This window comes from Canis lupus, chromosome 5 (assembly GCF_003254725.2).
Source record: "Canis lupus dingo isolate Sandy chromosome 5, ASM325472v2, whole genome shotgun sequence".
NCBI lineage: Eukaryota > Metazoa > Chordata > Mammalia > Carnivora > Canidae > Canis > Canis lupus.
The window spans coordinates 23,312,258-23,384,346 of NC_064247.1; the positions used below are offsets into that span (position 1 = coordinate 23,312,258).

Below are 72,089 nucleotides of genomic sequence, written 5' to 3' on the forward strand. Positions count from 1 at the left end.
GACCTGGGGTGGAACAAAGCACAGAAGGATGGGGACTAAAAAAAAAAAAAAAAAGGAGGATGGGGACTAGTTTTCAGTAGAGCCAACCATGTGGTTAGAGGATTGGAACTGTCAGTCCAATGTGGGGGGCTAGAGCGGGGGACAGGAAAAAAGGGCTGGAGGTAGAATCAATAATCAGTAGCCAATGATTTAATCAATCATGCCTACATAATAAAGCCTTCATAAAAACCCAAAGGGATAAAGTTCAGAGAACTTGTAGGTTGGTGAACATGTGAAGATTTGGGGAGAGTGGTGCAATCATAGAGCATGGAAATCCACACCCTTTCTCCATACCTTGCCCTGTGCATTTCTTCAATCTTGCTCTTCCTAAGTTACATCCTTTCATAATAAGCTATGACCTCATAAGTAAAATGTCTCTCTGAGGTCTGTGAGCTGCTATAGCAAATTAATTAAACCTGAGAAGAGGTCTTGCGAGCTGCTGATTTGTAACTGGTTAAGTCAGAAGTACAGGTAACAACCTGGTCTTGCCACTGGCATCTGAAGCGGGGCTGGTGACAGTCTTGTAGGATGGAGCCCTTTATCCATGAGATTTGATGCTATCTCCAGGTAGACCATGTTAGAATTTAGTTGAATTGTAGGACACCCAGCTGGTGCCAAAGAATTGCTTGTCACTGGTAGGGGAGACATCCCCCTCCCTAGGTTGGCATTGGGTCCAGCAACCCAAAAAGAGGAGGATAGATCTTAAAGTGGAAGTAGGGCACAGATCGGGACACTAGGCAGTTTAGAGAGCCTAAAAGCATGTTGGGGCAGGTGAAAGGATTAAAAAGAGGAATGATAAATTGCAGCAAATCTGCCAAAGGCCTGTAGTTTGCATTACCACTGAGGGATAGTGACACGTTTTCTAGTCCAAAGGAACAGAGCCTAAGCCTCTCTTTGCCTCAACTCCAAATCTTGCTGTCAGATCCAGATTTCTCTGTCTACATGTAAGTGGAATCCTATGGCTCCTGTTTTGAACAAGAGAGTGAAAGAAGATTATATAATAAATGGTCAGCCTGTGTTCATTCAACTTGGCTTATTATTTATATAATTGTAACATGAATTTGGTTTTGCTTGTGTTATTTCATTCTAGAAGTCTTGCCCCCCAAATTGTGTCATTAATCTCTTTGAGAGGATTGGGTCCTACCTTCTTCTTTAGCATCTCCTTCAGTGAAGAAGAACTGATGGACACCGAGAAATCCCAGGCAACTGCTTTCCTGAATCTTTTCCTTCAACAAATGTTCATTTGGCTCCAGTTCCTATGGTTGACTCACTGTTCTTCTACCAGCCATGAGAAGTATTAAGGCTCAGGTCATAAAAACAAGTTTGCTGGGCTATTCACACAAGCATGAGTAGGGATAGTGTGTGATGGAGAAGCATTATATCTGCCAAACATTTCTTTCAAGATACATATCATTGAAAATGCCAAAGATCTCAATGATGCCATGTTGATTGCCATCCATGAGTCAGGTGAAATTAGTGACTGTCACAAATATTCTGTTAATTTTTGCTTTTCTGTTGCTGGTATGATTCAGACTAGATTCCTACAGTAGTATCACAGTACTTCACCAGGCATGAATCCATAGAATTTCAATTGATTCATTCGCTTGTTTATTCAACAACATTTATACTGAATAACTACTATATGCCAGGCACTTTGCTAGAGACTAGAATGTCTTGTTAGAGCAGAGAACATGAGTTTGCTACTAATGATCTACCAGAAAACTATGCTCTCCCTTTGCCGCCTAATCTCATAAAAGCAGCAAAAATAGGAACTATCAGGCACTCACTTCCCACTCTTGGTAGACCTTTGCATTTATTTTCTCATTTAATTCACAGAACAAGCCTTCACAAACTAAAGCATGGAAAGGTAAGGCACTTGTCCAAGGTCTCATGACTACCAACTGAGAGAACCATGCCTTTCTCCATAATACTGGTTGTATTGGTATTTCAACAAATTCACCAACACCCTAGGATTCCTTTTCAGCAGCATATAGATTCTTATCACTGCCAATGGTGTCATATCTGATTATTTCTCTCTTCTAAGAGAGCCAAGCAGAGTTTATCATAGATCCTGTATAACTTCACACAATTCTCTGCAGGCATGTCTCAGAATTGCAACAAATGCCCTAGAAGCTAATGTCAGAACACAAACACTTCCAGACATACGGAGAGGAGAACTCCTCCAACCTGACAGACGATGAGTAGTCATCCAGGAATTACATGATAATGACAGTGCTATTTCTTGAAGCTCATATGCCAAATTGCAGGCTGCTCCATAGAACTAGGCTTCACCACATTCTGAGCATGGCCCGGGAACAAACCCACCCAGGTTGTGCCAGCAAAGCCCAGCGCTCCATTTGAACCTTCATTACTAATGATTAATTTTGTCCCAACTCATAACACAAGCAGCACACAGGCCCAGGTTGCCCTAATCAACAAAACAGAAAGTATCCATCTATTCCCTCCTTTTTCCTTCTCTTTTTGCTTCATCTCCCTCACATCAAGCATCTATTAATCACCAACTCCATCAATTCCATAACCTAATATATTCCCAAATATACCAGGATTCTTCATCCCCACCCCTATTAATTCAAACCTTCTTTTGTTGCAGGATTTTTGAAGTTACATTCCATCTGGTGTCTCTATATCCCATTTTGTGACCACTATCATATCTGTTCTGTTGATATTCCCTCTAATATTTGAGGAGGGCAGATTCCAAAGCTTTTGGTCCCCAAAGTCCTTGACTGTCCTTGATTCAGAGACAAACAGCTATAGAGAGAGATCCAATGGTAAGTATTCTGATAGGATCAGAGAGTCTGAGGACTTTGAGACCAGGAGGGGCTTTAGAAAATCTCCCTGGCCATACTAGGGGAAACCATTACTAGAGATAGCTACAGTACTTTCTTCTCCCCTACAGAAAGGCAGTGCCACTGTGACAGTGGTGGTGACCCTAGGCAAGTAGAAGTCTTATTTTCCATGGTCCAAATGGGATGCACTAAAGGACTCAGAGATGCTCATTTGTCCCAGTTGAAGGGGCCCAGAGATGCCTAAACACAGCAAAAACAGCAAAATCTTGCATTTGACATAAAAGAACCACGGTAGACTCAGATTTGAGGAGACTATATAAAAAAGTTCGGAATCTTAGGTTCCAGTGGTGGGTACAACCCAGGAAGCAGACAAGACTGGCCACTCCGCAGCACAGACCAGAAAAGATTTGTTTAAGATTGCATGGGTCTGAGGAAACTTCCCCTTCAGCTACCATCATATAACACAAATCATTCCCAGACATTACCGTGGAAAGGAGCAGAGAAGAGAAAATTTGAGAGCCTGAAAATTTAATTAAAAGGGCTACCCAGCAAGTTGGTCCCTGTGAGAAAGAAGATGAATCATAGGAAGACAGAGTAGTCACGTTTGTGTTGCTTATACCTATATATGAAAGGTGAATATTTTTGACATCTCAGTGCATTTCAGGGTATTTCTCAGGTTGTTTAAGAATCTATATAGAGCAAATTCTTTTTTTTTTTTTTTTTTTTTTTTTTTTTTTTTTACCAAAGAGTCACTATAAATGTTTAGGCTAAAATTAAAAATCCTAAGTCAGAGCCATGACCTAGGGAGAGAGAAAATTTGTAGATGCAGGTAGAGAATGGCCAGCATAAAGTAGAAAAGAGGGGATAAGAAAACCTATCACTAGAGCCCCTTCTTGGTCTGTAAAGTTTTTTGAGAAGTAGAACCAACTTTTCAGAGAGGAATGCCCAATACTAACAGCATCAATTCAGACTGAGTCATATTTAGAGAGGCATTATTGGAAAGAGAGATTGGACTTCAACAACTAAAAAGAAAGACAATACCCACCTAGTATTTAATTAATGAAGTCAACCCAGAAAGGCCCATGAGTAGGTCCATTGTCAGACCTCCTCTTGTGAGACCTAGCTGAATAAATACCCATCCCCTCTCTTGAACCAAAAAACTGAGGTGGAAAAATATTTACCTCCTGGGATTGAAGTAGACCATAGTTAGAGATTACATTGTGGCACCAATCCATACTTCCTGCCACCTTTTGGTAAAGAAAGCTATTCATCTGTACTCCAGAATTCAACATCCACTAGAAGTTTTCCTGGCTCAAGGAAAACATTTCTAGCATGCAATCTGCAGCTACTAAGGTTGGAGATAGAGTGACGTAATGGACCAGTATTGGGAAGAGGCTGTGCCCTCTTGGAGAACGAATAGTGATACAAAGTAAAGGATTCAATCCATATGGAGATTTTTCTAGCCAAACGTGGAGGGATTGGGTAGAAGGTCACAAAGAAATAAGCATAGGTTAATAATCAAGCTCTCACCTTCTAGGAAAGGGGAGAGTAGGGCCTTAATCATGAGTTAATGTCCTTTCAGGAATGCAAAGGTTTACTATGGTAGCATTGTATGTTTCAAATATCTCCCAATTTAGGATCCCTTATCAATAAGCTTCTCTCTGTCTCCTACACCCTAATTGCCATTAAAGGCTAGTCATTAGGCTGAAGTCAGGAAAGAGACAAAGCCCATTGCAGAAGTGGGTGTCACCTATAGTAGAAGGAATCTCAGGTAGATAAAAGGGGGTATTAAGAGGAAAATCTGCTTCTTGTAGTCTGGGGTAATTCTGAGAAAAAAATGAGACAGAAGAGTGAGACAGGCAGCCGTGAAAGCTTTTATGCTTCTCTCTTCCATAGACAAAAAGAGGAGATGGTGCTTCATAAACATGTAAATATTTTTTGAGAAGCCCAAGGATTCGGGCTTAATGGCAACCCCACCCCTCTGGAAAGTACCAGAGTGGAACTGTAAGGGCTAATTCATAATACCATCTGACATGGAGCAGGACCAGCTGAACTGAGTTGGCAGTGGCAGGTGTTGCCATGCTTCTCAGTAGTAGGTTAATGGCATGAAGGATATCCAGAAGTTCCTATATCTGCAGGAAAACAAAGTGTGAGAGTCCTGCTGGACCTAAGGATGGCAGGATATACATACTCCTGTGGGAGATGATTTGAGACTGGGGGGAAGGGATTGGGGGGGGGCGGGCATTAAGACTGCAGTGGTGAATGTCAGCACAAAAGCCAGAAACGACAATAGCATCTCAGACTGGAGAGCACTTCTAATCAACTACTTGCAGCAGAGTTCAGCAGGACCCAAAGAATTTACATGAATGTGAGGCTTCCCATTTCCCTAACCACCACAAAATCATGTCAATCATATCCTTTCCCCATATACTTGATTATATTAGAGAAGGCAGAAAAAGAGGAAATCTGAGTGACTAAGTATATGACCACAGAGCCTGAACATCTGCCTAAAAGGACTGCTAAATTATTGGACAGGACTCAGTTTATTGGGTGATACTAAAATTTATAAACTTCCATTTTTTGATGTAGTTGGTTTTGAAGAAGTTCAGATGAGAAATAATTAAAAATAAAAACTAATTTCTTTGAGCCTCTGAGGACAGTAGAGTAGTTTTATAATCTTATTATATTATATAAACTAATAAGGAAATAGTGTCCAAAAAGCCAATTAAACAAGAAAACTCTTTTATTGATAGAAAAGCAAAACAAATTTTCCATGAATTCTAATATCTGTTTTATTCTGTCTGTTGGATATATTTGAGTTCAAAAATCAGTTTTTCTGTTGCTTTTGTCATTATTGTTGTTAATCTCCCTATGAAAACAACCCAATGAGATCACAAGTATCCCTGCTTCAAACAGGTAGAACTACCTTGATAAGACATTGTCCTCAATTAAAGTTAATTAAATTCTTATTCTTAGCTAAGCATTCCTACATGGCACCAATTGTATTACTAGGTTGGTGACATTAATAAGTATTGATGTCAAGTCATCAAAGCTGTTTCTCAAATGTTATCAAGTAAATCAGAAACCAAATCAGACTGATGTTCAATTCATGATTAAATACCCCTCTATAGATAGGTCAGTTCATTCTAATATGAACTAAAACATCTGTGAGCCACAATCACTAATTTCAAAAGAAGCATGGCCCAGAAGAGTGGTTTTTCAAATTCAGATTTAAAGTCCAGATTCACAGGGGAATGGACCTGAGGAGCCTGACCAGACTAGATTAAAGTTTCTGGTTCTAATTTAACCTTTAACTTCCACAACTGTCACCCACAGAAAAGCATTTAATGGAAAAAATGGAATTTTAACCATTATCTAATTAATTCAATTGATATAGATAGAAATGGTGGAAAAGTCAGATGCCAAAATGTTTTTTAAAAAGCTAATTTATCCATATTTTCCAAAAACTACATACCAAACTAAACAGATAATGGTCATATTTTCACTTTACCTTTAGCTATGCAGATATAAATTGTATTTCCACACAACATATAGGCTGAAAATAAAAAAAAAAAATCAAGCCACAATCCAGGCTTGTGGTCTAGATAGCTCTAAAGCTCCTCTAGATATTTTTGCTTTCCATCTAGATATTTAGACCACATAGGCATGGTCACAAGTTCATTATCATTGCTACATTTGAGTTACTAACTAGGAAAGGAAGCTTATCTAATTACCAACTCCCCGAGCCAAACAAGACTCTCCCCTTTCATTAAATAAAGAGAAAGTCATTCGGATTTAACCCCAGAGAAATACGTACATGCATATACCTGACTTCTCAGTATCCTCTCTGGATAAGAGGATGGAACAACAATTTGGTTTCCATCTCATTCTTGTAACGACAGAAAAGAGAATACAAAAAGTCCATTGTAAATTTGTACAAAATGTATGCATATATAAATACATATCTATGGGTGTATATAAATTCTAAAGAAGATTATATTCATCTACATCTTTAAGATTCAGAGTCCCATACAGTTGACATAATGGTATTCTCTCTCCAATTTTCTCATTTTTAAAAACAATAAGAATCAAGCATGCCACCTTATTAATACTGAGTAGCAAGTGCAGAAGTTGAGCTGTAGCTATAGGGATTTGAAGCAATTCATTTGACGGGACATCAGTGAATAAAATCCTTAAAATAAATTTAGCTATTTCCAGATTGCCTTTTGTTTCATATAAATGAAATCCAAAATGCCCTGTTGGTAGCATCCCAAACTCCTGAGACTGTCAATTGAGCTCAATAAGATGCAATGCTCTAAACAGGGTCTGTGCAAATTGCTTGGGTATGTGCTTATTGCAATGATTTGGTGTGGGGACTGGTATTACTAGAATTTCATGTAATTCACTATCTCATAAAAAATCTCAAGTGACACCACCAGAAGCTTAGAATTCTGAGTATATGAAACTCAGCATGAAATTTGACTCACAAACCACATCATCTTTACAAAGAGCACTGTTAAAAATATTAAACCACAGTCAGTTAATGGAGAAAGGCATACATATTTAAAGGTGCACAATAAGAGCATATTATGGATGTGTGCCCATGTTTAGAGGTATCAAGATGTTTTTTAAACAGTATACATAATGCTTTTATTTCTCCTGTTTCCTCTATTTCTTTGGGGAAAAATTATATAGGACAATTTCATAATTACCCCCTAGAGTGTACAGGCTGCTCCTTGGAAGGGGATTATTATTGCATGCCTTGAATGCACTGTGATTCATAAGGCAAGAACGTAAGAGTAGCTTCAGCACCAAGGAAATGGAATCATCATCCAGCACTGCTCACAACAGAACATCTTATTGCTTCAATAAAATGGGAAATTATTCACTGTAAGAAGTGCACCAAACAAGAGGGAGAAAGTAATATCCATGCACTTAGTGGAGCTTATTGGAAATGAGGAAGCTCCCTTCTGAGTCCCTGATTCTGTTCAAATTTCAAGTCCAAAAGTCATTCTGTAATAAGGTATTAAAGGGCTACAGCTGGATGAGGGTGAGCCACAAAACTTAATGGACTTTCTTCCTCACAGTGCCTTAGTCATTCTGATGTACAGTGTGGAGCTCTGATGCACTAAAGGATTCCCTAGTGGCCTGAGGGAGTTAATGCACTCTTTTACCTATTACTAGGAAGTGACTAAGGCACTGGAGAGAATCTGGTTCATTGTTTAATATATTGAACCCAAAGATTATACCTGGTCTTCCTAATATTACAACATGGCATGCTTAAATGATGATCCTCTGTGTTTCAGGAAAGGACGTGAGTGAATATCTAATGGACGGTTAAAGTTAAGCTTATTAAATTATTTGTATAAAAGATGCAGGTTGAGCTTGGGCAATTTAACAGATGACCTAAAACCTCAGAGGTAATATTTTTCTCTAGATAAGAGCACAGAAGCCTGGAACCAACACAGAGAACCTAGAATTAATAGTTATTTGGAAGAGGGATGCACATAGGGGCACTGTTGCCTTACACCGTGCGGGTTGATAAGAATTTTTTGATTGATTCATTTTCATTCATATATTATCCAAATATTTAAATAGCTGTCAAAAAAATTGGTTCCCAAGAAAGGATGCCACTGCATATATTTAAGATTGCAATATGCTTCTGGCTCCTTCTATCATCAGTCCAAGGGAAACAAAGTGGTAAATAACCATAGGTGGACCCCATTTCAAACATAGATGGCCTTCTCTGGCATCAGGAGAGAGAATAAAAATATTGATCTTTCCTCTCACTTTGTTTTTCTCTCAACTATTTTTTTTGTGTGTGTGTATCCAGTGAAGGTAGGTAAGCCAGACTGAGAAAGAGAAAAGAGCCTTTCCTTCACTGCATCTCAGATGCAGGCACAAATTTTTTACTAACAAGCTTCATATATTTTTTTTTATCCTACAAGTAGTTACTGGGTTTAACTTCTCATGAAATTTGCATGTCCTGTCATCCAAATTGCCCAATATCCCCACCAGTCTCACCCCCAAACACATACAGTACAAGCAAGCACACACACCACTGCCTCCAGGTGGTAATTGCATGCAGGGAGGACTACAGGCACTGTTTAAATATTAACCATGTTTTAATAGATGGCATTCCTGCACATCCATTATTTGTTTGTTTTCTGTTGTGGTTGTCTCTGTTACTCGCAAAAGAAAAAAAGAAAACATATGTGTTATCTTTTTATAACAGTCTACTACAGAATAAGGTACAAAAGAACACTTCTGGAAACAGCAGAAGCCAGGCCTGCCCACTGAATTGCTCATCCAGTGGTAACCATTATATCAACAGCTGGAAATTAAGAACAAGACTATACAGTTTGGAGGATGTAGTACAGAACTATAGTTTGTTTCTGTATTTGGTACCAATATAATAAATATATAACAAAGGTGCACTTGCTCTAAAAATTAAACAGAAACATTCTGGTTGGTTAGATACTGCACTTTCAGTACTGCACATCACCTAGTACTTTTTTTTTTGTACAAAAAAAGGTTAACTTATGCAATGTTTAATAATAAAACCAATAGTACACGCAAACCCGATCGTAGAAAAAGAAGAAAGAAACCAACAAAAAGCTAAAATAGTCACTTCCCAAAACAGCCCCTCCTCTGCCTACACAACCAAAGAAACCAGTCCTGTGAAGCAATTTCAGCACCACACCTGTCTGGACAGCTTCTGGATCCTTTATGAATCCCGAAAATGCCACAAGTCAAAGGTGAACAGCTGGGGGCGGGGCAGAGAGCTAAAGCAGCAGATGTTGTTTTTCTTTCTTTCTTTCTTTCTTTCTTTCTTTCTTTCTTTCTTTCTTTCTTTCTTTCTTTCTTTCTTTCTTTCTTCTTTTGCTTTCTGTTTCTTTCTTTCTTTTCTTTCAACCCATTTAAAGATTTTCGGCCAGCGAGGGACATTTCTAAAAGTAAATTTTTAAATGCCTGGTCCTGGAAAAAGGAATGGTTAACTAAGGGGTGAGAAAGAGGGCTGACCAGAGACCAGTACATGTCATACACGTTTGTCTGGGACTGTCTCTGTGGCCTCTTGTAGTTCTGGTGCTTAATGTAGACATTTTCTTTAAAATGTACTATTGCCTGAGCCCGGCGGAAGGTGGGAATGGGGAAGGAGGGAAGCTGAAGGAAAAGTGAAAGCTTGGGTGGGGGTGGGGGGAGATGGAAGGAAGGGAAGGTAACTGAACCTTAACTTGACAGCTATGTACAACACACCGGGCCCCCTCCACTCCCTTTGCTCCAGGAATCAATGCCTCTTTTATATTTGGTAGCTTGTGCGGTTTCTCCTCCTTATTGTGTGTGTGTGTGGGGGGGGTGCAGGGTGGAGAGGGAAGACGCATCCTTCATTGACAATGAGAAATTATGTGATTTGTCATGCGCTTGGATTGTGTTATTAGTATTATAATAATTACTATAAATATTAATAATAAAGTATTATCAGCGTTATTTCTTCTTCCGAGACTTTCCTCGCCCAATATTTACAAATACCGCACAGTGCCTCGGCGGAGGAGAAACAGAGTAAGGGGAGGGCAGAGACGGAAAGAAGGAAAAAGAGAGGGAGGCCAGAGAAAAGTGGAAGAGGAAAGATGGAGGGGGAGAAAGCAAGGACGGCAAAGATGCTGGAGATGAGGAAGGGGAGGGAAGAGGGGGCTAAATGATCAGGACAGTACCACCGTTTGCAAAAGGCCCTCGCCAGCTGTGTCCAAACAGGAGGAGGCTGCTTGTGCTCCTTGCGGACTGGGGGCGGGTGGTGGAGCCGGAGGAGCACAGGGACCCTGGCACGGGAGGCCAGGGGACAGAGACGAAGAGGAGGCGTCGGAGGGGGTGCAGAAGGCAAAGTCCCGGGGCTGCCTCTCCAGCCGGGTTTCTTTGGCTTGGGCTGGGGCCTGGCCGCCCGCCGGGGGCAGCCCCCTGCCGCCGCGATTGCTGCTGCAGTGATCCCGCTCGTACTCCTCCTGAGCCCTCTGCATCTTCCGCTTCTTCATCCTGCGCTTGTGGATGTGGAAGGTGGAGAGGGACAGCACGATGAGGCAGAAGATGAGGGTGACCAGGACGATCAGCACCAGCGTGGAGGAGAAGGACTGGAAGAGCTGCTGTCCCACCTGCGTGATGCAGGTGCCGCCTCCGCTGGCGCCTGTACCCGGGCCGCGGGCACTGGCGTTGCCGCTGCCGCTGGCGTTGGGGGAAGCAAAGGTCCGGTTGAGGAGACACGGCGGCAGCGCCAGCCTCAGCTCCTTGGGCGCCCGGGCACTCATCGGCGCTGGGCTGGGAGGGGCCGGGCCCACCAGACTTCCTCTCTCAGGCACACGGTTCCCACCAGCCAAGAAGAGGACGGAGCCCACGCCACCCAGAACTACTCCCTGGTGCGGGAGGGGATGCGCGCGCGGGCGAAGGGCCGAGGGAGCAGCCGCGGGCGAGCAAGCCGGCGGGGAAGCGAGCGGCGCCCGGGAGATCCTCGCCGACCCCGCCTGGAACGCGTGTCCGCGCGCCCTCTTCCTTTCCCAAGGCACCAGGCTGCAGAGAGAACAGGCTCAGTTAGGACCCCGGCCGCTGCCCTGGGGGGCGCGGAGGGCCGAAGGCGCGGCCCCCGGGCACCCCGCGTCCGCCGGGCGCTGCCCGCCTGCTCCGCAGCCGCCGACCCCGCCCGCCCCCGGCCGCGCGCCCTCGCCCCCCGCTGGCAAGGGGTCTGCGCCCGCCCCGCCGAGAGCCAGATTACTCAGCAGATGAGGCAGCTCCCGGCGCCCCCACAACTTTCTAATTGCAACAGACACACCGCCGCCCCGGAACGCGGTCCCTGCCGCCCGAGCCCCGCTCTCCCCCTTCCTTCGCCCTCCCGGTGGATGTCTCCCCCTGGATCCTACCTTCCCTGCACCCACCCCGGCCGCCGGGCGAGCGGGCTCCGGGTACGCAGTCCTGCCTGCTCCTCCCTCCCCCTCCAGACTCTTCTTCCCTGGCCGGCTTCAGAGCCCTCAAGTCCCATTCCCATGGGGGCACCACAGCAACCACATCCTACTCCGCCTCTGTCCGTGGCCGCGGCTGCCGCGCTGGATCGCGCTCCATCCTTTCTTCTGCCTCCTTCCCTGGTACCTCCCCCCACACACACCAGGAAAAAAAAAAAAAAAAAAAAGGCAGCTGAAACACCTTTTTCTCAGCTAAAGCACGTCCCCGCAAACGCCCCCTTCTCTCCGTCTCCCTGTGCCCCGCACTCGGCAGTATCCTGCTTCTTTCTAGGGGGACGGGAAACGGAAGGCAGAGGGTTCTCGTTCGCAAAGTTTGGGGAACGGACCTCCCCTCCAGCCTTCCCAGCCCCAGCCGAGGCTCTGTGCGGGGACCCGAGCCGGGTAGACCCGCAGCGCGCAGCACAGCCCCTCGCCCGCCCTTCTCCAGAGGCAGCTGCAAACTGTTGCACTGCGGAGCAGAGGGGAGGCGCGCGAGCCGGGGCCGGGCCGGGTGGGGGCCGAGGCTGCCGCGGGGGGGCCTGCGCAGGCCGCCCCTCTCGCGCCCCGCCACCCGGCAGCTGGGACCTTTAGCGGCACCGCGTCCCTTACCTGGGCCACTAGCTGGCTGCAGGGAGGGAGCCCCCGCCGCGCGGCTGCAGTGGCGGCTGCAGAAGGCGCGGAGTGAAGGGGCCGGCGACCGAGCCCGGCTGCCGCTGCCGCTGCCGCCGCCGCTTCGGGGAGCTCAGCTCGCAGCCTATTGCCAGAGAGGCCGGTGACGTCAGGCAGCCACCGCTAGGGCTCCAAGCCACCCCTCGGGCCCCCACCCCACCCTCATACCCCAACATCTCGTCCTGGCAGAGTGAGCCTCTGCCACACGCATTCCTAGTTCCCTGTCCTTCCCCTGCCAGGGGCTACATGCGAGGAGCAACCCCCACCGTGGCACCGGGAGCAGCCCACCTCTGCACTCCTATGCCTCGGAAGGAGGAAGCCCTGCCCTCAACCCTTTTCCACATGGTCCCAGGAACACGTTTTTACACCCCAGAGAGCCATCTCCCCCCCCCCCCCCCCCCCGGGTACACATTTGATTCCTCTCTCTCTCTCTCTCTCTCTCCTCGGCTGATGAGGATTGTTCTCCTCTGCAAGCCTGTCTATGCTGGCCTGGTTCTGTACGGAAACTGCGTGAATATGAGAAATGAGAAGGGCATTTCTGAACGCGTGTGGCAGAGCATAAAATACAAACCTGAACACGTATTTAGTCACGAACAATGCAAATTAACCGTTTTCCTCTCCACCAGAGTCTTCAACTTACCTCTCACTCCACCTGACTCATGTTTCTCCTCTACTCACTCACACACTCATCTTCAGGCCCAAAACCCACTCCATATATTCAACATTCATTCTCTTTTAATGTGTGCTTTGTGTGCTCTCGTGAGCACACAAAGCACACACAAGGCTTATAAGACAGGAAGGCAAAAACAACTCAGAGGAGTACAGAAATAAACTGTCCTATGAAAATTTTGAGTGTACCCCTTACTTTGCGGTAGTGTTAACAATAGCCTTTCAGCGAAACAGATAGAACTTCCTGCAAGATTCTCATCAGCCTGCCTAAATCTAGGCAGAGATTAATCAACTCTTGCTTTAGGGCCTTTGGAAATACATGAACAGTACATCAGGTTACAGTAGGCAACTTTAAAATGAAGTATTCTCATTTTTATATAGGAGGAACCAGCTTGGAATAGCCGTAAAGACACTGTATGATCTTAGGAAACATTCCATTGTCTTATAAAATGTGCCCTTCCTTCTTCTCTCACTGTCTCGTTTTCTTCCCACCTTTGAGTCTAACATATTTACTTGCAAAATTGAGTGGTGCAGTAAATATTGCTTTTTGCTACTCTGCATCCAAACTGGGAGACAGCAGGGATGACCAACACCTCCCTATCTGCCTGCTAGTAGACGGTTTTATAAAAAAGAGGGTTTGACACAGGGAGCAAAAGTTTGTTTGTCTGTAATCTGGGGGTCCCTTTTGACCCTGTGTTCCTATCTGGTCCTACTCCAATCTCTCCTTTTCCTCTCCTTGCTCATGACTTACATATGAAGGAAGAAATGCATCATCTCTCCTCAAAATTTTGTTTTCATTCATTTGAATAAAAGCCATCAGATTTGTCTTCATAATTGTCCCAATAAAAAAGTTATCCCTATTTAAGCTAATATCAGTACATGCTGAATAATGCAAGAACGTCTCAGAGCACAGATTAATGCCCTTGGCTGCCAGATTCACATTGTTAATGATGGCCAGTGACCCCAGCGCTGGCTTAGCTTTCCTGCCTAGAATGAGGGCACCCAATGCCCTGTAAAAGCCACCTGCCATATTTGGACATTCTGACTTTGATGGGCTCAGGGGATGGAATGGTGAGCCTTGTGATCACTAAGTGAGACTTCACCATTAACGCTTGACATGCAATGCCCCATTTTTGTACACTCTCTTTGCTCCTGAAAAGTTGAGTTTAATCAACATTTTGTAAGGCAAATCCAATTTTGAATACTCCAAAAAAGAGATGTGGCTATTTAAAGAGACTCTTTAGAAAAACTGTCTTGTAAAGCAAAGAATCTTTACATAATTAGAATTAACTCTCACTGGTCTGTTTTCTAGACTTGGGAGAATGAGTTATCTGGTTTTCCCAGTGAGAAACATGCATAGCTTTACAATATATTGTAATGTATATAAATAATATAAGTATTATTTATTATAGGTTCCTTTGCACACCAAGCTTCTAGGACATGTGAGTAGGCTGCCATTGTTCTTATTCTTTTGTTATAAATGATAACCATCTGTTATGCCATGAGTGCTAAAAGTGTCTGTACCATTTTACACAACCTATGAAAAGACAAGGTCTTGCTTTGTAGAACTTATAATCTACAGCAGATGAATGTGATCCACAAGACAATAGTATTTAACTGGAAACGATTTAGGTAAAGACATCAATTTTCAGGTCAAAAGCTCAGCACACTCCCCCCCCCTTCTCTTACAAGAAGAATAGGCTATATAGTTTAATAATTTGTTCATACCCAGAGAATGAATGTGCACATAGACTTTGATGTCACTGGGTAGTAGAATCCAAGCCCCGGGAACACTAGTGACAGTAAATATGCACACCTCTTGGTCCAGAGGAAGTGAGCCCACTGAGTTGCTCTATGATTTTGGAACATCTGGCACAATGGCAAGACTTCTTCTAGACAACACGCTGTCCCTGTTCTCAGCACCAAAGTTCTCAAGCCACACTTTCAAGATCAGAGGGCCAAAAAGCTTCTGAGATTCCCAGCATCTTCCCTTTGTAATAGGAAAGGCCCTCTTGACTTAGGCACCTTCCAAATATTCAGAGCATATAATACTTGCTCTCAACTTCAATGAGAGATCTCCATCTAGCATAGAGAGAAGTGCCACATGGGTTCTTGGTACTGAATCAATAATGACAACTAGTGCTGCTATTATTATCTCAAAATACCTACTATGTGCCAGGCTGTAGTAGCATTGATCCTTAACCTAACCTTGCAAAGTTATTTTTGATAAAATAAAAATGATATTCATTCATTCATTCACTTATTTGCTCAACAAAAACATTTGACTACCTGCTGTAAGTCAGCTGAGGAAGCTAAAGCTCATGGAAGCTAAAGACCATGCCGAGGTCGCTTAATCACTTAATTAGTAAGTATATTATAGATATCAAACCTAAGCAAACTGATGCCAAAATTAGTATTCTTTTCATATTCTCTCTCTCTCTCTCTCTCTCTCTCTCTCTCACACACACACACACACACACACACATGCACACACTCTAATTCTATCCGTATTTCAATTTTATCTATCTACAAGTATAAACAAGGAAAGTCAGAGAAAAGCACAGCTGTTTGATTGAGGCAGAGGAAGGGAGATACAAAGCCCCATTTGGGAGGTCTCCCCCACTCCCTCAGCAGCAGTCCACCAGACACTCCACACATTCCCTTGGACTGAGCAGAGTCCACTTGGAAAGCCCTGCATGTACCAGGTTATCTAGGCAGATCATTTGAGACCACGGCAGCATGATCCACGTGAGGCCCCTTGCAGATTTACAGGGGCTTTGCAGAGGATGTTCGGGTCCTGACATTCTACATAATCATCCACCTGGACTTTCCTGCATTCCTACAGAGTGTACTCCATAGGCTGCCATGCTGCTGTTAAATCAACTGCTGTCCCATCCTAGCCAGCAATTAATTAATAAACAAAGTAATGACTGAAGCTCTAGACCTTGTTCAAAGCTACCTAGTTTTACTCTGATTCAGTTTTCTCATCTGTAAAATGAGAATAGTATCTTCTCTGCAGTGTTATTTTATGTACTAAGCATATTCTAAGCATTCAGTAAATGGTAGTATTTTACACTATATAGAAAATTACTAGGATTAATATTTTATCCCTAAGAGTGGGAGCATTATATTGATTTGGACATCAAAATTCAGGAGAATTTTGATCAGTTTGAGTATCCTTTATGGGAGCGTAACTGTAAGTAAAGGGATCAAAAACAGTAACAGATAATGAGTAGTTCAGGGAACTAAAAATATTAATCTTAGAGATAGAAAGACATCAGAGATGCAGCAGAGGATCTTCAAACGTTTGGAGCATCATCAATAGAAGATGAATTTATCCTACTCTATGTACTTACAAGAGAACTTAAATATAGTAGAACAGATAAAGGGTACAAAGTATTTTTTCAATTCATGATTTTGGTATTGGAAAATCCTTTCTAATCATGCAGAAGACTGTTATCAAGACCACCAGTCTTCAAAATGGGAGACTCAGATCCCTGAGAGTACATTAAGATATTTCTAGGGGTACATGGGTATGTATAGTTTTCAAGGAATCATTTCCCAAATCCTCAAGCTCTATGTGTCCTTTTCTCTAAATGTATCTAAGGTTAGCATTTATTCTTTGTCACCACTCCTTGCATTTTTCCTACTTTATAAAAGAAGACCCTACATTTGCCAATCCTCACCCAACATGCATTCCCCAGGGTATAAGAACAAAGGAATACCATGAGGTTGTATAATTCTTGAGACGGTGACAGCAAAGCATAAAGATCATCTGTAAGAAATAGTGATAGGACGGTGCCTTATTTCATCCAGGTGACAGACTCATTTTAAGGCTCTATGTCTACCCATATTTTGATTTATCTTAGGATTTAGAAGTGAGAAGTTGTCACAGGGATACAAGTATTCTAGTTTATTTAAATTGAAAAAGGAATCCAGACTTTTCACCTAAAAAGTAAACCTCATTTGTCTATTTTGATTAACAATTTGAACTGCATTTACCTGATAGTATGGAAGATATATTATACAAATTGAATGAACTAAATCTATCAATCTGATGTTCTGACAAGTATATTTAAAGTACACACATGATATGGAATATGCTAGACATTAAATTCTTTACAAACATTACGATTAAAAAGTTTGGGCAGCTCCGGGTGGCTCAGCGGTTTAGCTTCGCCTTCAGCCCAGAGTGTGATCCTGGAGACCCAGGATCGAGTCCTACATCGGGCGCCCTGCATGGAGCCTGCTTCTCCCTCTGCTGTGTCTCTGCCTCTCTCTCTCTCTCTCTCTCTCATGAATAAATAAATAAAATCTTTAAAAAAAATTAGATGTCAAATTCAAACGTCCAAAGGAATCCGTGATTTTCCAAAATTCTTTTAGGGAATATTCAGGAGAAAAAAACTTTGAAGATTTCTATTCCAAAGTGTCCAATTCCTGTGACACCATCTGGAAAGTTTCAAATGCAAACTAAACTGACCCATCAGGAGGGTTATAAAGATTTCATACTAGGGTAAGAGTTTAAACCAGGTGGCCGCTCTAAGTTTAGGAAAGACTGAGACCCTACACATCTTTATATACCTATCAAGGTACTTCTAATCCCTAGTTGCCTAAATTTGTGCTTTGTCCCTTTATGTCTCATAATAAAGCACTGTCTAAAAGCCTAAGACACACTGAAATTTGGGTATTTGTACCAAAAGTCAAGATTTGTCATGCTACATTATCCTTGACTACAAAAATCATTCATTAAACAAATAGTGTGTCCCTATCATGTGCCACAAATTACACTAGGTGCTCAGGGTATCACTGACCAAGGGAAAGCCTCTGTAATCTGGCTTACAGACATGATTATATTCTGATTATCTGACCAATGGCAAAAAAAAATGCTAACATTCTTCTTTTTTTCTAATATTTTTAAAGAAAATATCACTTGCATCAAAGAACAGAAGAATGTAAACTATGTAGACTGATGGATGTGAAGCCAGAGAGGTCGATGGGTAAAGATAGATGGACCAGCAGATGTCAAATAATTCATAAGATCTTCGTGACTAACAGTTCCTAGAAAATGAGAGTTTTGGGTCATTATCAGAAAGTCAGTTGCACATACTTCTTTCAAGTGCTACACAGTCCGTGAATTTGCCTTTCATGAGAAAGGTAAGCTGGAAATATTTCCACCATGCACAACAAGGTATACTTTAGACCAAGGTTTCTCAATCTCAGCAGTACTGGCATTTTGGGTCAGATAATCCTTTGTTGTCAAGAGATTGTCTTGTGCATTATAGACTCCTGTGGTAAGCAGAATTCTCAAGATGGTCCCCCCTCTTCCAGTTATTCTATCAAAAGCTAATGAGGACTGCTGTGATGTAATTAAAGTTCCAAATAGATGACTTTCAGTTATTATTCAGATAGCCCTGATCCAATCAGGTGAGCCCTTTAAAAGAAGAGTTTTCTCTGGCTGCTGGGCAGAAGAGAAGTCAGAGATTCAAAGCACAGGGTTGGGGCGGGGATGGGGGTGTGTTGGGGGCAGTTCAGCATGCTGTTGTTGACTTAGAATATGGAGGGGGAATTTGAGCAATTTCAGATGGGCGCCCTTTAGGAGCTAAGAATGTCTGACAATCAGCAAGGAAATGGGGACTTAGTCTTAAAACCACAAGGAACTGGGATGCCCGAGTGGCTCGGCGGTTGAGCGTCTGTCTTTGGCTCAGGGTGTGATCCTGGAGACCCAGGATCGAGTCCCACATCGGGCTCCCTGCATGGAGCCTGCTTCTCCTTCTGCCTGTGTCTGCCTCTCTTTCTCTGTGTGTGTCTCTCATGAATAAATAAATAACATCTAAAAAAAAAAAAAAAAAACCCACAAGGAACTGAATTCTGCCAACAACATCAATGACATTAAAAGAGAATTCTCCCCCAGAGTTTCCATATAAGAGCTCAAATTAACCAACACCTTGATTTCAGCCCTGTGATACTCGAAGTAGATACCTGGTCAAGCACCCTTCCTAATCTCCCCAGACTTCTGACCCACAAGATTATGGGTTAATAAAGCAGTGTTGTTGTAAGTTGCTATGTTACATAGTGATAAGAAACTAATCCATTTGTTTGGTGGCATCCCCAGCCTTTACCCACTAGATGCCAGTAGTACCCCTCCCCGGGGTACCATCAAAAACAGCTCTAGACAAATGTCATAGAGATGGTGGTACAAAATCACCCCTGGTTGAAAACCACAGCCCTAGACATACTACTTGTCTCTGTACAGTTAGGAAACACTGGTCCTAACCAGTGTATAGACGGGCACCTTGAGCCTTACCCATATTTTATGACCATTTCAATTACTGTTTTCTCTGAGTTGTTGAATTTGATCAAGATGAAACGAGACCATCAGGAATTCTCTAATAAGTCAATCTATAACAAATTTTAAAAACATCAGTTCCCAGAGGTCAAAGAGAAGAAAAGCATTTATTTGGAGGAGGAGAATAAATGATTTCAACAAAAAATTGTTGCCTTCCATGTTAAACGAAGATTCACACAAAGAAAGAGGAAGTGATCTCACTAGATTTGATTATGGATTTGGATTTTGTTTTCTACCACACAAAAATACACAGCAAGAGAGAAACACTTGGTTTAGGTCACAGATGTGTTGCTGAGCCCACTCAGGGCTCTTGAAGATTCTGATGGAACACAGTGATGGTAAGTGACTTATTGCACATCTCAATTCCTCCTGTTTCTCTCTTCCTTATTAAGCAAACGTTACTGTACTTATTTTGAGAATAAAGAAAGCAAGCCTCATGCTTTCAACCTTTTGTCTCTTACGATCTTTTCTTCTCCTCCATTGTCTATCTACCATTTTATGCTTGCAAAAGAAAACAAATGAAACAATGTTACAATATGGCTTTAAAATAGCCTGGGAGTTATCAACCACCAAATAAGGTGGGCTAGAAAATACACACATGAGACAACAAAGATTTCTTCCTGCACTCTATGCTACCTTTTCTCTAGGTCAGTTGCTATCCATTATGCTTTTCATTTTTGTAACAGAACATATAGAGAGAAACCTAGAGTGTTTCTGAGGAAGACAAAGGCAACAATGTATTAGAAGGGTCATGCTGAACAGACACATCTGATGCAATCAAATGAAACTTTGTTTTTTGGTTTGTTTCACTGTACCTTTAGAGACTGCCCAGAAATAGTTCCTCTGCCACTAAATAGAAATTTAATAGGTACATAATTTTTTGGATCACTTTTAGTTAAAAGACATTCTTATATCCTTTTAAATCAGAATACAAGGCCAATTCAATAAGTAGAACATCTTCACACAGACACTTAATAAAAATTCAAAACCCAATTAATCGCATATTTTCTCTTTCCTCACAAATTTAGCTTATTTTAGACTGAAAGCCTAGAGGCATGATAAAGGAGTAACATTTAGCTTCTTCTGTATTTCTCTGACTTGTATGTCTCTTCCATTTTCTTCACCAACCATTCCTAGATTGCTAGTTTCTTATCTCTCCGGTGTCAAAGCAGAGGGAAAAAATGGTAAAGGGATAGGAAATTTTTACTTGGTCTTCTGTCCCAAGATGACTCTACACTCCTGGGGCTAATAGATGTTCAGGATGACTCAGGATGGAGAATTTCCTCCTTGACCTGTTTTACATTCATCCCTTCACTTAGCTGTCACTGGTGACTACTTCCTCATCCCTAGAATCTCATATTTCTTTCAGTTTCTAGCTGTTTAATCTTAAGGGAAAATTGGGAAAGAGTGTTCAACACCCACCTAAGAATATCCCCATATGAGGAGCAAGAGAGCTGGGCATTTTTACACTAATGGTATCTCATTCGCTGCAAGCTATTATTTTTCAAACTTGGAGGAACTATCCCAGCAGTATGGTAGAGTCCATGAGAGGAGTCCTGCCCAAGACCTTAAAGCTGCTGTCATGGGAGAATGTTCCAATTCAAAAAATTCTGTTTATCCAGCCTTATACTCCTCACTGTTGGGGCAGCACCCTCAAAGCCCACTTTCAGGTATAATGTTCCTGATTCTATAAGGACATATTAGCCAAGTCTTGAAGCTCTTCTGTTAATGACCCCTTTTTTCCCTGGGGCAGCGAAAATATTTTCTCAGGAGCTCAACCTGAGTTTTGACCGTAGTAGTTGTTCTAGAACCTATGAAGCAAGTAAAGGTAAACCTTAAGGAAGGTAAGTATCATCTTATGACGTGTCTGCCTCTTCATGATTTCTAGGCAATAAGAATCTGCAATCCTGTAACAAGGGGAAGGAAACTTATTTTCATAGACCCAGGAATTCAGGAGAATCTGTTAATTCAATGCTCTCAAGTACATCAGGCCCCAGTATCCTCATCTCAGGCCTCAAGGCCACAATCCTCCCACACCGAGGCCCTTGATTTTAGCATAGGAGACTTGCTAGGGCTAAGAATCAAGTCTCTGCAATTCTATTTTTTTCATACTCAGGTGGGTCTGCCTTTTGACTACAGGAAATATGGTCTTTTAAATGCTGAATTAGAGGTTTTCTGGGCTTCACATGGAGACCAGTTTGTTGATTAGCTGAAATGAGGTGGTCATTTTCCTTCAGTGCCACTGTGACCATTAATATCAATTCCATAGTCATCATTACCACTGCCACCATATCTAAAACATGCTTTATATTATGTAAGCCTGTTTCCCATTCCAATTCACCACAGATGAAAATATTCATAATTGTGATGCTCAGCATGCCAGGGCTTACCATCACCTCTCTTATCATCACCAATTATAGAGCCCTTTTTGTGATCTGGTTGGCAAGTTCCAGAATCCTATAAGAGTATTCTTTCTTGGACCTCTTCTATTGCCAGGTGTCTTAGTCTGAGTTCCTCCAGAAGTGGTAGACATGAAGGGGGGATGTGAATGCAAGTAATTTATTTGGGAGTTGCTGAGAATACCAGTAAGGAAATGAGGGAAGAAGAGACAGCAGTAAAGGAGTACAACACAAAGCCCATTAATACCAGAGTTTTATCCCATCAGGAAATTTGGGAAACAGCATCAGATGCATACCTCAGAATCTTCCCTGCCTAGAAACAAGGGAATTGTGGTATTTGTAAGTATACAAATACATTTCAATTTCAAGTCAATCTTAAGACTGCTCCAGAGGAATTAATTCTCTGACACATCTAGCCTACTTCACCCTCAGGCGGAGTGGCATGTTCTAGAAAAATCCTTAGGAACAGAGTCATTAGTAATTAGAAGTCAGCAGGAGCATACTGAAAGTGAAGGGTCTAAGGAATATGTGTGAAGTGCTGAGGACATCTGGTATTAGTTCCCTCATCTGGAGCACATTTACTCAGCGGGAGACACTCAGGTACCTTTGCCCAGAATGAGATCAAGGAATGCAGATTAATGCAACTTGAGCAAGCCTCCCCTGGTTCTGCCACCAGAGCATCTGTCAGAATTTGTCCTTTACCTTTCTTTTTTTATTAAAAGATTTTATTTATTTATTCATGAGAGACAGAGAGAGAGAGGCAGAGACACAGGCAGAGGGAGAAGCAGGCTCAATGCAGGGAGCCCGATGCGGGACTCAATCCCGGAACTCCAGGATCACGCCCTGTGCCAAAGGCAGGTGCCAAACCACTGAGCCACCCAGGGATCCCCTCCTTTAGCTTTCTTGCCTAAGAATGTGACCCAGGTATACACAGTTTCCCTCCCCACCAACAACTGCAGCAACACATACATCTAACTCTCCACAGAGCTTCTACATATGAAGTTAAGCCTCATTCGGCCAAGGCAGAGGAAGGAAGGGGTAGACTTTCAGCAGAGTAGCACCCAACTGCCAGGAAATATCTTCCCACCTCTCCCTGATTATGACTCTTTTTTATATCTTTGATATGGTTAAGAGACCAAGGATCATGAAGAGGGTTATTACATATTTCTGTTATAAATTATCACACGTGAAAATGAAGACTGGTCTCACACTGCAGGGATTCTACACCTCAGTAGAAATGGAGGCAGGAAGAATGCTGGTCTGATACCCTCTTATAATAAGTAGCAATTGGGACCAGCCTCAAACAAACATCCCTATACATAGTCTTTGAAGGGAACAGAGCATGTAGAAATTTTTCAAAGTGATTTTACCATGGACGGTGATGAGGGTGGGAGGGGATTGTAGAGGGCATGAATATTTACCAAATTCCAAGCATTTTGCATTGGCTTCCTTTTAATTCCTACAACAGCCGTTTGACCCAGGTTTGGCTATTACCATTCCTATGGAGGAACTGGGTTTTATCTTGTCCAGAGCACACACTCGGTTATAACTAGATAGATCTGAACTGAAATGCTTAACTACCTGGCTTCAGAGCCCACAATCATCCATTACACCAGGGACAGAAGTCACCACCTCTAAATCCTACCAGGGACCACGAAGAGAAAATACATGTATCATATATAAAAGAATGAAAATGGCTGACCAAGCAAAACAAAATCTCATGATCTTGAACTGGGTTTGGACCATGAGCCCCTGGTTTGCTGATTTAGACCAATGTCAGTGCAGCAGATTTGAAGGCCGACAACCAGGTACAGATCTAGTTCAGCCACCTCTAATTCTGAAAATTGTGATGAATCATTTAATTTCTGTGTGTCTCAGTTTCTACTTCTATAACATGGGGATAACAAACTTCTACTTTATGATTTCAAAACATATATAGAAATTTCCTGGCACAGAGAAGTCATTAGCCCATGTACATATTCTCCCGTGTACAGTGGGCTTTTAGTCTTGTCCTTTTTCTGTTTTTTAAAATTCCCTCTCTATTCCTAATGATTTTATAGCATAGAAAGCAGAAGAATATGACGGGAACATCCATAGTACATAGGGTTCTACATAGATCTGGCAGGTTATTTGAAATTATGGAGGTATGGAGGGTGGGTGACATAAAGCAACCTTTGCCTGACTCCAATAAGGAATGAAGAGAAATACCATGTGGAAAAGGAGATATGGCCTCTGCACACTCAGGTCTGATGGGCTAGTGAGAAAGGTTAGCATAGATCATTCTTTGTCTCTAATGCTATTTTATTATTGGAAATACAGGTATATTTTCTTTCAAGTAAGTTTATGATCATTATTAACATCAAGAAACTACTAATCAAAAAAGGACAGATAGTCCAATAGACAGTCTTCTATTATTTTTGTATCACAGAACACATTTTTGCATGATTGTGTTGATTTACAAAAATCTTCCAAGTGTTTCTTAAATCCCACATAGGAATGATATCATATGGTATTTGTCTTTCTCTGACTTATTTCACTTCACATAACACTCTCTAGCTCCACCCATGTCATAGTAAATGGGAAGATTTCTTTCTTTCTTTTTTTTTTTAAGTGGGAAGATTTCATTCTTTTTTATGGCTGAGTAATATTCCATTGTGTGTATGTGTATACATAAATATATATCTTTTTAAAAGTTTTTATTTTACTTATAGTTAGTTGACATGCAGTAATAGTAGTTTCAGGTGTACATATAGTGATTCAATACTTCCATACAATACGCAGTATTCATCACAAGTGCCCTCTTTCATCCCCATCACCTATTTCACCCATCCCCCCTCTCCCCACCTCCCCTCTGGTCACCACCAGTTTGTTCCCTAGTTAAGAGTCTGTTTCTTAGTTGTCTCTCTTTTTCCTTCCCTTTGCTCAATTTGTTTTGTTTCTTAAATTCCACATATGAGTGAAATCATATGGTATTTGCCTTCCTTAGACTGACTTATTTCATTTAGCATAATACTCTCTAGCTCCATCCACATCACTGCAAATGGCAAGATTTCAATCTTTGTTATGATATATTGCATTGTGTTAAATAATATTTCATTGTGTATATATGCATATACCATACCTGCTTTATCCTTCCATCAGTCAATGGGCACTTGGACTGTTTCCACAATTTGGCTATTGCAGATAATGCTGCTATAAACACCAGGGTGCATGTATCTCTTTGATTTAGTATTTTTGTATTCTTTGGGTAAATATCCAGTAGTATAATTACTGGATCATAGGGTAATTCTGTTTTTCCACAGTGGCTGCACCAATAGTCCAAGAGGGTTCCTTTTTCCCCATATCCTCACCAACACTTGTTTCTTGTTTTTTTTGTTTGTTTGTTTTTTTTTTTTTTTTTTTTTAGCCATTCTGACAAATGTAAGGTGATATCTCATTGTAGTTTTTATTTGCATTACCCTGATGATGAGAGATGTTAAGCATCTTTTCATGTATTGTTGGCCATCTGGATGACTTCTTTAGAAAAATGTCTATTCATATCTTCTGTCCACTTTTAGGTAGATTATTTGGGTTTGGGTGTTGAGTTTTAAAGGTTCTTTACATATTTTGGATACTAACCCTTTATTGGATATGTCATTGCAAATATCTTCTCCCATTCCATAAGCTGCCTTTTAGCTTTGTTGACTGTTTTCTTCACTGTGCAGAAGAAGCCTTTTATTTTGGTGAAGTCTCAATAGTTTATTTCTACTTTTGTTTCCCTTGCCTCAGGAGACATATCTAGAAAGAAGTTGCTATGGCTAATGTCAACAACATTATTGCCTGTTTTCTCTAAGAAATTTATGGCTTCAGGTTTCACATTTAGGTCTTTAATCCACTAGGTCTTTAATCCATTTTTGTGTATGGTGTCAAGAAAGTTGTCCCATTTCATTCTTCTGTATATTGCTGTCCAGTTTTCTCAACATCATTTGTTGAAAAGATTGTCTTTTTCTCATTGGATATTCTTTTCTGCTTTGTCAAAGATTAATTGGCCATATATTTGTAGTTCATTTCTGGGTTTTCTCTTCTGTTCCATTGATCTATGTGTCTATTTTTGTGCCAGTACCATACTGTTTTGATTACTATAGCTTTGTACTATAACAAAGTCTGGAATTGTGATACCTCTGGCTTTGTTTTTCTTTTCCAAAATTGCTTTGGCTATTTGGGGTATTTTGTGATTCCATACAAATTTCAGGATTGTTTGTCTATCTCTGTGAAGAATGCTGTTGGTATTTTGATAGGAATTGCATTATGTATAGATTGTTTGTTCTTTCAATCCATGAGCACGGAATATCTTTCCATTTCTTTGTGTCATCTTAAATTTGTTTCATCTGTGTTTTATAGTTTTCAGAGTACAGGGCTCACCTTTCTGGTTGGATTTATTTCTAGGTATCTTGTTGTTTTTTGGTGAAATTGTAAATGGGATTGATTCTTTAATTTCTCTTTATGCTTCTTCATTATTGGTGTATAGAAATGCAACAGATTTTTGTACACTGCTTTTATATCCTGCAACTTTCCTGGATTTATTTAACAAAAAAAATGAGCAAAGTAAAAAGAGAGGGAGAGAGAGAGACAGAGAGAGAGAGAGAGAGAGAAAGAGAGAGAAGACAAGAAATAGACTCTTAAGTATAGAGAACAAAGTGATGGTTCCTAGAGGGGATGTAGGCAGGGAGATGGGTGAAATAGGTGATGGGATAAAGGAGGGCACTTGTGATGAGCACCAGGTATTGTATGGAAGTGTTGAATCATTGTACTATATATCTGAAATTAATATAGCACTGTATGTTAAATAATTCAAATTTAAATAAAAACTTAAAAACTTTTCAAGTGTAATACTTTTAAAAAACAAAACTCACAGTTTACTTAGGTTAAAAATACTATACAAAATTTATTGTCTTCACCAAAAATAATAGCACTATTTTCTGTATCATTCCTAGACAAAGCACAAAACACTTCTTTTTGCAGGCTTTTCGGGTTTTACTTATAAACCAAGATGAGGCAGTAGATACAGACACAGAAAAAGACAGAAGAAAACAGGCAAATAAGTTGTCAGTATCCATGGCCTCTGATCTGGTCTTAATCATGAAACAGAAGTGTTCAATACCTGCCGAAAAGCATATGAAGATATAACCTCAACAAAAGAATGTAAACAGCAGCAACTAGATACAGAACAACAGCAAAAGCAGGCTGTTCCATTCAAACGTTAACTGTAACTTGTTTAAGTTCACTTGATAAAAACAAAAACCTACTCTGAAATTCTTGTTTGACAAGCTCATGTGTTTCTCTCACTGTCTGGTAGTTCCCTTAAACTGTCCATTACAGACTTTTAACAACATAGTTAAAACTCCTGCTATTCTGTAGTCAGTAGTGAACCTTGTTATAATATTTTATAAAATGTATTCCTTCCTCCCATGCCTCCTCAAAATTCATTTTTTTCAAAGAACTAATAACCCAACATCCAGCAACTGGATCTACAATGATAATTAATATTATGTCTAAAATGACAAGAGAGGTGCCTGGGTGGCTCAGTGGGTTAAGCATCTGCCTTTGGCTCAGGTCATGATCTCGGGGTCCTGAGAGAGAGCCCCAGTCAGGCTCCCTGCTCAGTGGGAAGTCTGCTTCTCCCTCTCCCTCTGTTCCTCCCCCCTATATTCATGCTCTGTCTCTGGCTTTCTCTCTCTCAAATAAATAAATAAAATCTTTAAAACAATTAAAAAAAATAAAAAATAAAATGACAAACTAAAACAATCCCAAAGTGCCATTAGCAGAGATCTCACAGAAGTGTAATGTGGCACCGTTAATGCTATCTTCTGGAAAAACAGTTAGGTTTTCAAAGTCAGAGAGTTCAAACAAGGGCCATTAAAGGGAGATTATCAATAGCCAATGTCCCCAATGAGAGGCCTAAGGTCAAGAAATTCAGTTATTAAAGGGCCTTCATATACTTACAGCTTTTCTGGAAGCTGTTTTGAAATTTCTTTCATATTTTTTCAAGTATCAGATATAAGAGAAAGCCTATGTTTAAAGTCTCTTACGTAGTTTCAATGGCTCCTGAGTTACAGAAGCTCTGACTTAGTTGTACTGAGTTTGATATATGTGCCCACCATTATTAAATTCAGATCATGTTTTACATCAAAACTATGTTAAGCAAAGCCAAGTTACCTCACCTTTGTCCTGTCAAATTGTTCTTCAGGAAAGCTTTGAGACACTTCACCTTATTTTCACAGCATTCATTCTTAACCCTCGTCATAGAAATACATACGACCTTACGTAATGCCCAGATGTTGGGAAAAAGAGTTGATGTCTGGCAGATGGAGAACTTCATAAATGGTGGATGGAAGCTCTGTATCTTCCCCTCCATGTCCCTACTTGATTTTTCAACAATGCAGCTGAGCTAAGAGAGCAGGCCAGGATTGGGTAAGGCACTTCCGTATGCGTCAGCATTTTGCTCCTCCTTTGTATTAAATATGATCTGTCCCATGACTGAGAGTGCCTGGGATAAGGATTTAAAAGCTCTCAGGTCCTGTTCTGAGACTATATCTCTCAGTTCCTAAATAGTTTGTTCCACTGTTGGAACTCTTAAGAGCTTCCTTAGGAACTCTCAGACATTAGCTGAGATTCCAGGTTGCTTTGCTGGCCTCTATGGACATTCTCATCTGAATACCAAGGTTGAGTGCCAAATTTGTGGCTTCTGCAAACTGAAATTTATGGTAAACTTCAATATGTTTCATCAATTCATTTAGTGAACAAAGCACTGCAGTCAAAGGACTGGCTGTAAAGAAGACATCAGAGGTCTGCCCTTGGAGATTTTTCCCAAAGGCTCTTGTAAAAGGTAGAACATGTTCAAGAACAACAATGGTAACAATGAAATCAAAATCTTATACTTCACTACAGAGCACAAATGCCTGGACAGCTATAGTTATTCTATCTAATATTTGTGTCACTATGCTATCTAAACATAAAACAAGTGCTTGTAGGAGGTCTGCTAAAATTTCAAAAGCATCATTCCTGCTGTCCACTGAGGAGGACCAATTTCCTTTTGTTCTTTACCCCTTTCTTCACAGTTCTGAAAGAGGACAGAAATTACAGTGCCATGCTCTAAAAGTGGTGACTGATGGGGGAAAAAAACGAACTTTGTCAATTGTTCCTAATGCAATGCAACAGATATTCCCATAACAGATGCTGCTTTTGCCAAACAAGTATTTAAGGCACAGGAAAAACAGAGTATGTAAATAGCTTGGGAGTATTTCTCTAGAAGTCTATAGGCCATAACTTCAATTTTGGAAGAAAATCCACTGGACACCATGTAAGCCTGGTAATGACAATACTTCATGTTTAATCCCCACTTCTCAGTTATCACAGCGTGAAATGGCAAAGCTGAAATTTCTGCATCGGCATCATAAGGTAGGAAGCCCACAGATTCAGGTTATGGATTTGTCCACAAACCTCACCAACACAGGCTCTTCCTCTGCTGTGTGTCTACTATGTGGTCAGTGATAATGGAAATAAATGGAGGGTCTTTCATTTCCCTGAGGGTTTCTTCCTGAATGCAGCTCTCACAGGTGTCTGGCACCTGTGTCTGCTCTTTACTGCCATGGTCTCAAAGAGCTGCTTTAGCACCTCTTCACCTGAATCCATCCGGCACTCCAGCAGTGCTTGAAAGTTATCAGGAGTAGACAACTTCTGGGATTTCTTCAGCCTCATGTCCATCCAGAGGTAGGTAAGCTTTGGTTTCCCATAAGAAGCAATATTTCAAATAAAGATTTTGAGTATTCTTTGTTTTTCTTCTCTTCAAGCATTAAAGGTAATGTCTTCATCCTGTACTTGGCCCCTTTCTTCTGCACTAGGGTTTTGAGCATTGCTGTTCTTTCTTTGTTTTTGTTCCTATTTAGTTCCACCATTTTTTTTTTCTGTTTCAGTATCCTGATTTATTCTTCACCCAATTCTTTTGTTTTCTGTGTCTACTCTGTGGATTGTTCAGATGTCTGTCTGGTAAGATCCAATACCTCTGGTATTGCATTATCTTAAAGAACCATCCTATGGGATGCCTGGGTGGCTCAGTCAGTTAAATGACCTGACTCTTGACCTGACTCACGATCTCAGGGTCGTGACACTGAGCCCCAAGTCTGGCTTTCCCCTCAGTAGGGAGTCTTCTTGAGATTCTCTCTCTCTCCCTCTTCCCTTCCCCCTCCCCCAAACTAATAAATAAAGCTTGAAGAACTGTCTTGTAAGGACTAGATTTACAGATAATAGAGGTCTCAAAGTATTTGGCATATCATCTATAATGTTTATTTACTTGATCAGTCATTTTACTTTCTAAGTTTGCTCTCGTTACAATCATCCACCCACTTCTGACATCTGGCAGGGTTCTGCGGGAACGTGAGGAAGGGCAGGTCTAACTGCCACCCCCAAGTGTGTGTGGAAGACCTGAGCCAGCCCTCTCTTCCCCACATCCTCTGAGCAGCCCACCTGCCTGTCTTCAGCTCAGCAGGTGCCTTGAGTATAATGTTTTTATTCTTAGGAATTTGATTAGACAATCCAAAGAAACTGACTTTTCTCCTTCTTTAATGAGAGGAAAAAAGTGAACTCTTGGGATTATGACAGTATCAGATCTCATAAAAACACCTCTTGCTCTTAGATTGAACTTTCCAGCAAGGACATTGAAACATAATACACTGTAATCCATTATTTAAATCAAGTATTATGTCAACAGGAGCTCATTTGTTTCTCAGAACATTAACACAATTCAAAATTATCTCCACATCTGTCATTCTTTGCTAACAATAGCAAGTTGCCTATTAGTTCTCCACAGCATCTAGGAATTAATTCACTAGAAGCAGAACCCAAGAAGAATTTAAGAAGGCTAATGTCCTTCCCAGACCCATAGTAAATTGCAACTTCAATAGTGACAGGCTAAGAACCCTCTTTAGCTGCACTGTACATATGAGAGAGAGACACAGACAGAAGCAGTGTGTGAAGCCTACTGACCTAATGACCTGGGCATACCTCTTTTATAACTTTTATCACAGTCCTCAACTTATTTTCCTATGAGTACAACTTTGTCATTGGATGGCAAGGCCCTGGAAGGCAGGCATCATGTTCAAATTCTCTCTCTACTGTCTAGAACAGATGTATCATAATTAAAAGCCTCATACATACTCACTTCCATTAATAGCTTTTAGCCTCCTTCCAAAAGTTGTGCACACAGAGAACTGAGAAGATGGATTTGAGTTTTGCTTTTTCCATGTCCTCTGGTTCATCTTTCTGTGGAGGTGATGATGAGGATCAAAATGGTCAAAGGAAGAAGCAGTAGCAGTAATCAGAGGCAGAGCTCCCAAAGGTAAGGTGTGTGTACTTTCTCACACATCCCTACTCCAAAGTGCAGACTAGGGAAAGAGGGAGAGACAAGGAAGATATCAATAGAAAGGAGATAGAGGACAAATACTCAGGGGACAACTACTATAAAATGCAGCATTTGCAAACATGATCCTACTTAATCCTTGGCACATCACTACGGGATAGAGAATTAGCTCCATTTTATAGAGGAAGAAAATGAAAGGTTAAATAATTTGTCCAAGGCCATGTAACTACTAAGTGATGAAGCCAGAACCCAAGTCTGCCTGTCTGAAAAGCCTGCTCCTTCCATTAATCCAACGTGTCTCTTTGGAAGATACTACATACAAAGCCACCACTCTTGTGGGTATATCCCTCCATTGGCTACGCCTCTTGGCCTCAGCAGTGACTACACAGGTCTGGGTCCCCTGAGCCCTAAAGCCAGAAGGTTCAGGTTTTGGAAAGGGCAAAGCTGCTATGGCTTAGGCATTCCTGAGGACCCACAGAGTTAACTTGCTCTTTGCTGAGATTATGACTGCTTTGTTTTCAATGAGCAGTGGGTGGGTGAGCTATAGTGAGCTTTATATGATGCACCAAGTTCCTATTGTTTGTTTCTATACCAATAAAATGTGTTACATGCTCTACCAAGCCTTTTGTAATTAACATGTGTTTATCTGCAAGCCAATTGTCAAAAACTCACAAAGAATTTACTTCCACCTCTTTCTTCCAGCCAGGGCTTTGGCTCTATCTGGGATGTCAAGTGGGACCATACTAGAGCCTGAGATTTTCTTCTGACATAGCCCATCCTCTCTAAAGAGTTGGCAACAGAAGCTGTCCTCAGAAGATTTACAGCCTAGAACTGGAGGCCTGCCTACTCCTGGCTTGTTTCATGTGAATAAAACCCCAAACACCACCTAACAGAGGGAATGGGATCCCTAAGAATTCAGAGGTAACTCCTGGAAGTGGTCTGCCTAGAGCTTACTTTCCTACTACACCTCCTCTTACAAGAAGCCTCAATAATCTCATTAAGGTAATCAGTTCTCTCAACCATTTTTTAACATTGCTGTTCTATGGGCTGCACAGTAATCACAGAGAGTAGAATTGGCACCAGCGAGCAGAATAATTCTGCTATAAGAATAATTCTGATTGAACGTAAGACCAAACTTTCAAATAACTATTGATGAATGGGGAAGTAGCAAACTGGACGAGATCTGAGATTGAACTCCAATAACTTCTAAAGTCAAAGTTACAATTCCATGATTTCAGATTTTCAAATGTAATCAGTTAGCTGGCAGCACCTATGGAGAGGAGATATGGGAGAGCTAAGTTTTATTGAAATCTTCCAGGCTGGAGGACTGTGACCTAGTGGCTCCCTTGGTACAGAATCCTGTTAAGTCCAGCATGGTCCTGAGTGCCTGAAAAAAGGTCTGCAGGATGTCAGAATCCAAATAGGCTTCAAGAGGGAACAGCTTTTGAGAGAAGGAGGTCAGTGAAGAATCGGTTACCTTGAGCTCAGTCCTGATTCTCTAAATCAGAAAGACAAGCCCATCCCACCACCACTCCCCACAAATAACAAATCTTTAATGGTAGAATCACCATTTATATGCCCTTAAAGCCAGAGCTGAAGCTGACTTAAAATCAGAAGCTTGTAGAACAAAGATGAGGGTTGGGGGGAAGTTAGGAATGAGCAGACTGTGCGGTGAAGGTACGGAGATGCCAGCTCTCGCTGAATCTCCTGGGCGCTGGATTCCAACTGCAGGGCCTACATGCTGTGCCCACTCAATGGCAGAGATAATGACCACCTCCACCTTGACTCTGCTGGGCGTCAGTCCTACTGAATGTCTGTCTGCAGAGGTGCTAATACCTGATCAGACTCTCTTCTTCTCTTCCTCCCCAGCTCCCCAGCTCCCAGGCACCACTGATCTCAGTGTGGGAAAGTATGGATACTTCATAGAAGGCTTTCAATGTCTAAATGCCAAGTCTACTTTCCCTGCGACTTGATTTCTCTGCCTCCTTTTTGATTTACCATGACACTGTGGCATTCATTCTGTCTGACCTGCAGAAACAACAGGATGCTTTATAAAAGGCACTGGCAAATCTGGGTCTGAACTCTGTCCCTGCCACTTAACCAACTATTCAGTCATGGATTTATTTTTTAAGCTCTCTGAAACTCAACCTCAATTTGTTCATCTGTGAAATGGGAATCATAATAGTTCCCTGAAAGGACTCAGAATCAGGATCACTGAGGATTTCAGGGTGAGAGTTATATGATACCCAGACATGCTCAACAAATGTTTCTCTCTGCCTCCTTCTTCCTTCTGCGCCCCCTTAGACTACACCGTGTCCTTTAAGAAGCCAGATTCGCTCTCTGACAGTATGTGACACTTTAAAAATAGAATACATTTTCAATGATGGTTATGTGATCTATATAGAATAAAGCACCTCCTGCCAACTAAATAAATAGAGGAGAGCATGTACTCATTCCTGTTCTAATTTAATCTGTCTGAGTGCCTGGAGGTCTTTGTGAGGTAAATATTGTTTTCACTCTGACCTTGGTGCAGCGTTCCCATTGAATTTGTCTCAGTTTGTCCTTTTGATGTCAGGCTGATGCCTTTCTAATAGATTGAAAGCACTTTGTTGAGAACAGAGATTACTGAGATCTAATAATCCGTAAATACCTGTCCACCCTGGATGATCAAAAAGTGGGATGTTCTGGGGAACTTGCTGTTCTGCCTAATAAAGAGATAGCACGTGTGCCTGAATTACCAATTTTCAAAGAAGAGAACCCATCAAGACGCAAGACCAGCATGGAACACGAGATTTTTGGTGATTTGGGAGCCCCCTTGGAGGCTGGAAGGGACATGGAGCACACGGAGAGGAGGTAACAACTCAGGCCAGCAAAAGAGAGTGAGCAGAGCTATGCTCTCATGTGCTCTGGATATTTTCTAGAGCATCTTTGATTCTAATGTATTTACTTGTTTCTTCTATATGAAGATTTAGAGTAAACATTTGTTCTAGGCTTTCCTCCATGAAATAGAAAAACAAGTATTTACAATTAATGCTTAATTGAACAATTCAGTGAAAAACAACTACTCATATCCAGTGGGTCACTGATTAATGGGTCAGTACAGGTCAGACCTTCCCACTCTCTGGCTCCATATGGATACATCTAGATATTCAGGAACTAATGTGCTGCCTTGATTTCCGGATAACTTATTTTCCTTATAAGTCATTTTTTTTTTCTTTTTCATTTCAAAGCAAATGTGTATTCATTGTAAAACATTAAAAAAATACAGCCAAGAAAAACAAGAAAAAGAACAGTATCTGCCGTTTACCATTTGGAGATGACTATTAATACTTTGAGAGGTTTTTTTTTCTAGGCATAAATAAAGATATATGTTTAAAAAATAGGTTCATGAAATATAAACTGCAATGGTGTCTACTTTTTTGCCTCTCAAAAAATAAATATGTCACAATCATCTTTCTATGTTAATATTCTTCTTCAGCATACATTTTTTTTAATTTTTAAAAATATTTTATTTATTCCTTTGAGAGAGAGAGCATGAGCAGAGGGAGAAGGAGAAGCAGACTCCTTGCTGAGCAGAAAGTCAGGCAAGGGGCTGTATCCCAGGACCCTTACATCATGACCTGAGCGGAAGGCAGATGGTTCACTGACTGAGTCACCCAAGCGCCCCCTCAGTATACATTTTAATGAATGCAAACAATTCCATGTATCCTAAACCATAGTTTATTCCGAAATCTAGCCTCATAAGCAAGCCTATTACTTAAAATGGGGGGAAATCACTCTATAAATCTTTGCCTACATCCAACTTTATTCCCACTGCATCATTTCTTTGGAGTGGAATTGAAGCACCAAGGTCATTTTAAAAAAACTTATATTGTCAAACTATTTTTCAAAGATTTAAACCAAAGGATACACTCCACTGCTGTTTATATGTCTATCCCCAAAAACTCATGACATTCTTGATGTCAGGGATTGTGTCATTCATTTTTGTATCCAACATCTTTATGTTTTTGGACATTAAGTCACTGAAGTATTTGTTGAATGAATGATTCGATGACTCATCGTTTAAATAAATGTATAGCACAAGTTTGCATAACATCTCTGGAGTTCAGCTGTCTCTTTTGCACAATGAGAATTTTAGGTTATATGCTAACATTCTGTGATTTCACATCTCTTGTATGAAAAGCAATGACCCAGATACCCTAGGAGAGATTAGCCATATACACAATCCATAACCATAGTTATGGAACCTATATATACATATATATACGTGTGTGTGTATATATATAATATGTAAGCCAATTATAATTGTATAGAAACATACACAGATGTGCTAAATATTCAGAGAGAATAAGGCTAGATGACATGACAGGATATTCCAGGAAGATAATGCTCAGGTAAGCACAGACCACCAGCTTTCTATCTGAAGAAAAAAAGTTTTTCCTACTCTGGATTTTGTGTCTTACTGATATCTAAAAAACAAGAGGTAGAACTATCTTGAGATTCAGTTTCCTTAGGCAATTTCACCTAGGACAAGCAAGCTTATCCTACTAGATTTTAGGAACTTTTCAATCACTTTTAAATTACCCAAGGTAAGATTATATCTGTTGACTTTCACACTCCTAGACATCCTGGTTTATTGGCAGTAAATGTCTATAGACCTCTAAACCATCCGTGTAGCAATCATGCCTATCTTCTATAACATGTTCTTCTCCAGGTCTCCCTGCTTCACAGAAGTATTTGGTTCCCACTATCATCCAATTTATTACTTACTTAATTTGTGGTTATTTATTGAAAATCTATAATGTGCCTTTTAATGTACTAGGGGGAAATGAGGCAATGTGGTATACACTACAATGACAAGCATAAACATGATCTGCTAGTCACAAGGAGGAGGTTAGCACTTCCTTCTGGAGCCAGAGAAAGTCTCACAGAAGAGGATTCTTGAAGATGATACTCAAGGTGATTCTGGAAGAATGAGCTCAAGCTTGCCAGATAGATGGAACTGTGTGGGTGACAGTAGAGAACAAGATTCAAGCAGAGATAAAGCACAAATGTCACAGAAAAGTGACAGAGAATGGCTGCCTTTTAATCTCCCCCAACTTATGGCTCTTTCCACACCACTCCCACAGTTCACCTCATGCAGGATCATCTGGGGGCCATCTGGTCATCCTGATTCAGTCACCTCTGACCACCTGCTTCATCCTAAAGGCCTTCAGTCTCCTTCTCTGGGCAAAGCCTACAAGATCCAGCCTCTACAATACTCACTGGGTCTCAAAGTTGTAGCCACCTTACTCTTTGGGTTTAAGAACTTCTCTCTTCCTGGAAGAGAGGCACTGCTACAGCAGTGTGAATCACCATTATCCTCAGAGAATTCCTTCTAGGCTCTGAAGCCACGTTTCCAAATGAGTATCTTTGCCTGGGTTTGGTAATGAGGACAATGCTGGCTTCACAAATTAAGTTTGGAAGTGTTTGCTCTTCTATAACTTTTTGGAAAAGTTTGAGAAGGACTGGAATTATTTTTTTAAATGTTTGGTAGAATTCATCATTGAAGCCGTCTGGTCCTGGACTTTCCTTTGTTGTGTGGTTTTTGATTATTGATTCAATCCCCTTACTTATTATGATCTGCTTAAGTTTTCTTTCTTTTTTTTTTCATTTATCTTTGTAAGTTGCATGTTTCTATGAAGGCGTTCATTTCTTTGAGACTATTCAATGTGTTGGTACATAATTGTTCATTAAGTAGTCTCCTCATTTTTATTTCTGTGGCATCAGTTTTAATGTCACTTCTTTCATTCCTGAATTTATTTGCATCTTGTTTTTTCCTTGTTATTCTAGACATTTGTTGATTTTGTTCATCTTTTCAAAAACTAACTCTTACTTTTGTTGATTTTTCCACCTTTTTTTTTTTTTTTTTTTACTATTCTCTGTTTCATTTATTTCTGCTCTAATCTTTAATTTTCCTTTCTTCTGCCAAACTTAGGGTTAGTTTGTTCTTTATTTCTTTGCTCTATGAAGTTGGTTGCATAGTTGAGATCTTTCTTCCTTCTTTTAATATTCGTATTTGTCACTCTAAATGTTCCACTTAATTCTGCCTTAGCTCCCTCCTATAAATTTCAGTATGTTATGTTTCCATTTTCATTGTCTCAAGATAGTTTCTGTTTTCCTTTTTGATTTCTTCTTTGACCTAATGATTGTTCAAGAATGTGTTGCTTAATTTCCACCTATTTGTGGATTTTCTCATTTTTCTTCCATTACTGATACTTAGTGTCATTCTACTTTGCTCAGAAGCGATACCTGGTATGATTTCAACCATCCTAAATGTGTTAAGATCTTTTTGCAGCCAGCATGACCTATACTAGAGACCATCACATGTGCACCTTTCCTGCTGCTCTTAGGTGGAATGTTCTGTATGTGCCCACTAGGCCCATTTGATCTACTATTTCCTTATTGGTAGTCTATCTGATATTCTAGTCATTGTTGAAAGTGGGATATGGAATTCTACTATTATTATACTGACGTCTATTTCTGTCTTCAGTTCTGTCAGTGTTTGCTCTGTATATCTAAATGCTCTGATGTTGGGTATACATCACCCTCATCTGTGCTGCTGCTCCATGCTAAGGCCCCAAAGAATGAGTAATCTTGTACTTTTCTTTCTGTGGTTTGTTTAAAAAATGTTTAAATGTACTACTGTCCTTTACTTATCAGCAAGTTGGAGCAAATGAGCATAGAATCAAAGTCTGGGGTAAGGGAGGAAGTTGAAAGGAAGAAGGAATTATCTACACCAAGAAAACTTGTACAGAAAGCTGAGAAGCACGCTTATGCCCTTGGGTTTGTAAAGAGGGTGGGGGGAGGGAGCTAAGTGGCAGCCAGCCTTGCTAAACCTTGCCAGAGTTTGGAAGTGACAGAAAGACATAAAACTCTAAATCTCCACATTTAAAGGAATCTTAATTGTCACAAAATACAACATTTCTCATTGCAAGAGAAACACTATCTGGCCATTTGTATAAGTGTTCCCTGACTAGAATCTCTCCCAGAACACTAGGAGAAAAAAAAAGAGTGAAACCAATCTGAAGAAGTTTTGTTCTTCCTCGAAGATGTATTGAAAGGCTCCTACCTGAGAGGGAAGATGAGAAGAAGAGGAACGAAAGATAAAAATGGATGCTCCAAAGCAGTGACATTTAGCAAAGTGATTAGGCAGTGACATTAAACAAGCTCCCAGGCCATTTCCAAATGATTTCTATGAGCACCTGTGCTGCTCGGGAAAGCCAGGTTTGAGGTGGGGGAAAAAACAGAGAGTCTTAATTAAAACCTGAGGGTACTTGCAATAGAAAGTTCAGGAGAGAATTGCTTGTTTTTTCATCAGTATGACTTTTTCTTCTTTAAGAAGGTTTCCTTTTTACCCTAAGGAGCACAATGAAGAAAAAATATTCGGCCAGAATAAGTAGAAGGTATGGATAGGAGAAGGACGTTAATGGTGCTTTCTATAGGAAATCATCTTCCTTTGACTTTTGCCTCTTCCCCTCCCCACCAGGCAGACCCATCAGAGTGAGGACTGTTTTTTATCACAGTGACATAATTAGTCTCATTGAGTTTATCAAATCCCTCTTTGTCCAAAATCAGTGTTCAGAAAACGAATGGTATCTGCAAGATCTAGCCAGAGTGAAAGCTCCCTAGCAAATAATATGTGGTTAGCAAAAATCCCATATACCCTTTCTTTTATCATCACCACTGTCTTCTTGCATCTGCTTCTTGCTGCTGGTTGCTTTCTGATTTCTCTGGTACCTAGTCGGCTCTATCCAGGATTCTGGATGTGTTCCTGCTTCTCATCCCCTGGCTATTATATTACTTTGGGAGGAAGTCTCTGCCATCTTCAACATATGGCTTTCAAGATAGCTCTAAACATCCAAATCCAGTTGGCAAATATGTGGTAAGTTTTCATGGGTCTAGTACAAAGTGACGAACATCATTTACTACTGTGTTCCAATGGCCAGTTACATGGCCAAAGTTTACTACTGCAAGGGAGGTGAGAAAAGTCTAGCTGTGAGCCCAGGAGAAAAAGGAAATGGATTTGGTGAACAGCTATCCAGACTCTACCACATTATTTCTTCCAGTTTTCAGCCTAGCTCTCCCCTTGATTTTTACTTTCTGATCCCTTTATGGGATAATTTGGCCAAGTTCTGTTATTTGAAACAACTTCTGATAGATTAAGCCTGATCTGGATGATAAGCTCCAGTTTCTGGACTCATCTTTGTCAAGTGCCACATGCAACATAAGAGGTAGGATCTCCTAGAATCTACAGAACAAGTGGTAAGGGAAAGGAGGAATCAGAGTGAGTGGTGGGTAGAGTAGGCCTGGGATCCTCACAGGACAATCTGCCCAAGAGAGTACCCCAACCCTTCAGAGTTCCAGAGGAATGGATGGGTCATTCTCTGAGCATCCAAGCATCAAACATAAGGAAAGCTTCAGTATGTAGAGGCAAGACAGCTCAGGGCCTGTGTTTTGGTTGAAAACTCATGTTTGGTTGCAACCCATGTGCACTTTCTAATCCCAGGTTCTAGAGCAGTTGAAAACAAGACTGTCGTCAGTAATTTCTGCCAAGAATTTTGAGTCATTTACCTTAATCTGTCAGCAAGGAGATGAGAAAAACTTTGCTCCTTACATTTATTTAATCAACCAAAACCACTGTATTTTTATAGAGATAGTTTTAATGCGAATTACCCAAATTGTTCAGCACCATTAGACCTCTCCTGGCCTAAGTCCATATTCAGCATGATTCTTAGAGTAAGAGTGGAATTTTGCAAAGTGTTCTCTTCACTTAGAGCATTCTCTTCTCTCCAACTGGACTGTGGGATTTTTTTTTTAGTGTTAGAACCACTGACATTCTGGGCCAGATAATGTCTTACTGTGGGGAGGGAGATGTCTTGTGTGGTGTGGGGTTTGTAGCAGCAGCATCCTAAACCTCTACCTGTTAGACGCCAGTAGTAATCTCTCCCTCTCCAAGTTATAGCAATAAAAAATATCTGCAGACATTCCTGAGTGTCTGCTGGGGGTGGGGTGGGGGGAACAAAATTATCTCCAGCCAAAAACCACTGAATTGGAGAGAAGTAAAGCCTGAGACTTTCTAGAATAAGAAATTTCAAAAACATGTATTTTCCTGGCCTAATACAAAAGTAAGTACTTATTTACAGGCCCCAGTATAGTATGTACTCATTAACATATTTATTTATGATTTGTTAATTGGTTGATTAATCATTTGTTTAAAGTTCAATAAAATTAAGGAATATAAATGTATGGATGAACTGGTCATGAGAGGAATGGCAGCACAGTGTAAAAAACAGAAGATCCTAAGAATTCAAGAATCAGAGAACTGATGTACAACATAAATACCCATGTTTGCCGAGCATGATGTTTTACCTAAAAATATGCATTGTTTCACTTATTTCTTGTAGCTACCCTTCCAAGTACATTATAAGTAATTAATAAGTATCATCAATTACAGTAATATCATTTATGGAAGATAATATCCCAACTTTCAAATAAGGGAGTTGAAGTTCATAATGGGTATACAACTTGGGTTTGCAGAGGCAGAAGATAGCAGAGCAGTGATTCAAACTCAGGTCAGCCTTACCTGCAAATCCAGTCTTTCTACAATGTATCTCACTCATGAAGCCCCATGTAGTCTCTCCATGTTCTCAGTGGGAACAATAGTCATCTGGGGAAAGATTTTACATGTGGATCAGCAAGGCAGCTACCAAAGTGCTGAGTGTGGTAGGGCCCAGCAGAGACACTGCAAATCAAGAATTGTCTCAAGGAGACACTTGGAGTCTATACCATAGAGGCAACAGAAAGAAAGGAAAAGAAGGAGAGAGCTATTGTTGCCAAGAGTAAATGAAGGCTTTGACCAAATATGTTGCTATTATTTCTACAAAGATGGAAATAAAGAACAAATGTCTTACCCTTGAATAGATGTAAATGACTCTCAGGGTAAGTTTTGATCAGGGTCCAGTCTTTCAGTACTTCTGCTTTCCAAGCAAACCCACTAAATATACCACCCAGATAAAGATACCAGCACCTGCCCATCTCAATTAATCATAGTGTAACCACTCGGTTCTGACTTAAAATGCCTGAGAATTTGGAAATACTCATTGACTGCCTACTCCAACTGACAGCACCCCTTGGAACTACTCTCACAGTGCTCAGACTTATTTCTGGACTATCTCTTGGTATATGGTATAGGTGCATATATGCAGTGGGTGACAAGCCTATCAATACTCTACATCATATGTCATCAGGGAAATGCAAATTAAAATAACAATCAGATGCCACTCTACACTTATTAGGATGACCAAAATCCAGAACACTGACGACACTAAAGGTTGTTGGTAAGGATGTGGAGCAATAGGAACTCTCATCCATTACTAGTGGGAATGCAAAATGGTACAGCCACACCGGAAGACAGATTGGCAGTTTCTTACAAAATTCTTACAATATGATCCAATAATTGCACTCATTGGTATTTACCCAAAGGAGCTGAAAATTTATGTCCACACAAAAACCAGCACATGGGTGTTTTTAGCAGCTTCATTCATAATTGCCAAAATTCAAAGCAGCCGAGATGTGCTTTAGTAGGTGTTTGAATAAATTGTGGTACATCCAGACAATGGAATAGTATTCAGTACTTTTTTTTTTAAGTATTCAGTACTTTAAAAAAAAAAGAAGAGCTACCAAGCCATGGAGGAAATTTAAATGCATACTACTAAGGAGAGGAAACCAAGCTAAAACGACTGCATAGTGTATGATTCCCAACTATATGAAATTCTGGAAAAGACAAAACTATGGAGAGAGGAAGATGAGAGGGAGGGATGAATAAGCAGAGCACAGATTTTTAGTGCAGTGAAAACTGAAATTGCAGACCCTTGGGCATAACAGTAAATGCTTTCTGTTTTAAGCTGCTAGTTTATGCAGTGGTTTCTCACACAGCAATTACACAGATAGAAGCACCAAATAAGTAGCACACACACGCACACACACACATACACACACACTTATATGATAAAAATTAGCCTTAAAAGGAGACTTAAAAAGTTGAAGTGGAGAGAAAAATTTTTAATAGCACAAAGGTAGACAAAGGCCATTGCAGGTAAAAGGGACAGCATGAGCAAACATGTAGCCAGAAATGGTGAGGTGCTCTGGGAGTCCAGTAAGGAACCATTCTGGCTCAAGCGAAAGATTTTTGCTGTCTTCTTGTTTTGGTATAAACTGCAAAGGGAGGTGGGGATGAGTGTGTGAAAGACTCTGAATGTCAACCTGAGGAAATCTAAACTGTATCCTAGGAGGAATAGTTAAGAAAGACTGAGCTCCTTTTGTGACATGGGACTGAACAGGCAACTTCAAGCAAAAGTCTTAGGAGTTGGAGGCAATTCCTGGGGAGAGTGATTTCAAAAAGGAGAGGAAATATATTATTTTACGTATACTGAGATGGCTTTAATGAGCCTACCAGCTCTGCTGGGTCACATGTTTATGTGAAGGAAGGCCCTAGTGTACTGCTAATGAAGACATCTTCAAGGTGTTGTAGATGGACATCTGAGTTAAGACATAGATCAATAGAGGAGGCTGAATTAAACGTCCATCTGTAAATTGCCAAAACATGGAAAGTTCTGAATCACCTCCTCATTACTGATGAAAAGAAGAGCAGGGAGCAAGAGAAAGATATACCCTTCAAGCTAGATTTTTATTTGAGGTGTTCAGAGCCACAGGAGCTGCTATGTACAAAATGATGTGCTCCCTGAGACAAACCATCTAGAACAGGTCCTGAAGCTAAAATCTTAATCCCTTTTGGCAATAAACTCCCTAATCCTATAGCTAAGAAAACCAGTAAAGTTCAAAGGAGGACTGGGCCAGTCTGAGGCAGGATTTCATTAGAGACACAAAGGACTGAAGTTCGAAATTACAAATCACAATCTCAATCTGTCAGTCAGAGGCAGATAAGAAGGGGCATTTTATGTAGAGTACTTTCTTGGGGAAAATTGCTATAAAAAAGAAAGAAAGAAAAAAAAAAAAGAACATGCCCAGATGGCCAGTGCCTAAGGGAATATGAGATGGGCCTACAGGAAGTCAGGCAAAAGGAGATAAAATAAATTTCACATGCACTGTTTCTTATTGCCATTTCTTCCTTGTATAGTTGCTATGGGAACTGTGTTTTGGAAGCTCTCTAAGGCTACGTCTCTCCAATGCAAAACGATCAAGCATTTGGGCCAAAATGACCAGTCAATTTAATCCGACTTGTTTAATTGATTTATTTCCAACGCATGCTCTCCCTCACCCGTGCCCAAATTGAGTAGTTGCTTAACTGAATTTGGTGGCATCCTGCAGAAATAAAACTAGTTCACTTGTATGTATCTGTGTTCCATTCTAGTGATAAGACTCGCCATCGGAATATGCCTTCTCCTGCTGGGGCCTTGTGGATTTGAGGATTGCAAGCAGCTCGAGGAGGGTATGAAGGGTGACTATAAAGGCAGGAAAGGACTGGTGGAATAATTCATGCACTGGTGTGAAGGATCTAGGCACTCTCACGAATGGAGGAGAGGAGAAACGCAGGGCTTGAGAGGCCAGGTAACCAAGCAGAAAAGACCCAGGACAAAACAGCTGCCCAAGGCAAGGCAGAGCTGGGAGAGAGGCAGAGGAGACCTGGTCACTGAACCCATATTATCCAAGTTACTGTCCAGACTGTTACCAAACTGCAGACCTGTGCTACCACCCTCTGCTGCTACCTTCTTTCTGGGATCCAGTCAATCTTTCTGAGTCTAGCAGCACATCACTCACCTGCATCCTTCATGATAGGACATCAGGTTATGCTTCTGAACAGGTGATGCAAGTTGTGCTGATTGCCATCAGATTCCCAACTCATGCTCTGGGCACCTTTGCTGACTCAGCATCAAAGAATTAACCCTCTTGGGTCCCATCATCAACCTGAAGTTCCTCACTCTTACTTAGCCCATGCCTGCTCTCTGCCTAGGACTTCAGCCTGCCTCCTCAATGATCAGAAGCCCAAACTCACAGGAATCAATACACTGTCTCTGGGCTGGTCAGTGTTGCTGTTCTCTCTCTCTCTCTCTCTCTCTCTGTCGTCAAAGAAGAAAACAGCAAAAAGGAATAATCCACATAAGGCACTAGAGAAAGCCAGATTTATAAAACTCATATTCATGTAGGGTTTTCTTCGTGGGAAATACTGAAGACATGTAAGTATAAATCTTTCATAAGCAGAACTGGCCTGTGACGTCAGGAGGCCAGCTTCAAGCACTTTCCTGCTTATATATCATTTGGCATCTTAGTTGCCAGGGCCATCTCCCTCTCCCTGACTCTCTGCCATTCTTGAAACCCCCAACTACATGCCCTGTGACCCAGGTGGCTTCATGCTGCTATGGCCTCATTTTTCTTAACAGACCACTCCTGTGCCTCATCCCCTGAGAGACAGGGCCCTTCTTCAGTGAAATATGTGATGAATTAGAAAATTCTTAAAACACTCTGCCCCAGACAAATCATTCCAGGAGACTCTCTTATATTTCAATTGTGATAAACAGCTCAGGAAAGGAAATCAGGGGTTGTATGTTGAAAGATAGATTAGGAAATTACCCCATCTTTCAAAAAGCTGTGCTTGCTATTTTCTAGAGACCAAAACTCAGTACCCTGCTCAATACAAAATAATCTAATTGTAAGTACTGAAAAATGTAATGATGATGATGATGATAAGTAATAACTGATACGCCACTGGAGTTTATAAAACGCCTTCACGCACATCTTCTTGGTTTCCATCTTCACCTAGAAGGCATATTTGATTTTACAGCTGAGCCTCAAAAACAGTAAATTGCTAATCTCACCTTTCTGATTCCAAACTTCATCTTCTCCTGCAACACTTTCATGGACTTTCTGATTTCCTAAGTTCGTGTTTTCCTGCCGTTCCACTTGGTGGTTTTGCAGCCAACATTTTTCTTCTTTCATTTTGCACATAACTTCCTGATACACTCTGAACTCAGAGTTGGCCTCTGCCTCTAAATAATAAATTTACTATATTATTCATATATTAATAAATTTATGATTTAAAACCTTTCTTATAGAGAGATGAATACTGTACGATCTCACTCACATGGGGAATCTTAAAAAAAAAAAAAAAAGAACTCATGAGTTGTTAGGGATAGGGGCAGGCAGGGAGGGAAGGTGGCCAAAGGGTGCAAACTTTTTAAGATGAATAAGTTCTGGGGATGTAATGTACAGGACAGTGGCTGCAGTTAGCAATAGCACATCCTATCTGTGAAAACTGCTAAGAGGAGATCTTAAATATTCTCATCAAATGCACACAAAAAACTGTTACTATGTGAGGCGATGGATGTGTTCACCAACCTTATGGTGGTGATTATTTCACAAAATATTCACAAACCAAATCATTATGTTTACACCTTAAACCTACGCAATGTTCTATCAATTATATCATAATAAATCTGGAAAAAATAAAGTTTTCAGAGGTTGTACCCATGCAAATTTGCTTAAATTTTATACTAAACAGGGGTACCCAGGTGGCTCAGTGGGTTATGCTTCTGTCCCTTAATTTTAGCCCAAGTCATGATCTCACGATCTTGAGATCAAGCCCTGTGTTGGGCTCCACACTGGGCCTAGGGCTTGCTTAAGATTCTCCCTCTCCCTCTGCCCCTCCCCCTCCCTGTGCTCACTTGCGTGCACTTGATGTCTCTCATACATACACAAATTATATTAAACAGGTTAATTTTTCTGAGCAATAAATAAATTCCACTTATGTCTACGGAAGTTTCTTTTGTTGTTGATGAAATACTACCCCTACCCACCTTGCCTTAAATTACTTTACAGTTCTGTATATATCCCCAAGTACAAGACCAGATCTTGGATTTGGGATCAGACTTCCAGAGCGATATGGACCAGTTGGAATCACTGATCACTAATGATGAAGCTTGCGAGTCATTATTCCAAATATGACTAGATTTATGGATTTAGGGCTTTAATCATTTTGATCTATTGCTAGATTGTTGTTAGGGGGTGTGCTTGTGTATGTGAGTGTGTGCATGCATGAACATTCATTAGAGGGATGGTAACGAGGTGGGCGGCTTGGGATATGAGGCATTTGGAAAACATCAGCCCATCTCTCTACTTGTTAGATATGTAAGAATATTCTAATGTTTCCTGAGTTTCACATTTGCATAACCCAGTAATGATGGTGATTTTAAGAATTTAATTTGGCAGATGACTGATTTATAATTTGATCCAATCACTTATGGTATTTTCATACAAAAATAATTAATAACAGAGGGAGATGTTCTAATTTAAAAACTAATGTCTGCCCAAGAAAAATGAAATTTCTCCCTGGATTTTCATAATGATTTTATTACAACTAGAGTAAGATACATCCTAAACACCTAACTGAATGATAGATCATAACTGTGCCAGTTGGGCTGAATGTGTTATGTAAATGGCATACTCTTCCACAGAACAGAGGAATATATGCTTTATTAAAATGGGCAAAACATTGTCTCCAATGGCTACTTCAGGGCTGAAGGCCAAAAGCAGGTCTTCAAGTATTAGAGAGGGGGGAGCATTAGAATCCCTCTTAGGATAGATTCCATGAGACTCAAGAGCTAGGATTCTAGGTCGAATTGTTTCACCACTAATAGGAAATACCTACAATTTTCTCCTAGAAAAAAAAAATCTCTCCATGAACAGTAATACATATCCTATACTGCAGCAGTTTTAATCTTGGGGAATTTTAATACGCTGAACTGACTGTACTAGGTGGTCTAACAAACTTTCAGATTAAAATGACAAGCTGTTTGACTGATACAGTCTATTGACCCAGGTTCTTGTCAATGGGGACAAGAATGCAGCCTCTCTCTAAGGCAATCTTTGAAAATTGATTAGTAATTCTGCTTTTCCATATTTGCAAATGATATAACCAATAAAGGGTAAGTATCCAAAATATATAAAGGGGGATCCCTTGGTGGCTCAGCAGTTTGGCGCCGCCTTCAGCCCAGGACCTGATCCTGGAGTCCCGGGATCAAGTCCCACGTCGGGCTCTCTGCCTGGAGCCTGCTTGTCCCTCTGCCTGTGTCTCTGCCTCTCTCTCTCTCTGTGTCTCTCATGAATAAATAAGTAAAATCTTTTTAAAATTAGAAAAGAAAAACAAAATACTAAAAAAACTAAAAAACTCAGCACCCAAAAACCAAATAATCAAAAAAATTGGGCAGAAGAAATGAACAGACCTTTCCCCAAAGTGGCCAACATACACATGAAAAGATGTTCATCGTCACTTACCATTAGGGAAATGCAAATCAAAAGTACAATAAGATATCATCTCACACCTGTCAGAATGGCTAAAATCAAAAACACAAGAAACAAATGTTGGTGAGGATGTGAAAATAAAGGAACCCTCATGTATTGGTGGGAATGCAAACTGGTGCAGCCACTGTAGAAAACAGTGTAGAGGTTCCTCAAAACATTAAAAAATAGAATTACCCTATGATACAATAATTATACTACTGGGTATTTACCCAAAGAACACAAAAATACCAAATCATATGCACCCATATGTTTATAGCAATAATGAAATTATGGAAGAGTCCAAGGGTCCATTGATCAACAAAGACATAAAGAAGATGTGAAATATATATACAATGGAATATTACTCAGCCAAAAAAAGAACGAAACCTTTGTTATATGGATGAAGCTTGGGAGTATTACGCTAAACAAAGTAAGTCAGTCTGAGAAACACAAATACCATCTGATTTCACTCATATATGGAATTTAAGAAACAAACAAAAATGAGCAGAGTTGGGGGGGGAGAGTGAAAGAGACACAAACCAAGAAACAGACTCTTAACTATAGAGAACAAACTGGTGGTTACCAGAGGGTAGGTGGGTAGATGATGGGTGAAATAAGTCAAGGGGATTGAGTATACTTTTCATAATGAGCACTAAGTAATGTACAGAACTATTGAATTACTATATTGTGCACCTATAACTAATATAACACTATATGTTAATTATACTGGAATTTAAAACCAAATGCAATTTAAAAACATTAAAAAATAATTCTGCTTTTCCTCTCAGGCAGGGAAAAGAGGGAGAAGCTTTTATACCCCCCTTTTTTTCCCCAGTAGAGGCCTGCAGCCCTGCACATGGCCCCTTACATAAATTTACAGGCTGTCTTGATTCCAAGAGACACAAAGAAATAAGGAACAGGACCATCTGTCCTCTGGATTCTGTGCAGAGGGGAACAGGCCCAGATCACTGGGGGAAAGAAATAAAAGATCAACACAAGACAGTCCTCTTTTCCTAGGATCTTTTCCTAGGACATTTCCTCTTATCATCAGTTTTAGCAGCCCTGTTAGTCAGCCTCCACTTGGGACTCTGATGAAATAAGGAACAACCACTCACCACCTTCAGGCCAGGATTCCCATATCCCAGATGACCCTGACATCTAAATAGGAACCAAAGTCAAACCAAAGTCCACTGTGCCATGGTCTATAGAGCATACTACAAATGCTCCACTATCTTCTGTCCAGCTCCATAGATGACCCACCTAGGACCCACCTCTTGACAGCTCCTACCAAGTACTTGATACCCTGAGAGGAACACCAATGTTGTCTGTCACACAGGGATCAGACCCCAGAATCAATGCTCTCCCAAAGTATTTCACTACAACTCAACCAGCTCCCAGGGGCTAGGTGTATGTGAGACACAGTCAGTAAGAACTATCCTGCCTTTCCGGGCACCCATGGTCTACTAAGGGAATGATACAGGATTCAGCCACACTGAATCAATAAAGAAGCTAGGGGTAATAAGACAGGAAGCCACAAAATACATGTGGTAAAGTGGAAAGGGTGCATATCAAGGGGAGAGAGTGTATCAGGGATTCTCATTGTTACTCTTTGGGCTCAGACAGCATTTCTCAAGCTTGGCACTACTGACATTTTGGCTGAACGGTTCTTTGTTATGAGTGCTATTTGGTGTATTGTAGGACATATAGCAGCATCCTTGACCTCTACCCACTAGATACCAGTAGCACCACCCTCCTCTGTCATGATAATCAAAAACGTCTCCAGACATGTCAAATGTCCTTTAGTGGGCTGAATTGCTGCCAACTAAGAACTGCTTAACTATCACTTTGGAAGAATATAACTGATTCTATGTATTCAGAGATGGTTCTTCTAATCCAGGCAGTGGCATTCTGTAAGTCCTCCTTAACCCACCCCATTCTGCCAATGATAAGTGTGGAGGGATGTTACAGGGTACTATGGAGATGGGGTCCAGAGAAGAGTGATATTTTTTTCTTATTTTTTAAGAAACCAGTTCAACATCTGGTCAGAAAATATGTGTTAACACTGACTGTACACCTGGTATTGTGTTAGGTGCTAAAGATGCCAGATTTTACAGATTTATTTCCCAGCTGCTGGGAGCTTTCCTGGAAAACAGCTTGAAGCTGTTGTCCCTCTTTGGTGGCTGCCTTGGTGGGAGAAACCTGCTTTACCCCAGGTCCCACCTCTTTACAGGGTCAGCCTGAATCCATTCATTGTGGGGACATAAAGGCCCATCATTTCCTCCTACTCATGTCAACTGAATGTCCACACCAGCCCCAGAGTTCCCCGTGGGCACATTCAATATCTCCCTCTGTCAGGTCCTGTTCCCTTCCCTTCCCTACCTTTTCTTCCTTCCCCTTCCTTTCCATATTCTGGATGTCAGGATCTCAAAAGCACTCCCTAAGAAACACCCTCCATGCTGATATCCATCTCATAGTCTTCTTTCCAGGGGACCCAACCTACAATGTGGAAGGCACAGCTCCTGTTCCCACGTGCTCATACTCACAGGCACGGTGGTATTTGTATTCCCAGGGGCTGTACTTCTGGAGCTTTGCTTCCATTCTCAGGCCCATCCTTCATCAATACCTTCAACCTGATGTTTCAAAATGTTGGCTCAGCAGATCAGTCTCTAAACAAAGTAGTCAGCATACAATGATCCCTCCAAGCAAAAGATTAAATCCTAGCGAATTTCCCAATGGAAAAACAATTAGATTTCAATTCTGTGGATCTGCCCCTACACATGATTTGGCTTGGCCAAGAGCACAAGGCTTTATCCTGAGATGGAAACAATCTTACACACTATAGCATCCACTCCTGGTTCCTGGTTGTCACTGGGAGAAACTCAATGTCCTCCTTTTTGCTGAAAAGGGATGAGAGGGGTGGCACTCCACAAGAGGCAAAGCTGGAACTTTGAAGTTTACCCTTTGGTCTAATTTCCTACAGCTTGACTTTTAACTGCTCCTTCTTTCTGTCCAATTTTAACCACAATGTTTCATATGTTCTCTCTCTGACTACCCAAAATAACTGGCCCTTCTTTGCTCTTTTGTCCTCCTTATTCTCACCTCTTAGCCCAAATAGAAGAGGCCTTCAGGATAATGTTAGGAAAGGAGGTCAGTGCAGTGGATGTGGAGTTTCCATTTCTGGCAGCAGCAGCTCTGGCCCTATGCAGAATTATAAAATCACTTGACTTAATCCCTGGCCCCTAGCTCCCTTTTAGCCCCAGTCCCAAGGCTCTAATTCTCACTATATTAGCACCTTATTCAAGTAGCCCTGTGCCCTCTGTATTTTCCTGCCTCCCTTTTGCCCATTAAAATCATTCTCTTATTTTTTTAAAGTCATAATAATAATAAAAATATAAAATAAAATCTTTCTCTTTTTGTCCCATTTATGGGGACTCTGGTAGTTTCCCAGATGGCCAGTTATACATGATTTTGAGCTATGGTGTGACTACTTCATAGTGATTTTATGTATTATCCCACCCACAGGGCATTTATACTTTGTATTTGTATATCAATCCTCAGAGCCCAAGAACTAGGGACAAAACTATTAGGGTTTCATGAAACGCAGAGGGGCCATTTGTGGGTAAGGTAAGCTTTCTCCACTCTTCAATTACATAGATAAGACCATTCCCATCACTCATAACTGAACAGAAACTCTAGCCACCCTGAACAATGAGCCAAGTCCTCCTCTCTTCCTATCACTCCTTGGCAGTGCAAGCAGGCCAACTGGCTCTTCCATTCTCATGTGTATGACATTTACTAGACCAATCAACTGAGCCAAGCAAACAAACTGATACATTTATTCCATGGAAATAAAATTGGATTGATTCAACCAAGCTGACCAGTTTGTTGTGGTGCTATTAGGAAAGAAACTACCAGGCCATTTTTATTTCCCTTTTTGTTTTCCACATGAACTTCTGTAAAGCCTATTCAGCACTCACTATGTGGCTTAATTAAAATAAGCTTATAACAAATCAGCAGCAGATAATACAACAGTACTAAGTTTCCTCAGAGGAATAGAGGGACGGGGTTTTCAAGCAACCCTGCCATCACCACCCTCAAATCTTCATAAAGCTGTGCTCAGTAAGGGCTCTGAGATTCAGGGGATCCAAGGGGACAATTGAGGAGATACAGGCTGAGAAGGAAAGAAAAAAAAATATTTATCAGCCTCACAAATAATTATACTCAGTCAACCAAAGCTTACCTGACAATGAACAAAGGAAGGAGAGTCTAGGGGCACCTGAGTGTCTGCCTTCAGCTCAAGTTGTGATCTCAGGGTCCTAGGATCCAGTCCCACGTTGGGCTCCCTGCTCAGTGGGGAGTCTGCTTCTCCCTCTCCCTCTCCCCCTACCCCCACCCCTGCTTTCTCTCTCTCTCTCTCTCTCTCTCTCTGTCAAATAAATAAAATCTTAAAAAAAAAAAAAGGAAGGATAGTCTGCTGGGTTGGGAAGAACCAACATTTGGGTCCCAAACAATCCCCATGAAGCCAGGCTTTGGGGCAGATCTTGCTGGGACTGCAGGTGACATGCCAGCTCCCATCCAGGTTGACACATCTCTGAAAGGGCAAATACAAGTTACCACAAATCTAATTAAGGCAATGAATCCATTTTGCCTGCAAAACATACACGGATTCCTAGAATATTATTCGGTGAGACATACTTGTGATCACCTTGTTTCAAACTGTTCAAGTTTGTTTTCCATGTTAACTCTTTTTTTCTCCCAGAACAGTAATTGTAACACACATGTGTTTGTAACGATGATGAAGTAATCAAAAATTTATTAAGTATCCCTCAGCTTCTCATTCCAAAATAGTGTTCTTTTTCCCTTTTCACCCCCAATTCTAATGTATTCAGTTTCTCTTAGTATAGTAATACTCGTTTCTCTTCTTTTAGAAGGTTCCTTAAGAAGGACTCATGAAACAATTCTCTCCTGAGTTCTTCCAAAATGATTTACCTGGAGTCTCTACCATTTGAAGCTCTAGTGTCCTCTGTGATACTTCTTCCCATTGGCTCCTTACCTGTCCCTGTGCAGGTGACTACAGCCTGACCCTAGTTCTGTTTGAGCATGGTGCTCATAGCAGCATCAGTTGGTTCAGCTCTTGTACCTGCTGCCACATGGGACTCTGAGCCTGGACACTTCTAATTTCACTCCCCACCCCACCCCCCAAAACCATTTTTATACAGCTCTGCCTCACACACACTTCTGGCTGCCATTGCACAAACGGTATCTCCTGGTTTCACTAAAAATGAAGTTTGTGTCCGTATTATTTAATGCCTTTTGTTCTATTTTAATCCCTAGAGAAGAAAGGAGTTGATTCCGAGCTAATTGACCACGTTTGTGACACAAATTCTGCCAACAGCTCTTGTGGAGGTCCAGTTCTAGACCTTTGCCCACCAGAGCCCCCTATATTATATAACATCCACCCAAGTCAGTTGACTCCTTTCTTGATAAGTATGAGTGTGAGTTATACATAGAGAGTCAGTCATTCAGTGGAACAGTAAGTTGAAGCAGGCAAAGAGAGACTGGGAGGAAGGGGGTGCTAAGTCAAGAGATCATGTGCTGCTAGAGGCACACTCTATCTTAGAAAACCATTCTTATCCTTCTGAAGGTTCTTCCTCTTACCTGCTGAGATGAGTTCTTCATCTTTCTCTCTCATTTCCAAATTCTTTTATAAAAACATACCATCTAAAAGGAACCCTCATGCACTGCTGGTAGGAATACAAACTGGTGTAGCCACTATGGAAAACAATATGGAGTTTCCTCAAAAAATTAAAAACAGAACTATCCTATGATCCAGTAATATTACTACTGGTGTTTAACTCAAAGTATACAGAAACACTAATTGGAAGGGATACATGTATGCTGTGTTTATTGCAGCATTATTTACAATAGCTAAAATATGGACGCAGCTTATGTGTCCATCAATTGATGAAGGAGATAAAGAAGAACTGGTATATATATTTATAATGGAATATTACTCAGCCATAAAAATAATGAAATCTTATTATTTGCTACAACATGGATGGATCTAGAGAGTATGATGTTAAGTGAAATAAGTCAGAGAAAGATAAGTACCATAAGATTTCACTCATATATGGAATTTAAGAAACAAAACACATGAACAAGAAAAAAAAAGAAACAAACCGAAAAACAGACTCTTACCTATAGAGAACAGATGGCTGCCAGAGGGGACACAGGTGGGGTGATGGGTGAAATAAGTGAAGGGGATTAAAACTTAATCTTGATGAGCACAGAATAATATATAGAATTGTTGAATCACTATATTGTACACCTGAAACTAATACAACACTATATGTTAACTACACTGGATTTAAAATAAAATTTAAATACTAAATAAAATGTTTAAAATAATTAATAATAAGACCACATCATCCATTGCAGCTGCTATTTTTCAGGGTTTATCAAGCTCAGCATCCGTGGCACTGCAATAGCCTGGTTTTCGTCCAACACCTCTGGCTAGTTCACTCTTGTTTCCTCGGCTTTCTTTCCCATGTCCTCTTACAGAAGTCAGTGAATATTCTATCCTCAGCCTCGAGGCAGCCTTTTCCATGTGCATGCATTTATCCCACAGAAATGACTCAATACCTTACTCTAGTTCCTACTTCTCTTCCATGTGCATTCCCCACTGTCCCCTGGGTCTCTCCAATAAGGACCTCACCAGCACCCTGGACTGTTCCCAAAGTTAAACCCATTAGAACTTCCATCTCCTTACTCATTATCTCAGCCTGCCATCAGTGTCTATTATAATCATTCTATTCCTCCTGTCTCTCAATCCGCACCATGGCCACGTTATTAATGATAACCAAATAAAGAGGCTGCTAATGCTTACCAATATCTGTGTTTCCCTGTACCTCCTCGGCTTGTACCTTATTTCATTTTCCAGCCTCCCTTGCAGCTGGGTGTGACCAAAGCAATTTTAGTGACAGTAATGTGCACCACTGACCACTGCCAGACCTGACTCTCCGCCTGCCAGCTGAAAGGAGAGGAACTCCTGACCCGCAACGGGCTAGTCCATGAGAAGATCAAAAAATAAACTTTTATTACATTAAGCCACTATTATTTTGGAGTTGTTTGTTAAAGCAATAGAGTCTATCATGATGGATACAATGTTTTTACATTCTCATATTTGGGGTTTTTTTTACACCAAAATTTGATCACATTCTCTACACTTGCTTGTCACTGAACATGATATAAATTCTTCTAAGTCTATTAGCATAGAGGTTACTCATTCTTGTTAATAGGGGAATAATAATCCTATATATGTGTGTGTGTGTGTGTATCAACATATTCAATGTATTATATGCTATTATATTTATTCAATATACATTAATAATTACCATAGATGAGTATTTCTTTGTTTTCAGATTTTTACTACCATAAATGATGCTTCAGAAACATCTTTTACATCCCATGTGTACTACTGACACAACTATTCTTTTGCTCATTAAAAACATTGGCTTCTCTTGACTTCTCTTTTCAACTTAACACCACTCTAGTCCAATGTGAAGGCAATCCCCTTCAATTCAATGTCACTTCCATCTCTTATACTACGCCTATGATCACAGCCCTCATTCACACATCTACCTCCCGCTTGGATGATGGTAGGAGCCTGACTCTTTTTTTAAAATACGTTTTGGAATGCTGTATTAAAAAATTATTTTTTGTCACTAACCCCTTATTAGATTGTGACATTTCTTGAAGGGAGTGCATGATGAGCTTTTCTCAAAGTTGCTTTACTACAGTTTGCTTTTTTTACCACCAAGCATCTTGCATGATTTGTATATGAAGCAGTATGGCAAGTGTTTCTGTCTATGATTCACCATAACTAGTTTCATAGATTTTGTTCTCCCTTTAACAAGGTAATTTTATGTCACATAGACATAGTCATAGATCTCCATATTTCCCTTAAAAATCATAATCCCACACATCAGTTGACAGCTCTTATTCTTGGGCCTTCACTAGAGAATGCAGAGAGAAATCCTGAGATAAAATGTTGCTATATCAGGCAACTAGAATGGGAACATATCATTATATACAACTGACTATAAATAAATAGCTTTTTCTGCTATGTTATAGGAATTACAAACCCTAAATAATTAGCAAAACTTATTATTATGACTATATACATATGATATGAAGTCTTCTAAAAAATTTTTTAATATATATGTATTTTTTATTTGTGTTCAATTTGCCAACATATAACACCCAGTGCTCGTCCCATCAAGTGCCCGCCTCAGTGCCCGTCACCCAGTCACCCCATCCCCCCACCCACGTCCCCTTCCACTACCCCTTGTTAATTTTCCAGAGTTAGGTGTCTCTCATGTTCTGTCTCCCTTTCTAATTTTTCCCACTATTTTCTCTCCTTTCCCCTATAATCCCTTTCACCATTTTTTATATTCTCCGTATGAGTGAAACCATATAATGATTGTCCTTCTCCGACTGACTCACTTCACTCAGCATAATACTTCCAGTTCCATCCATGTCGAAGCAAATGTCATTTCTAATGGCTGAGTAATATTCCATTGTATATATAGACCACATCTTCTTTATCCATTCATCTTTTGACGGACACTGAGGCTCCTTCCACAGTTTGGCTATATATGGAGTCATTAATTTTAAAAGTGAAAAATTCATTCAAGCCAATGATATCAAATGACATAAATTTAAGAAAGAAATTAATTTTTAACGGTGCTAATTGAGCTATATGATATGTGTCCCTTTCTTTCAGAGAGAATTACTACGATGGTCAGTCTGCCAGTCATTTGCTTATCTGTTCTTAAATCCATTATCTGCCCTTTCCCTGGCTTCCTCTGGATCTTAAGGAAATATATATGTCTTAGGTGTCCACTGGCATGGAAATTTTTGGCCATGGAGAAACTGGTAGAACAGTGAGGAGGGGAGATGGAGAAAAGCCATGATTTTTGTTTTCCTCTCTTATCTATCTTGGGTAGCATCTTTAGAAGAAAGCTATTTTCCTTCAGAGATAGCCCCTCCTGTGTTCCAAGGACATAATGAGCAGCCCCTCATTATGTTCAAACTCTTTCAAATTGTCCTGCCTCCTGGATGCTGAAAACAAACTTCCTTCCACTATCTTTCCAGCTCCAGGGGCAATAGTGGATTTCTGCTCTGATTACTTCACCTTTTCCTACACAGGAAAAGGTGATTTTTCTTCTCTCCTACACAGTCAAACATTTCCTCTCCCAAAATTCTCTGTATGAAATGCTTAAAGGGGTCCTTTTTTTCTGACTAGACCTTGACTGAGATAATGTAACCCATGATATATTTGTGGATATTAGTGGAGAGTCAATGTCATGGCCCATGACATTTTATCAGTGCCTTTATCAATGTAGCCACGACTATCAAACAGCTCAAAAACACATGAGAATAGACTAAAAGACAATGCATTTGAAAGCAAAGAGGGGAAAAAACAGTAAAGCTTGCCACTGACTCGGGATAGCCATTGTTTGCATTCTGGTTTATACCACAAGTACTAGTCTAGAAAAAGGAAGTTGTCACAATATCAAAATAATATAAAATAAAGTAAAAGAGTATATCAAATAGCATGGTTAAGAAACTAGAGGATAGAAAGCTAGAGTATCTTGGCAGTTGAGTCAGGTTGTGCAAAATAGAACCCCTGCTCACTGGCTATGGCATATAAGTCTTTGGGCAAGGTTCTTAACTCTCTGGTGCTTTATTTTGCTCATTTGTAAAATGGGGCTATTACCCCATATAATTTACCTTAGAGGGTTGCTATGAGAATTATGTGAACATAGACTTCTTAGAAAATATTTGGAATATAGTAACCACCAAATTATTGTCAGCTTTCATCATTGTTATTACTATTTTTCATCATTATCAATTCTGGGTTACAGAGCTAATTATAGTTAAGATTAGATTTCAAGGGGCGCCTGGGTGGCTCAGTGGTTGAGTGTCTCCGCCTTTGGCTCAGGTTGTGATGCCAGGGTCCTGGAATCAAGTCCTGTATCAGGTTCCCCACAGGGAGTCTGCTTCTCCGTCTGCCTGTGTCTCTGCCTTTCTCTGTGTCTCTCATGAATAAATAAATAAAATATTTTTAAAAATTAGATTTCAAATGCATAAAGGGAATGATTTCTGTGTCAGTCAGAGACCCTGAAATAAATATCTCTTGCTCTAATATTCTTAGAGGTGAAAAATGTCTTTATAAAACATGAAGACATGCATAGTTTTACAAATATTTTCAGGAAGCTAGTTTCATATTGTGAAAAGAAGGAGAAGGTTGGTATGTTTTGCCCCTGACACTAGAGCAGGGTTGGTGCAGTTAAAGATGTGTGCTTCTTCCTAAGAAATATAAAGATTTTGTTCCCTGTGGTTATTATTAAAACTATTCCCCCAAATACTTCCTGATTCTTTATTATTGGATAAAGCCATGTGACTAGGTTTAGCAAAGGAGTTTTAAGGAATATATGTGTCACTTAAGACCCCATCTCCACTCTGCACTATAGAGAGCAATGTTAAAAATGGTTGCTGCTCATTAGCCTGAGTCCCTGAGTGACCATGATAGAAATATAATGTGAGGGATCCCTGGGTGGCGCAGCGGTTTGGCGCCTGCCTTTGGCCCAGGGTGCGACCCTGGAGTCCCGGGATCGAATCCCATGTCAGGCTCCCGGTGCATGGAGCCTGCTTCTCCCTCTGCCTGTGTCTCTGCCTCTCTCTCTCTCTCTCTTTCTCTCTCTCTCTCTGTGACTATGATAAATAAATAAAAATTAAAAAAAAAAGAAATATAATGTGAGGAGAATATATAAACTTTGTTGTGATAAGCCACTGATATTTGGGGGTTACTTATTACCATACCATAACCTGGTCTATTTTGCTTTGTAAACTTAAGAACTCAAAAGCAAGACACACAGTTCAGAGATTATTAATCTAAAAACTATAAAAGAGTCATTTCATACTTAATTTTTGTCACCTGATTTTTTCTCCACAGTGATAAGCAACAAAGCCTCTTACATAAAAAGGACCAGTGTACATGTCTTCAAAGGTAAAGGAATGGAAGGAGTTGGAGACTCTAGCTCATATAGTGGGCAAGCTTATAAAATGAAAGACATTAGGAGGCAAAGCAAAAAGTGGTAGAAATGCTTGAAATTTTTTCGGGGTAGAAACACCCCAAAACTTTGGAGAGAGAAACAGAAATACAGTAAACTTTCCTAAGAGAAAAAAGTTTTAAAGGGTAAGTCATAATTTTCTAGATATAATGAATGATAGAGTGCATTGCAGACACAGAAAATAAATTTTAAAAAAGATTTATTCATTTATTTTAGAGGCAGAGTAATACACAGGGGGCATGGGCAGGGAGGGAGGGAAAGAGAGAATATTAAGTAGACTCCATGCTCCATGCCGAGCCTGATGTGGAACTCGATCTCAGGACCCTGAGATCACAGCCTGAGCAGAAACCAAAGGTTGGACACCTAACTGACTGAGCCATCCAGGCACCCCCAGAAAATGGATTTTTAAAAGGCAAAGGAGGGAGGGGACTGATAAGTTCACTTTGAATTCTACCAAACATTTGAGGAAGATATTATACTGATTCTCTACAATCTCTTCCAGAAGCCAGAAGCAGGAAGAATCTTCCTAGTTCTGGATCCCTGTATGGCTCAATGGTTTGGCGCCTGCCTTTGGCCCAGGGCACAATCCTGGAGTCCCGGGATCAAGTCCCACATTGGGCTCCTGGCATGGAGCCTGCTTCTCCCTCTGCCTGTGTCTCTGCCCCTCTCTCTCTCTCTCTCTCTCTGTACGTCTATCATGAATAAATAAATATAATCTTTAAAAAAAAAGAATCTTCCTAATTCATTCTATGAATCCAACATTACCTTAATACCCTAGTCAAAGACATGTCTCTTGAACACAGATGTAAAAATCCTCCACAATATAATAGCAAATCAACTCCAATCATGTATAAAAAGAACTACATACCACAATCAAGTGGGATTTATCCTAGATATGCAAGCCTGGTTCAATGTTCAAAAATCAGTTAATGTAATCTGTCACTTAAACAGGATAAAGAAGAAATATCATCATACCAATAGATACAGAAAAGGCATTTAACAAAATCCAATGCCCATTCATGATATAATTCTAAGAAAACTAGGAACAGAAGGAACTTCCTCAACTTAATAAAGGACCTCTACAAAAAAACCTACAGCTAACATCACACTTAATGATGAGAAACTAGAAGCTTTCCCACTGAGATCAGGAAAAAACAAGGATGTCTGCTCTCATAACTCCTTTTCAATATTGTACTAGAAGTCCTAGCTAATGCAATAAGACAAAAAAGGAAATAAAAGATATATAGATTGGGAAGGAAAAAACTGTCTTAGGTCTCAGGTGACATGATTGCCCATACTGAAAATCTAAAAGAACTGACAAAAATGAAATGAAACAAAGCAAAATAAAACAACAGAAATCTGGGCTACAAGTAATTATAGCAAAGTTGCAGGACACGAGGTTAACACTGAAAAGTTAATTCCTTTGTTATATCAGCAATAAGCAATGGAATTTGAGATTAAAATTACAATTACCACTTACATTAATATCCCCCAAAATGAAATACTTAGGTATAAATCTAACAAAAATGTACAAGAATTATATAAAAATAATTACAAAACTCTGATGAGAGAAATCAAAAAAGAATTAAATAAATAGAGAGATATATCATGTTCATGGACAGAAATAATATTGTCAAGATGACAGCTCTTCTCAACTTGATGTATAGATCTGAAACAATTCCAAACAAAATCCATGAAAATTATTTTATAGATATTGACAAACAGATCTAAAGTTTAAATGGAAAGGTAAAAGACCCAGAGTAGCCAACTCAACACTGAGATTAAACAACAAAGTCAGAAAATTGACACTTCATGACTTCAAGTTTTACTATAAAGCTACAGTAATCAAGACAGTACGATACTGGTTAAAAAAAAGACAAGTCAATAGAACAGAATACAGAATTTCTGAGTAACCGATTAAGAAAAAAACATCAATAGCATTTCTTTAAACTAATAACTATTACTGTTCATTTTCATTTACAATAGAAACAAAAGCAATGTATTATAACAAAAATTAATACTTTTGTAGACAAAGTTAAAAAACATTAAGGCAACATAAATAAATGGAAAGGACTGAGATTGCATTGTGAAGAAGGTAATTCTCCTTCTAATTTTCTCATTTCCAAGAAAAGCCTTTACAGGTTGGTCCTAAATTTGTTTTCAGAAGTATAGGGTCCAAGATAAATTTGAAAAGGGAGAGAAACAGGGCTTTCTATGCTTGCTATAAATTACTATAGTGATTTTTATAATTAATTTTGTGGGTTTTTTTCATGTAAAGATAACTAGATCAATGGAACCAACAAAAAGACAGACATGTTTATGTGGAAATGGGGTATATCTTAGAGCTAACATTACAAAACACCAAGGAAGTGATGGACTATTTATATAGTGACTGGACAACAGTTTATCAATAGAAGGAAAAAAAACCCCACATTCTTTCCTTATATTAGATATAAAAACAAATCCTAAATAGATTTAAAAACTATATATGGAGGCACTTGGATGACTCAGTAGGTTAAGTGTTAGACTTGATTTCAGCTAAGGTCTTGATTTCAGGGTGGTGAGATGGAGCCCACCTGCACTGAGAGTGGACTATTTAAGATTCTCTCTCTGCCTATGCCTCTCTCCAACAATACCCCCTCTCACTTACATGCATGCACACATGCAGACTCTCTCTCTCTCTTAAAAAAAAAAAAAAAGCTACATGTGAAAAATAAAACTTGAAAAATCTTAGAAGAAAACACATAAAATATGTTCATATACGTTCATGACAGGCAGGCATGAAAGGATTTATTAAGTAAAATATTAAAAAGACAAAATATAAAATTATAAATCTGCATATGAGTTAAAAGTTTTGAATAACAAAAGACATCATAGACAAAGTATAAAGATAAGACAGCCTAGAAGAATACATTTGTATACATAAAATCTACAGGGGATTAGCATACAGATTATACAATATATGTATGTATTTACACCACCACTACAAATTAAAAATAAAGCAAAAAATACTCAGAAATAAAGCAGAAAATATAGACATGTAATTGCAGAAAAAAATTAAACATTTGAGAAGATGTTTATCTGGATTTCAGTAAAATGTAAATTTTTTTAAATGAGCATCAAGTGTTGACAAGGATGTAAGATATGTTACTAATTATGCATTGCTGGTAGCCACATAACTCATTAAAATCATTTTGAAGAGCAATCTTACAAAATCTAGTAAAATTCTGCTACTAGGTGCATCCCCCAGAGATGTACATATATAACCTAAAGAGACATATAAAGTATTTACTACTCATAATAATAAGAAAGTTGAGGAATGGCTAAACAGATTTTTTAAAATATAATGAACACTATGCAGCCGTGAAATATATTCTCTTCAATAAGTTTTAAAATACACTGGTTTTAAAAAAATCTAAGCACACAAAAAAAAAGAAGCTATAAGTTATCGGTATACGTAAATGTAGTGGAAGCATGCAAACCTGCGTGAGAATGAGACACACCATTTTTGGGTAGTTGTTCTGCCTAGCGAGTATGGAGAAGAAAAAAGTATGTTAAAATAGTCTTTAGTAGTATCTGTAACATTATTTCTTTAAAAGGCATAGAGAGAAAAATCTGATCTGAACAAACAAAGCAAAATAGTTAACATAATTTAATCCTGTGTAGTAGAGATTAATCCTTGTATGTTTGAAATAACTCTTAGAAATAAAAAGTTTTGATAAACATAATGATTGGTTATATTAAACATAAAAAACACCAGGAATCCACAATTAAAAATGAAAGCTAGGGATATTACAATAATCTGCTTCTAACTATGTGGTTAGAATGTAGCCACAACTGTATGGTCCACTCCTTATACACATCTTTCTCTCATCTTAGAAGGTAACCATCATCATCCTGAAACCCATGTATATAATTTTTTCTATCTCTTATTATATAGCTTTATTTCATATCCATGCATTCATAAAACATATTTTAAAAATTCTAGCCACTTAACCATATACAAAAAGTATTATTTTGCCATTAAGAAAGCTTCAACACATTTCAGACGACTGACATCATTCAGAATGCATTTTCTGGCCATATAGAATTAAACTAGCTTCAGTAATGAAGATACCCAGAAAAAAATCCAATTGCATGGAAACTAAACAATATACTTAGAAATAAAGTATGATTTAAGGGAAAAAGAAAATAGAAAACATTTTGAACTCAATGATGATGAAGATACATCATGTAAAATATCAATACTCATGGAACATAGTTAAAGCAGTGCTTTCAGGGAAATTATTAGCTTTAGACATCTATATTACAAAAGAAAGACAGAAAATCATTTAAGCTTCATCACACTAATCTTTTTAAAATAAGACTTATTTATTTATTTGAGAGAGAGAGAGAGCACGAGCTTCTTGGGGAAGAGGCATAGGTAGAGAATATACAAGAATACTCCCTGCTGAGTACAGAGCCAGACATACGGCTCCATCCTACAACCCTGAGATCATGAGCTGAGCTGCAACCAAGAGTCAGACATTTAACTGAGTGAGCCACCCAGGCGCCCCTGCTATTCATTTTAATATTAATGTGATAAAAGGGTGCCTGGGTGGCTCAGTCAGTAAAGCATCTGACTCTTGATTGCAGCTCAGCTCATGATCTCAGTCAGGGTTGAGGGATCAGCCCTGCCTTGGGCTCAGCACTGGGCATGGAGCCCACTTAAGATTCTTCTCACTTCCTCTCTCTCTGTCACTTCCTCCTCTGCTGCCGTGCCCCCTTCCCTCCTATTCCATGTGAGTGTGCTCTCTCTCTCTATTAAAAAAAAAAAATAGCAAATCAAATCCATGCAAAGCAGAAGAAAGCAAAAAAGATAAATTAGTGAATTAGAAAACAAGAGACTGAAATGTTTTCTTACAGATAAAATTGATAAACTATCAATTTGATCAAGAAAAAGAGGGAAAACACAAATTAGTTAACAGATGTGAAAGATGAATACCACTTCAGACTTTTCAACATAAAAAAATCAGAATATTATGAACAACTTTACACCAAAAACTAGGCTACATTTAAGTAAGAGAAAATTTACTGAAAAAAAAGAAGTTACCAAAGCCAAGAAAAAAATAAATAGAAAACTTTAATAGTTTTACATTTTTTTTTTTTTTAGTTTTACATTTTATTTAAGAAATTTGACCTTTTATTTAAAACCTATCCACAAAGAAAACCTCAGGCTCAGAGGGTTTCTCTGGTGAACTCTTTCAACTATTTCAGAAAGCAATAGCACCAATTATAGGCACGATCTTCAAGAGAATAGAAAAGCAACAATAAAAAACAGAAAAAAAATATAAGAAAACATTTTCACAATCTTGAGGTAGTCAGAGATTTCTTAAACAGGACACTTAAAACAGTGCTAATTATAAAAGAAAGTTTTGATAAATCATACTTCACTAAAATTAAGATTTTCCATTCATCATAAGACACCATTAAGAGAGTGAAAAGGTAATTCACAGATGGGAGAAGATATCTGTAATTCACGTATACAAAAAAAGGGGGCTTAAATTTAGAATATATTAAAAAAAAAAACTCTTATAAGCCAAAAAAGACAAAAATACTGAAAACTCAATAGAAAAAATAGGCAAAAAATTGAACAGATATTTTACAAAGAGAGAGAGAGAGAGATTTGAAAGATCAATTAACAAAAGAAATAGATGGACATTTAACCAAAGAAGAAACACGGATGACAAAGAAGCATATGAAAAGGTGTTAAGCATCATTAGCCATTAGGGATGTGCAAATTAAAACTACAATGTGATATCATTATGCACCTACAAAATGGCAAAAGTTAAAAAATAGTAACACCACCAAATGCTGGCAAGGACATGGAGAAATCCATACACTGCTGGTGGGAATATAAAATAGTACAGCCACTTTGGAGAACAGTTTGGCAGACTTTTATAACACTAAATTTGCGACTGCCATACATCCCAGAAATTACACTCTGAGACATTTATCCAAGAGAAATGGAAACTTATATTCACCCATACCTGTCCACAAATGTTCACAGTGGCTTTATTTATAAGCACCTCAAATAGAAAACAACACAGATGTTCTTCACTGGGTTAATGGTTAAAAAAACAAACAAACAGAAAAACCCACCCTGTAATACCTACCTACCACTGAATACCACTGAACCATACAAAGGAATGAACTCAGAGCAAGAAAAAGATTAAGTTTCCCCTCAAAGGCCCTCAGTTTCCACAAATATTAATACAGAAGATCATCAGATTACCCCTTTATGAGATGGACCAAGAGAGCTACGGAGACAGACTAGAAACAACAGATACAAAAGAACTAATATGTTGGCAAAAAGGCAAACACTATAAACATGAAGTGTGAAGAATCAACACGTCCCCTTTAATTCACTTTTAGCAGCAAGAGGGACTTTGTGAAGCCGGGACAAGACCATCAGACTCTAGCACTTGACATCCACACAATATAAATATATTAATCATGTCACTCTTGTCATTTATGAGCTCTGCCCTCCCTCAGCTCTGCCTTCAGTGAGCAAACCCTTTCCTTAATAGAATAGTGGGGAGATATTCTTTGCTCATGAAGAAAGTGACTGTAGATAATGATCTTCTCTGGAAAATATTAAAATAACAGGGCTTTTCATATTTGTATGTTGACAAGTAGGCATGTTTTATTCATTGCCTAAAGTTTCAGAATTGGGCTTTTTGTATTAAAGAAAAATTCATGAAGAAAAATAAATCAGGGGCACCTGGGTGGCTCAGTAGTTGAGCGTCTGCCTTTGGCTCAAGTCGTGATCCCGGGGTCCTGGGATCGAGTCCCACATCGGGCTCCCTGCATGGAGCCTGCTTCTCCCTCTGCCTGTGTCTCTGCCTCTCTGTGTCTCTCATGAATAGATAAATAGAATCTTTAAAAAAATCAATCAGTTATACCACATGATCCTCAAAATACTACCCCAAACTGAACTGAGACTTGTTAGCCACCAAACTCAACATAAAATTTGAAAATGAGAGTCCTTTGGAGTCCTTTAAGATAGTAAAACAGGAGAAGTCAGTTTCTCATCATTCATCCCTAACAGTAATAACTAATGGAAAAGAGTCAACTACATTCATAGCTGCCAGGTCAGAAGACATTTCCCAGCTTTCTGTATCCCACCCCAACACCAGGGACCCCCTAAAAGTCTGGATAGAAGCAATTATAAATGTCAGGATGCTGACACTGGAAGAGAGACTGTACATCATTAGTTCCACAATGACTATAAAAGGCATTTAAGGTACAGTACTGGTCATTTGGGAATTTACAAAATTAAGGACACGAGACACCCTCATGTAAAAAGGCTTCTATTATCTTAATGCACACTAATTCAGAATCCATTTGAAATATAGACAGAAGTCATCAACTGCAGGCTTCACATTATAGACACAGAAAAGTCATTAGCAAGGCCACTGCTGAGATAAACCTAGGCAGAGCCATGCCCCAACCACCTAAGAGAAGTGACACAAAAGTAGGATGTACCCTGAGCCATTTCATCTTCTTCCTTCACTTTGTGCCCTTCCAGACACTTTCCTCTTTACTCAAAGGACCCCTAGAAATCATGTGTTCAGACCCTTCCTTGTTAAGTTGTCCCAAAGGATGCTGACTTTTCACCAGAAAAACTCTCCACGATGCCTTTCCAAAAACAGACCTCCCATCCAATGGGGGTGGGACGTGTGGTAGCAAGATGTCCCTCGCTCTCTGTGACATTAGTGGCTAGCTTCTTCTGAGCTGCTGACAACTCATGGATTTGTCAATCCCCCCTCTAATCCACACAGTTTCCACCGAGTTTATCTCACATTTAGGCATGTCCAAACCACACGCCGCTTTAGCCATTCAACTTGAGCCTTGGGGGTTTCCATCATCCTGGTCTGCATACTAGGACCCCATCTGGTTTGTGATTTTCACTTTCCTTGTATTTCCAGAGACAGAATACACCCACAAGGACCCTGAGATCAGAGGGGCTTCACCTGGCTATAGGGAAAGGACTTACTGCATCTTCCAATGCAGGGCATCCTGAAACCCATGCTGATGTCTCGTCTCTTTTTCCATGAACTCATTTCGTGAGGAAGATTCTTGGGTTTAACTGTTGGTCCCCCCACTTACTAAATGCGTTCCTTTGAGCATGTTGTTAACCAGTCTGCGCCTCAGTTTCTCATCTACAAAATGAAAGCAACAACAACGAGCTCTACCTCCTTGGGGTGTATGGACCGTTAGTTACACACTATACAATGCAGGTAAAAGCTGGTGCTCAATGCTCAGGAAATAGTAAGTCAATGCTCTTTTTTACTGACAGCAGCAGGAACTAGTGTGCAATCCTCTACTGTTGGAAAGAAGGAGGAAAGGGACTGTCAAGGACTGGCCTTCCTCCTTTCCTTTACTAACTCAAACCCTTCCTCTCTGCTCTTTCCCTCCTGTTACTTCTCCTCCACCAGGCCTCCCCCTGCCAGGACCCCCACAGTGCTGGCTTCCTAAGCTGGTCCCCCTAGAGTATTCCCACATAGCATTCTCATGTGCTTGCTCTCCACACCAGCCCCAAGACCCCCAGCTGGCAGAGGCTGGTGATGCTTCTGACCCAACAATGATTAGCATCAGCTGGGCAGAGAGAAGGTGCTTTTGAAGTTCTCGTGATCGACTGTGCCACTGCTTCTTAAATTGTACACAGAGACTTTAATACACGACGTCAGTAGCTGTGTCTGGGACAGAAATTGTCTCAGATCAATTAGTGCTGTTTCCAAAGGCAGAATCGAGAGAAACTAAACAAACAAATGGTCAGCTGCTGGGGGCAAGTCCCTCAAAGAACAGGAGAAGGGGCACAAAAGGCTCACCTGACTTTGCTGCTATTGGATCTTAGGACTGAGGAGTAAAAGAAAGAGATTTCCTACAGGTCATCTATTCACTTAATGAATATTTCCTGGGCATCTAGCCTACGTCAGACCCTGTGCTCGGTGCTGGAAATACAGCAATCCCAACAAAGCCGCTCTGCTGGTGGCAAGTTACAATCCAGAGGAGAGACGAATATTAAACCAGAAATCATACACGAATTCATCAACAGAGAGGACAAGTCTAGCTGGATCCCGTGAAAGTGGAATAAGAACAATAAGGCTGAACAACAAAGTGACTTCCCCAAGTTAGGCACAGGTGGATGAATTAGGACAGCCCACAGTTAGAAGCATAGTCTCAGGAGAAGAACATGACCCAGCTTCAGGTGTTGGCTCTGCTCCTTAAGAGATGCTCATTTCAGGGGTTCAGAACATGCCTCCCCACAACATGCCACTTTGCCATATTGATTATTTTGAGCTGAAGGCAGGTCTTAGGAAGGAGGTGCAGGAAGGGCTCTGTGAATTAACCCCTTTCCATCTCAACGCAGCCCCTAAACTTCCTGGGAGAAAGGTGCCCTGCCCATACCAGGAAGAGGACTTCCTTATCACCAGAGGCCAGGAGCCAACGCCGGAATGGATCTGTACAGACAAATCTAATAAATAATTCATCTTCTGTTAGTTCCCCCCATATATTTTCCAGCTACCGGCCCCTCTGTTTTGTCACATCCCCACAATTTATTGTCCTCTGTGTAAAAAGATTATAAACTGTTGAGGCTAACTGCTTCTTCGGGCCTTTATCTTCCTTTTGAAGAATCCCGTATATGTGTGGAAATATTACATAAATTTGTATGTTTTCTCCTGTTATTTTGTCTTCTATCAGTTTAATTCTCAAGCCAGCAGAGAACCTAAGACGGTACAAGGGGGTTTCCCCCCTTACGCCTCTTCTGGCGCACCTGTGTGGGTAGGATGGGAACAGCAGCCCCCTCCATCTGGATTTAGTAAGCATTTGATGAGGTAATATATGTAGCGCACTTAACACTCAATAAATGTTAGTGGTTGTCTTATTTTATTTTTATTGACATATCAGGACTTTTGTCCAGATTTCTTGCCAGCAAATCCTGTCCTTTTATCTCTGTACCTTACTGCCTCGATATCATTTCATCTTTCCTTACTGACCAAAAAAAGTTTCCTGGAAAGTAGGTCAGATTTGTGCCCTTGCTAGTGTAGCTTTTAAATGGAGAAGGGGGCATGGAAAGCTTTCTAGCAGCTCCAAGTGCCTGCAGAGGCTTCCAAACAAAATGACAAAATATTTCCCTGAGGGTTTATTTAATTTTGTCCCCAGGCTTGTTCACAATTCTGACCATCTGGTCCTGGAGGCTTCTCTATTTTTAATTATTTCTACTTTGAGCGTTTCACTTTTTTAACCTATTCTAGGATTAGTCGCCCCCTTTCAACCACCCCCACTCTCCTCACCAACCCCTGATTTATTTTCCTTGAGCAGATTCCTCAGAGCAAATTTACTGTAGCCTCTAAGTCTGATAAACTCAGACCTGAAAGATAGAGACATCTCAAGCCACTCACAGAGATCATAACACAACTGATTTTGCACTTGATACTGGCATGTATTGTTCAACAAGACCATTTCAAGGGTCCATGTGGCAATTATGAATAGCATTTCAGGGAAGAAAGTTTTCCCTACCTATACAGGAAGCTATCCTCCAAAAATCAAAACAAAACCTTGTCAGTGCTGGTCAGATAGTTCTAGAGAGAAACTCATTGTGAGCTGTCCACTCAGGATCCCTCTGGATCATCTGTTGACTTAGCTAACAGATACCATATGATCCGAGGATGCATCAGAAGACTGCCATCTCCCGAACAGTCCCTCTGCCAGCTAGGGCTGTCAGAATTGTCCCCACCCCCACCAGTATCATTTTTGCAGGCTGGAGCATTATCTCTAGAAAGTCTATGTCCTAAAGAAAGAATAACAAGTCAACAGCCTCTATCAAACCAGGTCAGCTTTTTCTGGCTCATCCACTCACCTATTTAGAAGTAGGGCTCCAAACAACTAGTACACAGGACCAAAATGATTTAATGAGGGAGAGATGGAAAGAAAGGAGAGCCTTCTCCTGGGACATTCCAGCCTCCTGAGCTCACCTCCACTAACTCATCTCATTGCACTAACAGTGTGTCTACTCAGCTGGCCCAGTGCTCCATGAAGTCTCTGTACCCACAGATGGGAACATTCAAATAACTGATAGAAGGAAAACAGGTTTTCAGATATCAGAGGATGCTGTGAAACAAGGCAAGGAAGGAACCACATGGAGACTGGAAATCTTGAGGATGAAGGTTAAAATGGAATACAAAAGGTCACCTATAAACAAAATATTAAAGGATCAATGTATGTGTGACATCACCTCTGTCTTCACAAGACATCCTTTCATAAAACAGTTTCTTTTTTCTTTCTTTCATTCTGAATATTTTAAAAGAACTTTAGGTCTTTTTTTAATGGATATCCTAATGGCGAGATTGGCAGTAAGCAGAACAGATCTACTATTCCCATTTTGCCAATAGTGAAACTAAGGATCTGAGCAGTAATGAAACTTGCTCAAGGTGGCAAATGTATTGAAAAGAATCTAGGTCTTCTGCCCTCTCAGATGGTGCTCATTGCCTTACTGTGTTCTTTTTAAAGGTGGCGGGGGGGGGGGGGTGCGGGGGGCACCAGACAGTGGAAAGTGCATAGAATAGAGCCAGAGACCTACACTCAAGTGTTGCCTCTACCAATTTATGATATTGGACAAACCATTTAATTTTCCAAAATGAAACAGCTTATTGTTTTTCTCCCTATTTATATAAGATTTACATTTCTAGGACATAATTTTAAAGCTCGCATTGCAAAACACATAGTAAAGCTTAATAAAATAGGATTTAAAAAAAATACAAAGATGAACCTTTAGAAAATAAGAGAAATCTGCAGGAGCCAAAAACAAAAAACAAAAACAAAAGCAAAAAAACCACAAAAAAAAAAAAAAAAGATGAAACTAAAACCCAAAGAAACCAGTTTGTGAGCTCATGTGACCACAGTCACTTATGTCAGCGATGATGGGCCATGGGGCAGCATGCCATGCTCAGGAACCAAGAATCTTGACATTGAATGTCCAAATGAATATGGTGGATTCGTGGATGCATCCCTGGGCTCCAGGAAGGTGGAGAGTTAGGTCCTGGAGTGAACAGAGAGGAGGTCAAGGTGAAGAAGGTCACCACAAGAGGAAAATGGGCAGAGAGGAAGATGAAGAGATTTGGGTGAAGATAAAAAAGATAGAAAGCAAAATGCAGCCTGAGAGGGGCAGGAATGATGATGGAAGTTGAGCTAGAAAATAGGAAAGAAAGGAAGCACCAGACCAGGAAGACCACATGAAGTTTGTGTGTTACTATGTGTGCTCTAAATAGGAGATTTAAAATTCCCTGCCCACATACTGCATTGATGATTGGATGCAAAGCACCTTCATGGTCAGAAATGCTTCAAACTGGAAGAAAAAAAAAAAAAACAGCTAGTAATATTCTTGGTTGGATTAGAATGGAAAACTCCTTTGGGGAAACAATCCGAGGAAGCTATATAAGATCCCCTCAGATAAGGCCCAGGTAAGATGAGCCCACAGAGCTAGCAATCAGACAAGAAAACAATCTAGCATGAGTGAGCCAGCAAGCTCAGAAGCAACAGGAATAAGATTTCCCAAAACACCAGATGCTCTCAGATAATCCTTAAAAGAAGAATATTTAAAATAAAGAAGAGATCAAAACCATAATGGGGGGTGGGGGGGAAGAGGATGCTTTATTTTTAAATGCCCACACACATAAAATATAGGAAAAAATAAAGAAGAAAGTAAAATTAACCTGAATTCTTACCACCCAGACATCTCATTTGTACCCACAGGATTTTAATTTGCAGAGATGACTAGCGATGACATAGAGAGGTCACTATTGAAAGAAGAGCTCATTACTCACATTTCCCGGGGTGGGGATGCCAAGCCAAGCGGCCCCCAAGGAAGCATCAGATTTTGTCAGGAGCTAGAAGTAGGAGTGAGGGGAAAGCCTGCTGAGCTAATATTAGGATGTCTGTGGGAAAGGCAAGGCAGGGCAGAGCAAACATTTTAGGATTGACCAGTTTGAATAATGTCCTTGGCTCTAGGCTTTCGGAGCTATCTCTAGCTGTCGGTACCTGGCCCTGGGTTGATCTGGGACAGGGGAAATACTGATTTGGCATGCGTCAGTTTTGTAAGTGTGTGTGGGAAGGTAGTTTGCGTCCAAATGAGACATGTGCTTCTAGCTTGTTTATTATCTTTAGGAATTAGCTAGCCCTCCTGGGAAAGACAGTCTCTCCCTCGGGATGTAAGGCCCCTCAAGACATCAAAACATCTTAAGATGTAGAACATGAAAAAAATGATTAA

General features: G+C 40.2%; 1 protein-coding gene across 5 annotated transcripts; it reads right to left on the minus strand.

Annotated features, from left to right (window-relative positions):
- Nucleotides 1–5,571: 5,571 nt before the first annotated feature.
- C5H11orf87 (chromosome 5 C11orf87 homolog) lies at nt 5,572–12,620 on the minus strand. 5 transcript variants are annotated; one of them, XM_035717024.2, is made up of 3 exons: nt 12,437–12,620; nt 11,750–11,968; nt 5,572–11,402 (listed from the first exon to the last, which is right to left on the minus strand). In XM_035717024.2, the coding sequence occupies exons 2-3, from the start codon at nt 11,872–11,874 to the stop codon at nt 10,547–10,549; spliced, it is 981 nt and encodes a 326-aa protein (XP_035572917.2). In that variant the 5' UTR covers nt 11,875–11,968; nt 12,437–12,620; the 3' UTR covers nt 5,572–10,546. The 5 variants fall into 5 exon arrangements, with proteins under 5 accessions (XP_035572917.2, XP_025321404.1, XP_025321403.3 ...); XM_025465619.3 differs by having other exon boundaries at nt 11,765–11,975; XM_025465618.3 differs by having other exon boundaries at nt 11,750–11,975.
- Nucleotides 12,621–72,089: the final 59,469 nt, after the last annotated feature.

Coding starts and splice junctions, on each gene's coding strand:
- C5H11orf87 (XM_035717024.2), bottom strand. CDS start 11,874: ATGGGAATGGGACTTGAGGGCTCTGAAGCCGGCCAGGGAAGAAGAGTC. Junction 11,403..11,749: donor CCGGGGTGGGTGCAGGGAAG/GTAGGATCCAGG, acceptor TTCTCTCTGCAG/CCTGGTGCCTTGGGAAAGGA.